Here is a 72089-nt window from a genome sequence, read left to right as displayed (position 1 = left end):
CTCTATGCTAAATCACTGCTAGAATCTATTTTAAAGTAAATTTTAAAATAAAAATTTAAAGATTTTATGCCTTTTATTTATAAAAGAACAATTTGCTTCAAAGGCCTTTAATACCAAAAAAAACAAATGTAAAATTCGTGCACTTACAACCCCATTGCAACATTAAAGAAACACTACTGACTTTATTACACATTTTTTGTATTTTTTTTTTTTGTTTCTGTAACTGATACTGATGTTGTAGTGGATTCAGTGAATCAAAGATTACACACATGGGAGCTGTAACCGCGTTTTATGGTTTGTTTTTTGCAAATGATCAAAAAAAAACACAAGTAACAACAATATTTTTTGTTATTGGGCTCGTATACAACTAATAAGGAGTGAGATCGAAAAATTCTTAACACACGTTTTTCATTACATTTTTTAACCCAAGTATTATTTGAATTTTTTTTTGATCAAGTTACCTTTGAAAAACATGTCAGTTATTATGTGTAATGTCAATTATATTAATTTTTTTGTTAATCTGATTAAAATGAGTGACCAGAAAAAAGTGCGTACTGAAATTATTAAATATTTTCAACAAAACCCAACTTGGTCTTACAAAAAGTTGGCCAAGCATACAAAGGTCTGCCGTCAAACTGTTTCCAATGTTATTAAACAGTACCGGGAGAACTTGTCAGTTGATAGAAAACCTGGTTCAGGTAGAAGGAATGGTCCACATGATGTTTCTAAAGCCAAAAAAATAGAACGCATTTTCAAAAGAGCTCCCAACACATCCGGTAGGAAAGCAGCCCGGTTAGCTCAGTGCTCGGACTATTTGGTACGAAAAGTTAAAGCTAATGCAGGTTTAAAAACATACAAGGCTCAAAAAGTTCCTGACAGGAACGCTACTAAAAATTTAGAGGCCAAAAACAGAGCACGGAAATTGAAGTCAAGTTTTATAAAAAAATATTCTTGCTGCATAATGGATGACGAAACGTATGTTCTGGCAGATTTTTCGCAACTTCCAGGTCAAAAATTTTATGTTGCTGATGCTCGAGGGAATGTTGAAGAAAAGTTTAGGACCCAAAAGCAGACAAAATTTCCCAGAAAGTTCTTGGTATGGCAAGCAATATGCAGTTGCGGCAAAAGAAGCCACTCATTTGTTACAACGGGCTCTATAAATACCGAAATTTACATCAAGGAATGTTTACAAAAAAGGCTGCTTCCATTCATAAGACTTCATAATGTGTCCACTTATTTTTGGCCTGACTTGGCATCCTGTCACTATGGCAAACAAGCCCTTGAGTGGTACAAGAACAATAATGTGGTATTTGTACCAAGAGAGGCAAATCCTCCAAACTGCCCGGAGCTAAGGCCAGTGGAGAGATATTGGGCTCTTGTTAAAAGAGAATTGAAGAGTACAAAAAAGGTGTCCAAAAGTGTGGTAGATTTTAAACGGAGATGGACTACATGTTCGAGCAAAGTGACAGAAAGCACTATAAAAACGTTAATGGAAGGGTTTCCGAAAAAGGTTCAAAATTTCATCACTAGTGATTAAAACTATAAAAATAATTTTTTTTGTAAATTGTAATAATAATTTCAATCAAATAAAAAAAAAATTAAAGCTGTAAGTTTAGTGGTTTCTTTTTTATAAACATATATGTATGTTAAGAATTTTTCGATCTCACTCCTTAGACTTAAGTAATTTGCCAAATAAATATAAAAAAAGGCAAAACAAAAAACCTTATTGCGAAAACGAAACCAAAAAGGGGTGGTTGTGTTCTATACAACATGAACCCCTGTCTATGTCTCTATTATAATATTAAGCAGATATCGAACAATATATAAAAAAAAATCGCTAATAAATTGTTTGCTTGTAATAACAAACTTCTTTAAAGGTTTTGTTGGCAATTGATTGGACATCAGTTAAACAAACCATTGCAATTTATTACACTTTTTGTCTGTTTTTTTTTAAAGGGGGAGGAAGGGAAATATTTCATTACAAAATGTTTAACTAAGTTTAGAAAACTTATACTTGTTATATTGAATGTATAAACCCCAACCCCTTAAACACCACTCCACTTCTAGTGTCTATTAAATTTGTCACATTTGCAATACAAGAAAAGTTATAGAAAAGTTTCTCATATGTTTTGTATATAGTAGAAACGATTCTTGCCGAGTCAATAAAAAACCAAATAAAAAAACAAGGCAAATAAAAAACGAACAAGACAAGTCCGTTGAAAGTTATCGCTATTTTGTGTTTTGAATTCATAATGATTTTCTACGTTACTGTTCATTCAGTGTAAGTGTATTTAAGGTCATTTTGCCATTTCATCCTCCCTTTTCCTACTAAAACCCAACTTGCCTACCTTTATCAAGCTACCATCTAAATAACCTTTAACAATAAATACTCATACTTGTTACATTAAATGTTTTAAGGTTTATTTTCCAGTATATTTGTATGCCTGTTTTAGTATTTTGGTTGCGCATAAAAAGGACATCATTACCGTTATTATAGTATTGACCAGTTTTTATGTTTGTTGGGAGGCAAATAATGTTAATAATGCTAATTTCCCTTTAAATTTATTGGTACCCTCTTAAGAGAGTCTTGTTCTGCAAAGGAAAGAAGATGTTGATACCATAAAAAAACGGCTGACCATTGTCAAATTTAATGTTTTTTTGGAGAACTTTTTCTTGCATCGGTTTTGTTTCTTATGTGACAGTGTCTGTAATAGATTAGACAGTGGGCATTATATCAGGAAATTTCAGAGAAACTTTGCAAATCCAGTAGGAAGTAGAGGAAATGTAGAACATTTCACATAAAGGAATATAGACTGCTGCAAAAGATAATATGTTGCTACTTTTGCTGCGTTGCGATGGCAAAAATACCAGCATTCAGATTTCTTTGAAACTGGGAAAGTCAATGTAATTTAAGTGAACTTTCAGGCCAACCTCAATTGAGAAAATCATTTTGGGCCTGTTAAATTTATTTTTCTTTTCATAGCCACTTTTAATGACATTTTCTCTATAGTATTTATTATTCACATATGTATTTATACCCACATCTAAATAAATCGTTCAATATTTATATTTTCAAATGTAGCGTTCTTGTACTTAAACCATCATTTGTTACCAGTACACCGCGATCGTTCTACTCAAGTGGCTGAATATTTTAATTCAAATCAACATTGAGTGGTTTTAACTAAAAGAAGAAGTCACCTGTTATTTTGATTTTCTAAGTATGTCTCGTTCGTTATCGTTAATGTATTGAATGTATGACTTAAAAATCCAGAATTTTTTAAATTTATTAGCTTTTAGTTTGAAACTATATAAATTTTTCAAAGTATTGGCCATTGTTAGCTATGACTATTTCCCCATCTTTCTTTCAACATATGGATTCCGCGCCAAATGATTTCTTTCTAAATAGACTTTAACAGGTATCGATTTCATATCTGGCCGCTTATTCTGGGCGTTTTCCAGCCAATTCTCGCTTCAAACGAATCAGTTGCATTCGGTTCAGGTTCCCTGTAATGGTCTGGCCAGATTTCAGCAGCTCATAATAAATAGGATCCTTTTGGTCCCACCAAATACAGAGAATTACCTTAGCGCCATGGATATTTGGCTTTGGTGTTGATTCGGCTGGTTGGCTTCACATACGATCTTGGCTTCACATACGATCTCATGATTCGGTGCAAAAATGATTTTATTTTTATAGCGTTCAAGCTACATTTCAGACATGCAAAATCATATTTCAAGATCTCTCGGCTTCAATCCGTATGATACCCAATTTCTCTGCTTTTGGATGAATTCTGCTGCTCGCAAACGTTTTGAAATTGCTGCTTGAGTAGCTGCCAATGATTTTGCAAGCTCTTGTTGATTTTGATCTATGACGTAATGCCTATAATTCTTGGTTTTCGAACATTTTTGGCAGGCCTGAGCGATCTTTGTTTACCGTGTCAAAATCATCACTTCTGAACAGCACAAAACATCTCTTGAAACCCATAGAACACATTCACCATCATCTTTGGTGAGCAATTGGTGTCCTTCAGATTAAAGAAGTGTAAAGCAAAACTTCCGGCATATGACGCTGTTTGTTGGCACACAATTCGGCATTTTCGAAGCAAAAAAAAACGTGTACTGAGAGAAAGAAGGTACTTGGGAACAAAAAAACACTTAGTATAACGATTATTTCGATAACGCAGCTGAGAAGACAACGTTAAGCACTATTGAAATTTGTAAAAACAAATAGCAAGCTGCTGAATGAAAACAAAAGAAAAATATTGTATAGGGTGATTTCTTTAGAGGTTTACTTTTCACAGATCAAGCGTGACTGGCGATCATATTTTCAGACTAATACGGTAACATTATTTCCAAATTATTCAGCTGTATTACGAAAATCAGCGTTCTGTAAGAAATGTTTTTCGTCTACACCCGAAACAATTGAAAAAAATCACGATAGACGATCGAAGATTGAAAATGCGAGAGATTGTGGGAGCCATATACATACATACAACTCACATGGCTCAGTGTTTTCAATTTTGAACGATCACTTGGGTATGAGAAAGCTTTCCGCTAGATGGCTGCCGCGTTTGCTTACAATCAGATGCACAAAATAGTACAAACATGTTCAGATACCATGAATTAGGCTACGAAATGCTCCGTCGCCTGAATTATTCTCCGGAATTAGCCCCGAGTGACTATTTTTAGTTTCGGAGGAAGATATTTGACTCCAACGATGAAATCATCTCTCAAAAATTACCTATTTTGATGACCACGACAAATCTTACTTTTTTGGAAGGGAGCTCAAAGGAAACTATATTGAAAAATAATATAATTTTGTGTACAAAATAAGATAATCAATCCAAGAGATTCATCCATTTCTACGTTCAACAGGGTCATTTATACAAATTTCATAAATATTCAATTCTCAATACACAATCCTACCCACTGTATGTTTTACAAAAATTATGACTCTAAGAACACACACGAAAAAAATACTATAAAAAAAACACTTATTGCTAAAGTTCAGCAAAATTGATTTGAAATAAATTTCCGATAGAAAACGATATGCTTAAAACAACAACAACAATACTAAACTATACACATGTTAGAAATAACAAGAACATCCACAACAACAACAACAACTAAGGGAACACACACGTATGACCATAACAACCCAAAGTATTTTTATCATCATCATTATAATGGTCTCCAACTAAATTGAACTCCACAGTGAATGATACTTACTGCTGATGACGACCATGATACTGACCCATTCAATTAAGCATGAACGAAATTTCGCAAACGAATTGTAATAAAAAAATATAGAAAAAAAATACAAATTCAATGAAAAAAGTCTAGGAACATAAGAACCAACAAAAAAAAGGACACACAAATTTTACCACTTAAGGAGTGCCACAACAAAACACGCATCACTTGTCACACATGCTTACCAGGAGACGTTGCGAGGCTATAACGATGAAATAAAAAAAAATGTCTCTATATGGGAGACGAATATGGGGAAAGGAGGAAGGATTTAAAAGATTGATTTCTTGAGAATTTGTTTGAATAGTTATTTCTTTAAATATATTTTTAGATCTATTTATGCACATCCTTCTGCAACCTTAACTAGAACTATTTAAACGAAAGTGTAGTTCTTTTGAAGTGATTCGCACTTGAACAAAAAAAAACGCTGACCATATAATACTCTACACTATGTGCATGAGCAAAAACTTTTTTCTTTTAAAATATCAACAATTTATATTCGTGAGTGATTTTCGGAAGTGTGCCTTATATGGAAGTTATGACCAATTATGTGATTTATGTTGAATTTTATGTGTATTCCAACATTTTTAGGAGATTTATTACGTTGATGTGATTTTCGGAAGCGGGTCTTATATGGGAGCTATGATTAATTCTGAACCGATCATAATAAAATTTGGTGACATGAATTCCGTGTATATAGAACTTATTTGCAGCAAAATTTATGTAGATACATATATAAATTAAACATTTATGACCGATAACTTCCAATTTGGTCCGATTTCAGCCAGTTTCAATAGGCTTCGTCCTTATGCCGAAAAAATTATATTTACCAAATTTTATTGAAATTGCGACCTGTACTTTGCGCACAAGGTTTACATGGACAGCCAGCCAGACGGACGGACGGACATCGTTTAATCGACTCAGAAAGTCGATCTGTATACTTTAAGGTGGGTGTTTGACTAATATTTTTGTGCGTTACAAACTTCTGCACAAATCCAATATACAATCTCCACTATGGTAGTGTAGGGTATAAATATGTCAGACATTATAATTTCTAAATCAATAATTTTCAATGTTATTTCGGTCAAAAAATAGTACATGAAAAATAATTAAAACTTTAAAAAATAATTTAAAAAATCCAATATGGACTTTCAAAAATATAGCTAAATATCAGAAGGTCTATCGCCACACTGTTTCTAAAGCCATGAAACAGTATAAGGAAGACTTGAACATTGAAAGAAACCTGAATCAGTAGAAAAAAGGTATAACAGATATTGGGAAGGCAAAATAAGTCGAACAACTCTTTCGAAGAGCACCTAACACTTCTATTATGCGCAGAACCAAAGCTAATGGTGGATTTAAATCGTATAAGGTTCAGAAAGTTCCAGATCGCAATGCGGTAAAGAACTTAGAACCAAAAGAACGAGCGAAAAAATGTTGGTAAAATTTTATAAAAAAACAATACACCTGTTGTGTCATGGATGGCGAAACATACACACAGCCTCAAAAGTGAGTAAACACCCGCGAAAATCATTATAGTCCGACTTAAATCTTTTTTTTTCACAACCGAATCTATGATTCAACTCAATCTCCAACAAACCGAAACATTAAAATTTTAATCGATAAATAAATTTTAGGATTTTCATTATCTTAAAAAAAAATCAAATATGTTTTGGTGTATACTCACTTTGGAGGCTCACTGTATGTACTGGCTTATTTTCACAACTTCCGGGTCAAGATTTTTATGTGGCTGATGGACATGGTACTGTTCAAGACAATACCGGTCAATAAAACAAAAAAACCCCAAGATGTTTCTTGTGTGTCAAGCCATTTCCGGCTGTGAATTTGAGCCAAGAACGAATCTGTCCAATTTCAGATCCTCTGTTACGAAATGAAGTATATTCCAGTAAGATCGTCCTGCATCTATCGAAACAAATAGTAGTCTGAAGGGGTAAGGTGTGGACTATAAAGCGGGTGGGGAAATACTTCCCAACAACTTCTTTCTAAATAGTTTTTAACATGTTTAGCATACTGTGGCCGAGGGTTGACATGTTGGAATATTACGTTTTCATGTCTGGCCGCATATTCTGAGCGTTTTTTGGTCAATGTTCGCTTCGAATCAGTTGCGTTCCGTACAGGTTCGCTGTGATGGTCTGTCCAGATTTTAGCAGCTCATAATAGATTGGAACCTTTTGATCCCACCAAACATCATTACCATAGGAACATTACCATAGGATTGATCTCTATTCGGCTGGTTAGTCGGGCTTCACATACGATCTCTTACACTTCGGGTTATTGTAATGGATCCATTTTTCATTGCAAGTAATGACTCGATGCTTTTATAGCGTTTAAGCAGCATTTCAGATATACAAAATCGTCTATCAAGGTCTATCAGCTTCAATTCGTATGGTACCCAATTTCCCAGCTTTTGATGAATCCTTGCTGCTTGAGAAGCTCCCAATGATTTTGCAAGCTCTTGTTTAGTTTGACAACAAACTTCACCTCTAATTCTTAGTCTTCAAACTTTTTGAAACGTTGGAACACATTCACCATAAGCTTCGGTGAGCAATCGGTGTGCTTCAGCGGCACTTTTTTCCAATTAAATAAATAAAGCAAAACTTCTCGCATATGACGCTTTTCTATAGAAAATACTTCAGTATAACAATATTTTTATAGAAAATCTTCAGTATAACAGTTTCTTTAGCAAATCTTATGTATAAGAGTCTTTTCTATAGGATGTATTATATAACAGTATTTTCTATAGAAAATACTGAATATAACAGTATTCTTTACAGAAAATCTTCTGTACAATAGTAATTCCATTAGAAAATTTTGAGTAAAACAGTATTTCCTATAGTAAATTATGTTTATAATATTATTTTCTATCGAAACTCTGTAGAACAACTGAATTTTTCATAGAAAACCTTCAGTATAACAGTATTTTTCATTCTAACATTTTTGAGGAACACATTGATGTAAAACGATATCATACCTTCGAAGTCTGTTCGCAAACAATGAAACAAACAGAAAAAAAACAGCAACCAAATGAATATTTAGTCAATGGTCAGCATTGACAATGTCCTTGTAAGTCTCATCATCATCATCACACGCAGCAGCCAGTAACAACAGCAGCGGCAGCAGCGACAACATCATCGTTACAATCGCAATCATCGTTGTCATGATAGTCATGTATTGGTATTGTTATTGAGGTGTAATACAATTTTTAAGCTATAATACCCTTACAAATACACACTCACATTATCCCTATAAATAAAAACGGAAAAAGGGAAAATTCTATAGAAAACAGTTTAAAAAAAGGACGCTTTTTGCCAACGAATATTGGCGTAGAACCCAGCAGTAGATTCAGCAATTATTAAGCTTTATCCCTTACTCCCTCCATATTATAAAAGTATTTGTAAGTTAATGGGTGTGTGTGTGTCCGTCCATTGGTAGTATTGGATTCAAAATTACTTTCGCATGTGTCCACAATTGAACACATATGGTGGTAAAAAGTTACGAACCATTCACATTTTTTTACAACATTTTACATCATCTTCACTTCACTTTCTTTTTTTTTGTGGGTTTTTTCGCAGTAGTTCTTTTTGCAACTCCTGTCTTGTACGGTTTATTTTTAAGGGAGTTGGAGTATGAATGAATGTTTCATAAAATTCCAATTGAGCCAATTTGTTAAATACAATGAGAAATATATAGAGAAGGAAAGAATTTCCATTATAGGAGCAATATCTAGTAGTTGGTATTACAATTACTTAAACACTTACTGACTGTCTTTACAATTAAAAGTGACAAAATAAAATGGTTTTGTAATTGGTATGTTGGAAGTTTTAAGTATAATAAAATGTTTTATAAATATATGAATTGGATTATATGGCTATATGATTATAAAAATTGTTTTAAAATTACTAGTTTTAGAACGTGTGTATTCAGAACCACTTCTTTTATGACATCTTTAGAACTAGTGATTTCACTTATTTCTTAAAACGGTATAGCGATTAGAAAGTACTTTCACAAAGATTCCTAGGATATAGTTATTTAAATATATTAACACATTGGTTCTAGGCTATTTTTATAGATCATTAATTTAATATATTTTTCTGGTGGTAAAATAGTTACGTTGTAATTACTTCTAGAACCCGTTTGGTGGAACACTATTGTGATTCTGAAGTTTTTCTATAGAGTTTTTAAGGAAACGGATTAAATAAATTATGAAAATGTTTGAAAAATAATTAAAATTAAAAAAATATTGGGTGTTTGACTTAAAATGCAGATTTCTTCTAAAGTTTTTAAAAGGACCAAATGTAACAATCGATAAATGAAATAAAAAATAAATTTACGGTTTCAATGAGTGTCAAGAATCAAGAAAAAATTGCATTTGTCAAGCTAAAACGGAATTTTAGAAATTTTTCCATCATTGTATTAATCATCATGTATTAATTTGCCACGTCAAAACCATAAGTGTATTTTGTTTATTTTTTAAAAAATATATATAACTTTTGACAAAAATATTTTTCTATTGAAAATGCAAATATTTTACATAGAGTTAGCTTTTCAAACAGTATAAATTCCTTATACAAAATTTTGAAGAAAATTGTAGAAATTTTCAGAAGCATTTACTTACACCAGATGCTACGAGTTTGATTAAATCTATTACTAAGAATACCAATACATTTAGCAAAATAAATTAAAAATTAACTGCTTTAATTTAAATTTTATTTTTTTTTTAAGTTTTTGTTAATAAAAAATTACATTACGTATTAACGTAGTTGTATTTTTAATAGTTTTATTTGAAACACCCTTTATATATCCTCAAACACTTTAAAATATTCAAAAACATACCCAATTTGTTTAAATTAAATCAAATGAAAAAAAAAATTATATAATTTTTCTTTAGTTAATTTAACTCAATTTTAAATTGTCAAGAAAAATCAAGTTTTTATCTTTAACGTCAAGAAAAATCAAGTTTTTTCTTCTGAATGTCAAGCTTTTTACCAATTCCGATCAGGCAAGCCTATCAAAATAGGTATTTTTTGTGGTATGATTTCATCGTTGAAGTCAAATCTCTTTCCACCGAGACATTTCTTCAGGTTTGGAAACAATAAATAGTCACTCGTGGCTAAACCCGAAAAATATGGCGGAAGAGGGAGCATTTCGTAGCCTAATTTATGGATTTTTGCAATGAAAACTGCACATGTGTCTACACAGAGAATACAGATTCGTGATAGCAACCGAATTTGTTGCCAATCGAATGATTCGGTTGTACACATAGAATTTTTCGATTCTATCAACAGAAAGACAGTTGACAAAGAAGAATTTCGATTAAAGCAACCAAACTTTTGTTACCCCTTTTGAAATTCTATAGCCACAACTGTAAAATTCGGTCACTAAGGTAGAATCATTCGATTGGCAACAAATTCGGTTGCTATCACGAATCTGTTTTCTCTGTGTACCCTTTTGTACACCCGATTATGTGCAAACACGGCAGCCATCTTGCGGAAAGCTTTCAAAATCCACAATCTCTTGCAATTTCAATCTCCGATCGGCCAACACCATATCGTGATTTTGTTTAATTGTTTCTGGTGTAGAGGCCTCAACTGGGCATCCAGAACGTTCGGCATCTTCCGTACTTGTACGACAACATCGAAATTCAGTAAACCACTTCTTTACCATTAAAATTAATGGCGCAGAGTTCTCATAGTATTTATCATAGCCTTTATTTGAGTGATGATTGTTTCCGCAAAAAATAATGCTAATGATCAGACGAAATTCACTTTTTTCCAATTTCTCCTCAAGTCACGATGTCTGTCAAATACAAACTAAATAACGCAAAAAATAATGGTTAATGAGCAGATGAAATTCACTCATTTCCAATTTCACTTCAAGTCACGATGTATGTCAAATACAAACTAAATAACGCAGCTTGTTCAATTTTTGACATGGGTCAACAAATGCCTGTTGACAGGAGCAGTTTTGCCTTTTCAGTTAAGAGCCGAGACACCAGTGAATTATTTGTGTTTTAGATGATGAAAATCCTAAGATTAAGCCTGAATATTAGGTTCGGTTCTAAAAAAAAAAGGTTTACGTAGGAATCTAATGATTTTCATTATTTTAAAAAAATCAAAGTATTCACTGGTATAAATATAAATTTTCACATGATCCTGATTGCCCCAAAGAGATTATCACATGGAGTAATTGAATTGTTTGTTGAACCATGTTGATGAAAATCTCTCTGTCTCTGTTATAATGTCGCGATATCGTTGAAACCCCAAATGCAGCAATTTTGACATTTAACAAAGCCATCAAGATGAAAATGTTCTTCATCGCTTAGGATAACGGATGCACAATGCACTGTATAACAAGTGTCTGATGACGAATTTTTATTTCAGAACAAATATGTATTAAGGAATATGATGTTAAATTCTTTACAAATTTCATTTGTCATTTTACTTTTGAAGTTCCTAATAAAATTAGAATATTTCTTATGGAATTTTTGTTTGCTTCAGAATTACAGTGAAAATGTAATTTTTAGGTTGCTAGGAAGTTTTCTTTGATTTACTAAAATTAATAATTTGTTGCTTGACTGGTTTTTGAAATAAACGATTCAAGTGCGACAGCCAAACATTAAATTTTTTCTATATATTGTTCAACAATGAAATCGCGTTATTCTATCGTATTATGCTATATATTTACTTACCACAAACTGTCCGCTGTCAAAATGTTTTTTATATACATATGTATGTATTGAACACTACATAAATGGCGGCTAATTTAAATCTTGAGTGAGTTTTGCAAGAGCCAAAATGGCAGAAACAGCTTTCAGTACTAACTCATACATAAAGTATTTAGTAAAGTAGTTAATGCTAAAGTTTAAAGGACAAATACTTATACAATACAAATACAATCTAAAATCCTAAATTTTTTTCTGTCCAAACTTATTTTGTAACATTTGCCAAAAAAGAAAACAACCTCTAAAAGCAAAGTTTTTTTGTTATTTAACTATATGTATATCTGAGTATTTTTACCATATTTTGCAAATCTCTTAAGATTAAATCTTTACAATTTTATACGCTAAAAACACAAACTGTCAACAACGTATGCAAATGTAGGGAAAAATACTTTCAATTTTCTTTTTTTTCTCCAAGTGCCACCAACTAGTATTAAGGACATGGATTAAATTTCAATAAAAATTAATACATTTGTATTGAAAATAAGACAAAGAAAAACTTTTTATTTTATCGAACATATTTGCATTTAAGTTTTAGACTCTTTTTCTAAATAAGAAAAGTTTTTCCTTTTTATTTTTGCAAAAACAACAATAAAAAGAAAACTGTAAAATGTCCACAGACACACTAAAATAAAGTCCAGTTTATGGATGTATTGTGTAATAAGGATACAACACCAAAGGCTATGAAAATGTGGAGGGGGACAAAAGGATAGAGAGACAAACAAAAACATGTTGTTGATATTTTTTTGTTAAATATTCATATATGGAGATGAGCATGAGGACAGGAAAAACTTATGGCGAAAAAAAAAAGAAAATGAATTTGTGTAACAAACACACACACATGTTCTCTTTGAAACAAACACACATTAAGGATACAAATAAAATACATTTTGTTATAATGTAAATGCATTTATATCCTTCAGAATACATCCTTTTTTTTGCAGCTGCTGCTGCCGCTTTTGCTACTACTACTGCTGCTGCAGCTTACAAATAAGACTTGTAGAGAATAAAAAAGTAAACAACAACAACAGAATAGGAACAACTTAGCAAAAGGAGAATTAAAAGAGTGATTTTTTTTATTGAAACAGAACCAACAAGAGAACTGCAATTCCAAGTGAAGAGAATAACTACTAATAATAACTACTTCATACCGTCTGCATTACTTAGAAGTTGTTTGGTAATGGTTGACATTTAATCTGATTATCTGTATGACTTAAAAGGTATTGGCCATTTTCCATCTTTCTGGCAACATATGGAATCCGAGTCAAAAGAACTATTCATCTTTTGAAGTTAAGAACGAATCAAGCAAATATCAAATTCCCTGTTCTGAATGAAGCGTATCCCAGAGAGAGCGTTCTGCATTGATCGAAACAAATAGTAGTCGAACGGAGCTAGATCTGAACTATAAATCGGGTGAGGCAAAACTTCCCCACCACTTCATTCTAAATAGTTTTTAACAAGTATTGCAATATGTGCCCGAGCGTTGTCATATTCTGGGAGTTTTTCGGCCAATACTAGCTTCAAACGAAACACGTGAATTCGGTACAGGTTCCCTGTGATGGTCAGGTCAGATTTAAGCAGCTCGTAATAGATAGGACCCTTTTGATCCCACCAAATACGGAAAATTACCTTAGCGCCATGGATATTTGGCTTTGGTGTTGATTCGGCTGGTTGGCCGGGCTTCACATACGATATTTTACGCTTCGGGTTATCGAAATGGATTAATTTTTCATCGCAAGTTATGATTCGTTGCAAAAATGATTTTATTTTATGGCGTTCAAATTTCGGACATGCAAAATCATGTACCCAATTTGCCTACTTTTAGATGAATCCTGCTGCTCACAAACATTTTGAAATTGCTGCTTGAGTAGCTGCCAATGATTTCGCAAGCTCTTGTTGAGTTTGACAAAAATCTTCATGGAGTAATGCCTCCAATTCTTGGATTTCAAACTTTATTGGCTGGTCTGAGTGATCTTCTGAACCATACAACCCATCCCTCGCACGTTAAAACCGATGGAACACGTTCAGCATAAGTTGGCCGGGCTTCACATATGATATTTTTCTTACGCTTCGGATTATTGTAGTGGATATTTTCATCGCAGGTAATGATTCGATGCAAAAATGATTTTTTCAAGCATCATTTCGGACATGCAAGATCGTTTTTCAAGGTCTCCCGGCTTCAATTCTTATGGTACCCAATTTCCCTGCTTTTGGATAAATCCTACTGCTCGCAAACGTTTTGAAATTGCTCCTTGAGCAGCTCCCAATTATTTTTCAAGCTTTTGTTGTGTTTTACAATAATCTTCATGGAGTAATGCTCCAATTCTTGGTCTTCAAACTTTTTTTGGCTGGCCTTGACGATCTTTGTCTTCCTTGTCAAAATCACCACTTCTGAAGCCGATTAAATACATTATCCATAAGCTTCGGTGAGCAATCGCTGTGCTATAGCGAGACTTTTGTTACATTAAAGAATTAAAGCAAAACTTCCCGCATTTGACTCTATATTATAGAGTCTATAATGTGGAATAAACAGAGATGCCCAAATTTGAAATAAAATAATCATTGTAAACGTAGTTTAAAGGTTCAAAAACATTTTTTTAATCAAATTAAGAATAAAATTATTTTAGTACTACAAGTTGGTTGTAAAACTATTCCTGGTGAATTATTGTTTAATTCGATTCGAAAAGAAAATCATTCGAGTTTCATTTATTTTTGAATTTCCATGTATGATTTATACATGGAAATTCAACAATAATTTCTTTCGAATCGAATTACATAATGATTCCTCTGTTATTTTGCTGTTCCTTATTGATTTCAAAAGTTAATACTTTTTTTTAATAAATTCTTTTCCAGCTCTGCTGGCAACACATTAAACAGAGTAGAAATACATTTAATATCTTTATTTTATTCTCCTTTTTTGTTTTAGGTTACAAAGCTACAAAAACAAAGACTACTCTAAAATCTAAGAGGCATGAGAAACAGTTGAAACTCCCTGAAAATGGCTGAATTTTAGTTTAAACACACAAGTAAATGCAGCAGTCGTAAAGCTGCAGTTAAAGGATAATTCTTAAAAACAGTAGTAGAACTGTAGTATGTTTTGTTGTTGCAGAGGAAATAGTATTATAAGCAGGATGAGCAGGATGTAAAATGAATATGGAAAAAAAAAGATGTATTTCTTTTCTTTGTTTTAAACCCAAAGCATTAAAAAATAAAAGCTGGAAGGATGTATGATTATTTGCTACTGTTTGTGCTGCTGCTACTGATGTTATTCCTGTTTGATACATTATGCATGTGGGCACGCAAAAATAAAGAATTTCACTTAATATGAATCCTATTATAAGAAATAAGTTATTAGCGAATTTAGATATTTTGAGTTTTTATATAAAAAATTTAAATTTTGGTTAGAAATATGAGTGATTACAGATCGAGCTGCTTTTTTTTTTTGGGCACGCAAAAATAAAGAATTTCACTTAATATGAATCCTAGATCTTGTTCAATGGCAGAGTTTACATTAGGTTGGCCCCAAAAAAGAGATAATGTTGCTTTTAAGAATGAGAATGATCAGAAAAAGGAAACTAGGATACAGTTTGATCCAGATCACAAATGACCACCCTAATATACATAAGTAAGTATGAGTACATATGATTGTTTCTAATGTAAAAGTATTAAAAGATGAATGGACAGAGAAATGAATATATAAAATAAAATATTTTCACCATTGAAAATGATTGTATAACAACACATTTTGTAAACTTGGAGGGATTTCAGAATGCACTTAGTTTAGTTAAAGATTTGTAACAATTCAATTTTTATTTACATAGTAGGTCAATTCACAAGGTCTCTTATCAGTCATATTGTCATATTGTCATAATGTCCTAATATATCACGACTCGGCTTGACCGACTCTTATGCGTTCGGCGCTGGTTGGTTACGATAACACAATAAACATAGCATACAGAGTAGTATTACTTTAGAACATTTTTTGCTTGAAAAACAATAAAAACCATTGTGAAATATTACGACATTATGATAATATGACATGATAAGAGACCTTGTGAATTGACCAATTGTTACGAATTTGCTGCCTCCAACATTAATCATGTTTATAGACATGTCCATCAGTAGAAGCTTCTGTCAAAAACTTAAGTTCTTGCAGCAAAAGAATACATATAAATCAATGTACATATTTTGAGTTTTTATATAAGTAATCGAATTTTGGTCAGAAATATGAGTGATCACAGATCGAGCAGCTTTTCTTGATTAAACGCTTATTGGCCAAGTTATTAGCGAATTTAGATATTTTGAGTTTTTATATAAAAAATTTAAATTTTGGTTAGAAATATGAGTGATTACAGATCGAGCTGCTTTTCTTGATTAAACGCTTATTGGCCAAGTTATTAGCGAATTTAGATATTTTGAGTTTTTATATAAAAAATCGACTTTTTGGTCAGAAATATGACTGATCACAGATCGAGCTCTTTTTCTTGATTAAACGCTTATTGGCCAAGATATTAGCGAATTTAGATATTTTGAGTTGTTATATAAAAAATCGACTTTTTGGTCAGAAATATGACTGATCACAGATCGAGCTGCTTTTCCTGATTAAACGCTTATTGGCCAAGTTATTAGCGAATTTAGATATTTTGAGTTATTATATAAAAAATTAGTTTTTGGTCAGAAACATGAGTGATCGCAGATTGAACTGCTTTTCTTGATTAAACGCTTATTGGCCAAGTTATTAGCGAATTTAGATATTTTGAGTTTTTATATAAAAAATCGACTTTTTGGTCAGAAATATGAGTGATCACAGATCGAGCTGCTTTTCTCGATTAAACGCTTATTGGCCAAGTTATTAGCGAATTTAGATATTTTGAGTTTTTATATAAAAAAATCGAATTTTGGTCAGAAATCTGAGTGATCACAGATCGAGCTGCTTTTCTTGATTAAACGCTTATTGGCCAAGTTATTAGCGAATTTAGATATTTTGAGTTTTTATATAAAAAATCGACTTTTTGGTCAGAAATATGAGTGATCACAGATCGATCTGCTTTTCTCGATTAAACGCTTATTGGCCAAGTTATTAGCGAATTTAGATATTTTGAGTTTTTATATAAAAAATCGACTTTTTGGTCAGAAATCTGAGTGATCACAGATCTAGCTGGTTTTCTTGATTAAACGCTTATTGGCCAAGTTATCAACGAATTTAAATATTTTGAGTTTTTATATAAAAAATCGACTTTTTGGTCAGAAATATGAGTGATCACAGATCGAGCTGCTTTTCTCGATTAAACGCTTATTGGCCAAGTTATTAGCGAATTTAGATATTTTGAGTTTTTATATAAAAATCGACTTTTTGGTCAGAAATCTGAGTGATCACAGATCTAGCTAGTTTTCTTGATTAAACGCTTATTGGCCAAGTTATCAACGAATTTAGATATTTTGAGTTTTTATATAAAAAATCGACTTTAGGTCAGAAATATGAGTGATCACAGATCGAGCTGCTTTTCTCGATTAAACGCTTATTGGCCAAGTTATTAGCGAATTTAGATATTTTGAGTTTTTATACAAATAAATCGAATTTTGGTCAGAAATATGAGTGATCACAGATCGATCTGCTTTTCTCGATTAAACGCTTATTGGCCAAGTTATTAGCGAATTTAGATATTTTGAGTTTTTATATAAAAAATCGACTTTTTGGTCAGAAATCTGAGTGATCACAGATCTAGCTGGTTTTCTTGATTAAACGCTTATTGGCCAAGTTATCAACGAATTTAGATATTTTGAGTTTTTATATAAAAAATCGACTTTTTGGTCAGAAATATGAGTGATCACAGATCGAGCTGCTTTTCTCGATTAAACGCTTATTGGCCAAGTTATTAGCGAATTTAGATATTTTGAGTTATTATATAAAAAATTAGTTTTTGGTCAGAAACATGAGTGATCGCAGATTGAACTGCTTTTCTTGATTAAACGCTTATTGGCCAAGTTATTAGCGAATTTAGATATTTTGAGTTTTTATATAAAAAATCGACTTTTTGGTCAGAAATATGAGTGATCACAGATCGAGCTGCTTTTCTCGATTAAACGCTTATTGGCCAAGTTATAAGCGAATTTAGATATTTTGAGTTTTTATATAAAAAAATCGAATTTTGGTCAGAAATCTGAGTGATCACAGATCGAGCTGCTTTTCTTGATTAAACGGTTATTGGCCAAGTTATCAACGAATTTAGATATTTTGAGTTTTTATATAAAAAATCGACTTTTTGGTCAGAAATATGAGTGATCACAGATCGAGCTGCTTTTCTCGATTAAACGCTTATTGGCCAAGTTATTAGCGAATTTAGATATTTTGAGTTTTTATATAAAAAATCGACTTTGGATCTGATCACAGATCGAGCTGCTTTTCTCGATTAAACGCTTATTGGCCAAGTTATTAACGAATTTAGATATTTTGAGTTTTTATATAAAAAATCGACTTTTTGGTCAGAAATATGAGTGATCACAGATCGAGCTGCTTTTCTTGATTAAACGCTTATTGGCCAAGTTATTAGCGAATTTAGATATTTTGAGTTTTTATATAAAAAATCGACTTTTTGGTCAGAAATATGAGTGATCACCGATCGAGCTGCTTTTCTCGATTAAACGCTTATTGGCCAAGTTATTAGCAAATATAGATATTTTGAGTTTTTATATAAAAAATCGATTTTTTGGTCAGAAATATGAGTGATCACAGATCGAGCTGCTTTTCTCGATTAAACGCTTATTGGCCAAGTTATCAACGAATTTAGATATCTTGAGTTTTTATATAAAAAATCGACTTTTTGGTCAGAAATATGAGTGATCACAGATCGAGCTGCTTTTCTTGATTAAACGCTTATTGGCCAAGTTATTAGCGAATTTAGATATTTTGAGTTTTTATATAAAAAATCGACTTTTTGGTCAGAAATATGAGTGACCACCGATCGAGCTGCTTTTCTCGATTAAACGCTTATTGGCCAAGTTATTAGCGAATTTAGATATTTTGAGTTTTTATATAAAAAATCGACTTTTTGGTCAGAAATCTGAGTGATCACAGATCTAGCTGGTTTTCTTGATTAAACGCTTATTGGCCAAGTTATCAACGAATTTAGATATTTTGAGTTTTTATATAAAAAATCTACTTTTTGGTCAGAAATATGAGTGATCACAGATCGAGCTGCCAAGTTATTGGCCAAGTTATTACCAAATTTAGATATTTTGAGTTTTTATATAAAAAAAATCGAATTTTGGTCAGCTATATGAGTGATCACAGATCGAGCTGCTTTTCTCGATTAAACGCTTATTGGTCAAGTTATTAACGAATTTAGATATTTTGAGTTTTTATATAAAAAATATATTAGCAAATATAGATATTTTGAGTTTTTATATAAAAAAACGATTTTTTGGTCAGAAATATGAGTGATCACAGATCGAGCTGCTTTTCTTGATTAAACGCTTATTGGCCAAGTTATCAACGAATTTAGATATTTTGAGTTTTTATATAAAAAATCGACTTTTTGGTCAGAAATATGAGTGATCACAGATCGAGCTGCTTTTCTCGATTAAACCCTTATTGGCCAAGTTATTAGCGAATTTAGATATTTTGAGTTTTTATACAAATAAATCGAATTTTGGTCAGAAATATTAGTGATCACAGATCGATCTGCTTTTCTCGATTAAACGCTTATTGGCCAAGTTATTAGCGAATTTAGATATTTTGAGTTTTTATATAAAAAATCGATTTTTTGGTCAGAAATCTGAGTGATCACAGATCTAGCTGGTTTTCTTGATTAAACGCTTATTGGCCAAGTTATCAACGAATTTAGATATTTTGAGTTTTTATATAAAAAATCTACTTTTTGGTCAGAAATATGAGTGATCACAGATCGAGCTGCCAAGTTATTGGCCAAGTTATTACCAAATTTAGATATTTTGAGTTTTTATATAAAAAAAATCGAATTTTGGTCAGCTATATGAGTGATCACAGATCGAGCTGCTTTTCTCGATTAAACGCTTATTGGTCAAGTTATTAACGAATTTAGATATTTTGAGTTTTTATATAAAAAAACGATTTTTTGGTCAGAAATATGAGTGATCACAGATCGAGCTGCTTTTCTTGATTAAACGCTTATTGGCCAAGTTATCAACGAATTTAGATATTTTGAGTTTTTATATAAAAAATCGACTTTTTGGTCAGAAATATGAGTGATCACAGATCGAGCTGCTTTTCTTGATTAAACGCTTATTGGCCAAGTTATCAACGAATTTAGATATTTTGAGTTTTTATATACAAAAATCTATTTTTGGTCAGAAATCTGAGTGATCACAGATCGAGCTGCTTTTCTCGATTAAACGCTTATTGGCCAAGTTATTAGCGAATTTAGATATTTTGAGTTTTTATACAAAAAAATCGAATTTTGGTCAGAAATATGAGTGATCACAGATCGAGCTGCTTTTCTCGATTATTGGCCAAGTTATTAGCGAATTTAGATATTTTGAGTTTTTATATAAAAAATCGACTTTTTGGTCAGAAATATGAGTGATCACAGATCGAGCTGTTTTTCTCGATTAAACGCTTATTGGCCAAGTTATTAGCGAATTTAGATATTTGGAGTTTTTATATAAAAAATCTATTTTTGGTCAGAAATCTGAGTGATCACAGATCGAGCTGCTTTTCTTGATTAAACGCTTATTGACCAAGTTATCAACGAATTTAGATATTTTGAGTTTTTATATAAAAAAATCGACTTTTTGGTCAGAAATATGAGTGATCACAGATCGAGCTGCTTTTCTCGATTAAACGCTTATTGGCCAAGTTATTAGCGAATTTAGATATTTTGAGTTTTTATACAAAAAAATCGAATTTTGGTCAGAAATATGAGTGATCACAGATCGAGCTGCTTTTCTTGATTAAACGCTTATTGACCAAGTTATCAACGAATTTAGATATTTTGAGTTTTTATATAAAAAAATCGACTTTTTGGTCAGAAATATGAGTGATCACAGATCGAGCTGCTTTTCTCGATTAAACGCTTATTGGCCAAGTTATTAACGAATTTAGATATTTTGAGTTTTTATATAAAAAATCGATTTTTTGGTCAGAAATATGAGTGATCACAGATCGAGCTGCTTTTCTTGATTAAACGCTTATTGGCCAAGTTATCAACGAATTTAGATATTTTGAGTTTTTATATAAAAAATCGACTTTTTGGTCAGAAATATGAGTGATCACAGATCGAGCTGCTTTTCTTGATTAAACGCTTATTGGCCAAGTTATTAGCGAATTTAGATATTTTGAGTTTTTATATAAAAAATCGACTTTGGATCTGATCACAGATCGAGCTGCTTTTCTCGATTAAACGCTTATTGGCCAAGTTATTAGCGAATTTAGATATTTTGAGTTTTTATATAAAAAATCGACTTTTTGGTCAGAAATATGAGTGATCACAGATCGAGCTGCTTTTCTTGATTAAACGCTTATTGGCCAAGTTATTAGCGAATTTAGATATTTTAAGTTTTTATATAAAAAAATCGATTTTTGGTCAGTAATATGAGTGATCAAAGATCGAGCTATTTTTCTTGATTAAACGCTTATTGGCCAAGTTATTAACGAATTTAGATATTTTGAGTTTTTATATAAAAAATCGATTTTTTGGTCAGAAATATGAGTGATCACAGATCGAGCTGCTTTTCTCGATTAAACGCTTATTGGCCAAGTTATTAGCGAATTTACATATTTTGAGTTTTTACATAAAAAATCGACTTTTTGGTCAGAAAACAGAGTGATCACAGATCGAGCTGCTTTTCTCGATTAAACGCTTATTGGCCAAGTTATTAGCGAATTTAGATATTTTGAGTTTTTATATAAAAAATCTACTTTTTGGTCAGAAATATGAGTGATCGCAGATCGAGCTGGTTTTCTTGATTAAACTCTTATTGACCAATTTATTAGCAAATTTATATATTTTGAGTTTTTATATAAAAAATCGAATTTTGGTCGGAAATATGAGTGATCACAGATCGATCTCCTTTTCTCGATTAAACGCTTATTGGCCAAGTTATTAACGAATTTAGATATTTTGAGTTTTTATATAGAAAATCGATTTTTTGATTACTATGATCATTTAAAAAAAAAATAGCCAAATCGATGTAGCCGTTTTTCAGTTTTAGATAGATCAAAAAAAGTGGGCGTGTTCAAACACCTAAGTTGGGCTATGGCCAACATTTTAAAAAAATTTTTCTAAATCGGTCCGGCCGTTCTCTACTGATGCAATTACCAACGAACGACATTTGATTTTTATTTATATAGAAGATAGAAGATTATGAATATTCGAGTATTTTTGTTGAGGGGCACCTTGTATGGGGACTAGGGACAAATGTTGCCTGAATTTCGCAATATATATGGCGAATTTCATAGTACTTAGAACTAATCTGTGTAAAATGACTCAAATATTTGTAAAAATAAATACCTACAAACAAAAATTGTAAAAGAAAATTTCGTTTTATGAATTTTCTATCAAAAAGATATTGCATTATTACTAAGAACATAACACAACTCTTTTATAATCTTAAGATTATTTGAAGTCCATCACAATACTCTTATTTTCCACTTTTAAATATTTTATGAATACATAGTGTATTTAAAAGAAACTTTTAAGTGCAGCTAAAGTAGCGTATACTGATTTGGCAAGTGACCATGTTTTACTTAAATACGAATATAATCTATTCATCCATTCATGTCGTCAGCCAACCAACCATCAATCCATGAATCCACTTATGCCATTTTACATTAAATATCCCGTAGTTTTAAGTGCCACAATACCCCTATGACAGATTAGAAACTTATCTTTTAGCATTTTAGCCTTAAATAGATGCGACAAAAAACCACTATTTTAAAGGTTTTCAAAGTCGCTGATCACGAACTAAAATTTAAATTGACATATTCAAAATATCGAATTCAATATGACTGGTAAAAATATTTAAATATTATTAAATTAAGTTGTTCTTTATCACGATTTTCAGTCTTTAAGACATCACTAATGAATCAGGGAATGGTTCTAAATATAAAAATGTATTCCTCAACTAGTTCCATGAACTGTCAGGTACCTTCAGCCACTAACTTCTTAAATGCAGTGTGTGAGAAAACAGTATACAATTAGTCGTAACTCTACATACGACATCGACAATTTTGCGATAAAACGGTCATCTATAAGTTGCGGGAATCGATGAATGATTGTCAAAGTAAATTTGGATAATTTGGTAGCATTGTTCAAGCGTCAAACGTATTCATGTTGATTTGCCAGAGTATACTGATCATAAATGTTAAAAAGTGAACGCAATATGGCAGTGCGTTTGTCAGTTAACCGCTTCGTAAGTTCGATCGGACTTTGTCAAAGTAAATTTGGATAATTTGGTAGCATTGTTCAAGCGTCAATGTATTCATGATGATTTGCCAAACTATACTGGTCATAAATGTCAAAAAGTGAATGCAATATGACAGTTCGTTTGACAGTTAACCCTTTCGTTAGTTCTATCGGGCTTAAAAAACCCCATTGGAAATAAGATAAAGTTTCAATTGTTTTCTCTGTGACTGTATGGACGAGTAGAAATAAAATATTTTAAAGTTTAGATTTATTTTTGTGGGTCGCAATTTTGTTTTTTGTTTTTCTTTCTCTTGTTTCAACATGCATGTCATTATTTACATACATTAAATCTTAAACATTAGTATACATATATGTATGTATATATACAGTATGTAAATTCACATTCATATATACAGACATGTACAAGTATATACCCACACATTTATGCTAAAAAGGTCTGAGAGGTCACCCATATGTTTTATTTTAAAAATACAACAACTTTGTTTTAATTTTAATGTGGGTCCTTCCTTGTTTTTGTTCTCTATTACAGTTATAACTGTTATTGTTGTTTTTGTTGTAGTTCATTGTGTTATTTGCGATAAAGTCGTCCATCTCTGCTAAAAGCAAAATATTTACAAACACATAAACTAAAGTGTTTTGCTGTTTACATACATATGTATGGATGTATGTAAGTTTGTATGTAAATAAATATCTTTACATGTGCGTAAAAGATAAAAGGATAATTTTTGTTTAATTTAAGTAGACGGCCAGAGTATTTTTCAAACGTAAACCCTTCTTTTTCATTTACTTTTAAGTATTTATTTGTTTGTTACAAATTTTATAAAAATCTTCAGTATAATGACATGCTAAACAATTTTAAATTTTATGTACTTTTACATACATATGTATATTATACTCAGAAGAGCTAAAACTTTTCTTTTGAGTTTGCTGATATGTAGAGGGTCTCTATGTGTGTTCATTTTACAAGACATAATTGTTTAAGTGTTGAAAGTAAGAAATCCTTTTTGGAATTGAAGTGTTTGGAAAATAATCAGGTGCTGTTTTTGTATTTCTTTATTCAACATGATTTTTGGGGTCAATTTAAGGGTTAGCTGCAATTTTTGTAAGAATTTTACATTATGATATAAGTTACTTTAAGCAGTTTTGAATTTTACTAAAGTTGGATAAAATTTATTTATAAATAACCAGGGAAAGTTTAAATATTGCACACAGAAAATTAAAATAATCAAGCAAAAAGCTCAAAAAACGGGAAAATATTGTTAGGTTTTTACCTTTTGAAAACGTTGGTTTATTTCCTTTAAATAAACCGGATACTTTTGATTGCAAATAGAAGCAGTTTAATAGTTTAAAATTGTAACAAATCATTATTTATTTAAATGTACAACAACAACAGTTTAAATAGTCACTACTTATCTGTTTTAAAAAAAACACACGCACACTTAAATTACACTCTATAATGTACAAGAAAGCAGTTGATGCTAACTCTAACATCGCTGATAAACTCACTAACTACTGCAACCGCAGTAACTTTTTATACACTGTCCCATCTTCATTCGAGTCGCCTCGATTTTTCTAAACGGACAAAACTAGAACACTCGATTTCTAGAGCTTTCAATGTTAGTGTTAGCAGCTTAATCATTCAGTGTTGCCATACTTACAAACAATTAGTAGAAGCTTCTATTGATGGACATGTTTATAAACATGATGAATGTTGCAAGCAGTCGTTACAGACCGTTAAATTCAAATCTTTAGTGCAACTTCGTAACAATATGCACACATAAGAAAAATCCGAAATAAAAGTTTAAATTAATTTTTATGTACATAACAACAAATTTTTACGAAGAGCAATAAAGTTCTTTTCTTTTTCCTCTTTTCAAAATTAAACTTTCTATATTTTTTATTTCATGACGAAAATTATTTTTTACTTTCAAGACAGACAAACCGACGGCACAAGCTAGATCGTCTTTAAGTTTCATAGAGACCCATGTATAGTTGTGAGTAAAGAAACTCAATAGCAATATTTTCGTTAAAGAAATTTTAGTCCAAGTGCGAAATATCACACGTTTATACACGGTTCACCAAAATTGCTTTTTTTAACAAATTTAATTATTGTAATTATTCGAACTTTATATATAACTGTGCCTATATAGGTCAATTGTGAATCTAAACCATCCAGGAACCCACTCAAACACACACAACAAATTTCATCGAAATTGGCCCAACCGTTAAGGAGGAGTTCAGTTACTAACACACGTACAGAAGAATTATATACATACATATATAAAGATTTGAATGTAAATTTTTAATTAGGCTTAAGTTCATTTTATTATAATTTAGTTGTACATTAAAATATTTGAATATTACTCGGCATTAATACATTTATTAATTAAATATTTTTTAGTTGCTTTCGTTACCTTTTTGGAGACGTTCAAAGAAAATTAAGTTCTTTGAAATTAAGTTCAATTGGTTGTATAGACCAACACACAATGTAAATTACTTTTGCCAAAACCAATATATTTACTTTTATTAAATATTACCCTTATATTCTACAACTTACGCTTAAAATCGAACATGTCCTGGGATACCTTTCCTATGTTCTTTAATTCTTTTTTTAGCAAGAGCCGAATACATTTACACAAGTCGAAATTCTGGACAGTTGGGTGGATTTGTCTCCCGTGGTACAAAATTAACATTATTGTTTGAATACCACTCAAGGGCCTTTTTTCCATAGTGACATGATGCCAAATCGCGCCAGAAATATGAAGACACACAAAACCCTAAAAACACTCATTAAAAGTTCAAAGAAAATTAAGTTCTTTGCGCAATTGATTGAAAAAAGCAACACAAAATGTAATTTACTTTTGCCGAAACCAATTAACTTAATACTTTTATTAAAAATTATGCTTATTCCATAAAAAACTACAAAAACCGTATTTTATATACCATTTTTTGTAATAGATTAAAAGAAAACTGTATACAGCGACCTCAACATTCCATAATGTCAAATGACTAACATAGCACAGGCAACAACCCTTCAGAAATAAACAATATTTTTCACATAATGTAAAAACGCCCTATTAAACATATGGGTGCGTGTGTCCGTATACTTCTACCCAGCTGTTTTTGACAGTTAGCATTTTGCAAAAAATTCCTTTATCAGTGAAAAAAATAAGTTTTTTTTTCCAAAAAAGAAATTTATGAAATTCCTAAGAAAATTTTCAACAAAATAAAGAAAACAATAAAAACAAAAATCAATAATAAAATTTATAAATAAATAAACGTAATTATGTAATAAACAAATAAAAAAAATAGCGAGAGAGGCAACATTTCTAATAAACAATAAAAAAAAGAAACCAAAGAAAAGATTGGCCAAGAAAATTTTTATGAATACGCAGTAAAAATAATTATAAAAACAAAAGAGCAGGACTACAAATACTAGTCAGAATAGAGAGTTAAAACATAATTTAACAAGTAAATCGAATTGCATTTCCCATTACTGTGTGATTATTTGGCTGCCTATTGTCTGTGCAATTGTTAGCAACATGACCGATGAGTTGGGGGATTTACAAAATGACACCACAGATACAGCCGCTACACCCTCATCCACAACCACTGAGTCTACACAATCTGAAGAGGGTGCTGAGAGTTTAGCTCCCACATTGCCGCCCATCACAAACATTAACATCCACACCAGTGATGGCTTAAGGCTGCTCTGTCAATATGTGGATTTTTCAGAAATTTCTTTTAAAGAGGTTTGTTTTTTTGTTATAAATTGGGAAACTTTTGTATTATTTTTTTATGTTTTGCATTTGCAGAAAGTCGGCCATGGTACTTTTGGTGTGGTCTATAAAGCCATCTGGCGTGATCGTTATGTAGCCGTTAAAGAATTTGAACCCACCTCAGAGCAAAAAGCCATCGAAACAGAAGTTAAACAATTGTCCCGGGTAAATCATTCAAATATTATTGCTTTGTATGGCATTGCCACCAATCAAATGTCAAAGTATCTGATCATGGAGTATGCAGAGGGCGGTTCATTGCATCAGTTTTTGCATGGCAAAGTGAAGCCGTACTATGCGACTGCCCATGCCATGAGTTGGGCACGTCAGTGTGCTGAGGTAAGTCAAAGTATTTTTGATTTCTTTTACATTGTTGTGGAAATTGGAAACAAAATCAATCGTTGGAGAGGTCGTATTGAGTTCTGTGTTTGTTATGATGCACTGGTTCATATACATATGAGAACGAATCACTGTCCGCCGGTTAAAAAACTAGTGCAAATTTATTATATTTTTAATCTTATCAATGTTTAACTTTATTTTCATACTTCCAGGGTGTTGCCTACTTGCATGCCATGAAACCTAAGCCACTAATACATCGCGATTTGAAACCTCTCAATCTCTTGCTAACCGACAAAGGAAGATATCTGAAAATATGCGATTTCGGTACAGTGGCCGACAAATCGACGCTAATGACCAACAACAAAGGTTCGGCTGCTTGGATGGCACCAGAGGTATTCGAGGGTTCTAAGTATACAGAAAAATGTGATATATTCAGTTGGGGCATTGTGCTGTGGGAGGTGTTGTCGCGTGAGAAACCCTTTAAAGATGTTGACAATACATATTCGATAATGTGGAAAATACACAAAGGAGAACGGCCGCCCCCCATACAAAATTTACCAGAACCCATAAAACATCTAATGACTTCATGCTGGGCTGACAAACCGGATTTACGGCCCTCTATGCAACATGTTGTGGATGCCATGAATATCTTAGTGCAAGCATTTCCGGGAGCAGATGAACCCTTAGAATATGAGTTTATTAATCAACAGGTATTTATTTATTAATACACGTAAATGAAAACAAATATTTATTTAAATATTTCTTATACCTACAGATCATCAGTCCCAATGCTAATGAGTCCACCGGCGATAATTACGTTTCAGATTTTAGCAACTTCAATACGCAATTAACGCGTAACACCAATAGCTCATCTTCCAACAATTCAACGCCCACAAATTCTTCCGCTACCAATCCATTTCTTAGTGCCACAACATCAGCCTCTAGACCCAATGCTTCATATGAATCGATACGTTGGGATGTTATACATGAAGAGCCCGATAGTGGTCGTTCCACTGATCAATTCGATAGCAGTAAAAACTTTAATTTATCCACATCGGAAGAGTCAAAGCTGCGTTATGAAACCATACGCAATAGTATGCAGAATAATGCTGCTGTTACTATGACTCCTTTAGATATTACTGTAGATCCGGTAAGTTGTTTTTGTTATTTTGAATTTTTTTGTAAAACTTTAATTAATGTGTTTTTTTGTTTTTGGTTCTAGAATGCTTGGGATCTAAATAATGATAATTTGGCTAGCTATAATGGTAAGTTGAAATGTTTTAGATTTAGTTGGCAGTTTTAAGGATTTTTGGAGTGCAAACCTATGTGGATAATGAGATAAATATGTTGAGCAATATGTGGTTTGTGTAAGTTTCCAATGTTTTTTATAAATATATTAAAGATGAATAGTAATTTTAGTTAATAATAGTCTGCAAAAAATTAAGATCATCAGACATCGTTTAACTTAAGTTTAGAAAGACTCTCAAGTTTTTGCAAATATTTTTTTTTCCAAACAAAAACTAAACTGCTAAAAAAAAAAGCTATAAACGCTCTTTCGATACAAAATTACAATGATTCTAAATAGTAGAGGAAGATAAATTTACATTCAACCTTTTCAAGCATTACACATAATGAAACTATCAAATATTATTTGGGCTCTGATTTATTGGAAATCCATATAATTAAAGGAGAAGGATAGCACATTTTATCATATGATATCTCTATAAATTACATTCTTCATGATCATTCTATGAAAACAGATTTTTAGGCTGTGGCTTTCTAAAATTTATGGAATTAAGATCCTTACAATACTATTAAATATACATAGATGCCCTCCATACATACATACATGCAAATGTTATTTGTTTAACTTTTCTCTAGAAATTCATAGATTACACTCCAAAAAATTACATGCATGGTATTGAAAAATCTTTTGAATTGGAAGAATTGGGACTCCCATTTCGGCTCAGGGTATTTCAATTTTCTCCGAATCATTTTAAAACAGTCCTTGTTATATATCATCATGTAACTGATTTTCTCTTTCTTATTTTCTTACTTTCTTCCTGCACTTTTTTTGAGAAAATCAAAAAATTCCTTTAAAAAAGGACATTTAAGGATTAAAATATTTACTATAATTTTAGAAGGGGTCACCAAAGATACAAAAGTTTTAAATAAAGCTCTTTACGCATAATTAGCAAAATTACACGCAACCTCGGGTGTAAATTTTTTTAAAAAAAAATCGCCAAAAATCCAAGTATGATCCGAATGAGCTGAACTTTAAAATATAAATAGTCCTAAAGGAGATCTACAATAAACATTATGCATGTTACATATAGCTCTTTTAGTTCAATTTACCGACCTTTTTTGATTCCCGGGAATCGGTACATTTTTTTCTACATTCCCGGGTACCCGACTATTCCCGAAATATATAATATAATTACGAATATTATAGCCAAATCTTTATATATATAATTCTTCTGTACGTGTGTTAGTAACTGAACTCCTCCTTAACGGCTGGGCCGATTTCGATGAAATTTGTTGTGTGTGTTTGAGTGGGTCCCTGGATGGTTTAGATTCACAATTGACCTATATAGGAACAATGGGCATGGCACCTCCCATACAAAGTAAAAATTTATTATTGCATATCTGGGATACTATTATAGTGGGAGTCTTCAAACTTTGTGTGAGCTATGGCAGAACAACGTTTGCCGGGACAACTAGTTTCATATAAAAACTTAGTGTTATAATTATTAAATAGCAGGGCTTCGAATTACTTAATAATATTTGAGCTTAATTCACTAAAACCTTAATCCGTTGTCAGCCTTTCATTCCATAAATCCATTCCTAATATTTAATTTTTTAGATTCAGCCCTTGTTTAAACTGAATTAATTTTAAAGTTAATTAATAACAAAATTTATTCAAACTTTGAATGATTACATTTTTGTTAAATCAAATCATTTACAAAAATAATTGAAAAAATTGTCTTAAGCCTTTTTGTTCTAGATTTGAATTGAAGAATAATTTAATCAATTAATAAATTTATGAAGCTATTTTGTTATGGATTTGAAGAAGAAATTTAAAGAAATAAGAATGTTCAATAAGAAATAAATTCTATAAATAATGAATTCACTTTTTAAATTTTAAACCGAAAAACCCCAAACAAAAAATAATAATAAGCGGTCTATTATTGCCGAGATATAAGTAAAAACTTTTCACTGTTTTTTGGTGAAAAAAATACTTGTTTTCTATGTATTTTCGTCAGTTTTTAATTCCCGGGATTCCCGACTAAAATTCCCGGGAATCGGGTAGTGAACAATTGGCAAAATTCCCGGGAATTCCCGGGATAAAAACCCTATTAAAGAGATATTTAGGTATATTTTTTTAATTCTGATCGATCTATTTTTGGTTTTTTAGGTTCGAAATTTTTTTTTTTTAAATTTTTCAAGTTTGCAAATAAAAGTTATAACCTGACCTATACGATAAAAAAGATACAAATAACTCATCTGGATTATTTGTGAGTTTTTCTTTTCAGATTCTCTCAACCACAATTCTAAAATGTTCTCTTATAAATCACTCTCTCAATGATATAACCAGTGTTACCATATATCAAGTGTTCCCTTTTTTGCAAGGTTTTTGAGATGCAAAAAGTTTTATTTTTTTTTAAAAAGTTTTTTGGAAAAATGTGGAACCGTTAATTTCAAAATGATAGTCCCCAAATTCATTTACTAAATGGGGAGATTGATTTGAAAATATTTAAAGTGTCTCCAGCACTAAATTCACATAAATTATCTCAGTCTGTTAAATATTTAGAGTCCAACAATTTACTCAGCGACCGGCAGTATGGCTTTCGTAGAGGACGCTCTACGGGAGACTTGCTAGCCTTCCTATCGGAAAAATGGTGTGGTTCTATACACCGTTTTGGCGAAAGTAAAGTGGTGGCTCTAGATATTTCTAAAGCGTTTGATAGAGTATGGCATGGTGCGCTTTTAGCAAAACTTATTGCTTTTGGTGTCGGTAATAAGTTCTCTCGATTTATATCGGAGATCGCACTATACGAGTTGTTATAGATGGAATTTCATCAAACGAGTTCGAGATCAATTCAAACTTCCACGGGTTCCCGAAACCCGTGCCCTTGCCTACGGGCAATTCGTTGTAGACTGGACAGTGAATCGCACAACACATTACAGAGAAAATTCGTTCTTTAGCCGTACTGTCCGTATGTGGAATAAGCTTCCTCCTGAAGTCTTTCCTGTCACTTTCAATATAGGAAAATTCAAATCAAATGTCCACAAACACTACACCCTGTATCCTCCCTCCCATAACCTATTTTCCTAGTTCCAACACAATGCTTTGCATGAGTAGGGGACATCCACTGAGTGCTGGTCCAAGAAAAAAAAAACCCGTTATTTTCTATCTCTGGTTTAAAGTAGAAAATTAATCAATTATATCGAACATTTCTCTCTCTCTATTTACACAAAACAGTGAAAATTGTTTGAAAGTATTGAACGATATAAAGGGAGTACTGTGGTACTTTTGATTTTGAAATAGTATCAAAAAAGTACGATCGTATCAACTTTTCCATTCCTGTTCTAAATCATATGTAAAGCTTTAAGAAAGCAAAGAATTCCCAAGTGGTTTTTGAAAAGCTTTTTGAAATATTAATGGCAACTACGATCGGAACGAATACCATAATTTTCACAATTACTAACTAAATTTGGAACCATTGACAAAAAAAATTGTTAAATTATTCTTCCGTTGTTTCAGAACATTTCATAATTGTTATTCAATATTTTCCTTTAATTTGTAAATCGAAAATAAAATAATAGTTCAATAACAAGTTTATGTAATTTTCTATCCCATTTTTCTTTTTAATTTTCATTTCAAATGGTTACTAATAACTTGATACAGTCTTTACAATTTCTTTTATTTTGTAGCACAGTTCTACTATTGTCTTAAAAGACAAACAGTCTGTCAAACAATAAAACACAAATAAATGAGATTTTGATAAAATAAATAATTAATTTAAAAGATCTTAAAAACCAGACATACAATAAAATTTTAAAATCTAATTAAATATTTCTTTCAATCTTAAAAAAAAAATAAAATTATGAAATTCGCCATGAGTCTCTGGCATAAAGATACCCAGTAAATTATGAAATTAATAATGAGTGTTTTGTTTGTTTATATTGCTGCAATTTGTGTGTAATAAAAACAATAATTAAAAATGCACAAAACAATCATTAATGAAATTAAAACATGAAATTAAATCAATTGAAACGTGAAAATCTTTTATGGCCAACACCTACAACACACACATACAGAATTTTTGTTTTTTTTTTACACACTCATATATTTTGAGAAATTTGAATCGGAATAGAAATAGTAAGATTGTTAGTGGATAATTAATGGATGTGAAATGAAAACAAAACTATAATGAATCATTTTATTATTTTTTTTTTATTTAAAAAAAGGGGAGAGTGGTGATTTTTGGCGGCATCATTTTTTTTATTTTCAATTTGTCATTAGCCGGGAATGCCGTCGATTTTGGTTTTCATTTTAATTAAAATTCAATTTAGTGTTTTGAATTCTGTTTATTTTATTTTTCGGTTTATTATTTATTGTTGTTGCATTTTGATTTCTCCTCGTTTATTTATTATTACAATTGAGTTTTATGCCAAGATTTTTTTTAAATTTTCTAAAATTTACATTTTCATTTGGTTGTTATTGTTGTTGTTTTGTTACACCCAAAAAAAAAGCAGAATAATAAAATGAAAAACACTTTGAATACATATTTTATTTGTATTACTCATACGCTCAGTATGTTAAACACACATCTGCCAGTAGCGGACAGAGGGCTTGAAAAAATATATTTTTTCAAAAAAATTTCAGTTCAAAGAATTTGTTTGTAATCGATTGTGTTGGAGCATTAACTAAGCTAAATTGAAACTACATAATAATTCCCCAAATTTTGATCGATTCTTAATTATTTAATAGATACATTATGAATCAATGATGGTACGTGTACGGTATCAAAATAATATTAAAATAGTACTTTTTTCAAGCACAGAGTACAAAAATAAATATTTTCAAATTATCGTAGTTCCTAAGTGCAAATCAACTATAAAAATACAGTTGTATGCACAATTTTCTATATAAAACTGTTGTACAAAATACTGTTATACAGAAGAAAATACTGTTATACACAAGATTTTTCTGTTGAAAATACTGTTATACACAAGATCTTCTATAGAAAATACTGTTATACAGAAGAAAATACTGTTATACACACGATTTTCTATAGAAAAAACTGTTATACGCATGATTTTCTATAGAAAAAACTGTTATACACAAGATTTTCAATAGAAAATACTGTTATACATAAGAAAATATTGTTGTACACAAGATTTTCTGTTGAAAATACTTTTATATACAAGATTTTCTATAGTATCGTAGTTCCCAAGTGCAAATCAACTATAAAAATACAGTTGTATGCACAATTTTCTATAGAAAACTGTTGTACAAAAACTGTTATACTCAAGATTTTCTGTAGAAAATACTGTTATACAGAAGAAAATACTGTTATACACATGATTTTCTATAGAAAAAACTGTTATACACAAGATTTTCAATAGAAAATACTGTTATACATAAGAAAATATTGTTGTACACAAGATTTTCTGTTGAAAATACTTTTATATACAAGATTTTCTATAGTATCGTAGTTCCCAAGTGCAAATCAACTATAAAAATACAGTTGTATGCACAATTTTCTATAGAAAACTGTTGTACAAAAACTGTTATACTCAAGATTTTCTGTAGAAAATACTGTTATACAGAAGAAAATACTGTTATACACACGATTTTCTATAGAAAATACTGCTATACATAAGAAAATACTGTTATACACAAGATTTTCTATAGAAAATAGTGTTATACACAAGATTTTATTTAGAAAATACTATATACACAAGAAAATACTTTTATACACAAGTTTTCTACCGAAAATAATGTTATATTGGGTGTATGAATTAAATATGCGGGATTTAGAATAGATGGCGTATCTTTTGAACGCTGTTTTTTTTATAAACTTTTATGTCATTTTGATGGGTATATATCTGCCATTTATCATCACTTAGTTTTTGAACATAATAGTGTAAACAACAAAGTTTTTTAGCTTCGAAAATGTCGAATTTTGTACCAACAAAGAGTCATATGAGGCTTATGATGAATGTTTTCCATCGGTTTCAACGTGCGAGAGATAGTTTGTGCGGTTCAGAAGTGGTGATTTTGACACGAAAGACAAAGATCGTCCAGGCCAGCCAATAATTGGAGGCATTACTCCATGAAGGTTGTTGTCAAACTCAACAAGAGCTTGCAAATCATTGGGAGCTACTCAATTAGCAAGTTCAAAACGTTTGCAAGCAGCAGGATTCATCCAAAAGCAGTGAAATTTGGTAACATACGAATTGAAGACAAGAGACCTTGAAAGACGATTTAGCATGTCTGAAATGATGCTTGATCGCTATAAAAGAAACTCATTTTTGCACCGAATCATTACCTGCAGTGAAAAACGGATCCATTATTATAACCCGAATTGTAACCAGCCGAAATGTTAATATTCCATCATGAGAACGCTCGCGCCACATTATGTAATATCTGCTAAAAACTATTTTGAATGAAGTTTTTGGGAGGTTTTGCTTCACCCGCCTTATGGTCCAGACCTTGCCCCGTCCAACTACTATTTGTTTCGATCGATGCAGAACGCTCTCTCTTCCCTTTGGAATAGGGAAGCGTACACCTTCGTGAAGGTTCTTAGATCAAGACATTGAGAAAAAATTTCTCCAAAATAAATGTTTCCATAACCACTGTTTAAAAAATGCATAAATGCTGACTGCAACAATTGTGTAGCAATTAATAAATAAATTAAATCTAATTTAAACTACACAGGCTATATAAAGAAGCACAGATAGGAACACAACACATGAATCACCAGCATCATGAGATTCATATCTCATCTTGCTAGATCGTTAAAGAAATTCAAAATATTTTCTATTTTCTATATGGGCAAAAACAATATTCTTTTAAAAATCTGTGAAACCCTCATTTATTGTTAATTATTTCTTAAAGCTTTGTTTAGAATTTTATCAGATTTAACAATATTGTCAGATAAATGTACAGAAAATGTCTTACAACTTTTGTCTGAAAATATTGTCAGAGACAGCATGTTGTCCGACTGCTAGTTTTTAGCATTATTGTCAGATATCCGACAATCGTCTGAACACATTTTGTTGTCATACTAGATTTTGTGAGAAATGTCTTGTAACCGTGTGAACTGACAATCTACATTGTGGTGGCAATTTTTCATTATCTGATCATTGCTGGCATTGTTAGATCTGACAACCGTCTGAACAAGCATACATCCGTCTGAAGCATACTTTACGGTAGGTGTTAGACTAATTTATTTGGACGTTACAAACATCAGCACAAACGTATGAGTGATTGAAACCAACGTGAGTTATTTTTCTTTTTTTAATTTTTACCATAAATTTCAACTTTAGGATTTAGAGTTGTATGAAGGAAATGGAGGAGCAATATTGCTCCATGCGTTATTGCTCAATAACCTACTTTATATTCCTACAAAACGCTATTGATGTGCTAAGAAAAAAATCAAGAAAACTGATTTAATCAAATTTGCACAGAATTGTGTTTTTGCCCATATTTTTCTGAAATCAAAAGAAAACTGCGTATACACTTCATTATGAAAATAAACAAACACGCACGCACTATTTTTAAAAATGTGTTTTTTTGTTTTGTATAAAAATAAATGCAACAAATTGTTGGCCTGCAGTTTAAAAAAAAAATAAATTTAAAAAAAAAAAAAACACCACAAGAATTTCAAACGACACATTGTCTAGTTGGTCTACTCATGGTGTTTTTTTTTTTTGAGTTTGTGTTTGTTTTCATTCTCCGATGTGTCATCTTGTAGTAAATTTTGTTAAATTGCTACTTTTTATATCCGTCCACCAATCAGACCGTCCGTCCGTCCGCTCAACCAACCAACCGTCCTTCCTTCCGTCCACATTAAATGATTGTCTGTTGTCTTTTTTCGCCTGTGTGTTTATGGGAGACTTTTAACAAAATGTTTCCGTCATCTTTGTTTTCTGGCTCAGTAGCGGACAATCTGTTCACGAATTCATATTGTTTCGTTTATTTTTTAAGTTTACTTTTTTATTATTTCACAAAAATAAAAAATAAAAACAAATTAGTTAACAAAAACAAGCTGATAAAACGATCTCGTTTATTATATTTTATTTTATAGTTTGACGGTAGTTAAATATTTTTTTTTTATTATTTTCCATTAAAACTCGTACTTCTAAGACGTCGCCTCCGTTGCCGCAAACAACAATTGTTGACATTTAAGTGCATTTCGTTTTCCCTTAAGAGAATAAACGTTTGTTTATAAACTTTACAAATTAAAGAAAAAAAAACAATATTGTGCCAAATAAATTTAAATATAAAAAAACAAACTTATCAAGTTTTTATATTTGTATGCAAGTTTATTATCTACTACTATTCAAACTGGCTTCCCCGGAGTTGAGATTTACCGAGAATTGGAATAAAATGGGTAATTTATAGCAAAACAAATGTTACTTACCTTTTAATAATATTATTAAAGAATCGATCTGTATGAAATAATATAAACATTTTATAAAATATGGAATGGAATTGAAAAAATGCAGGATTTGGAATGGAATGGACTTAGAAATGCAGGATTTACCATAGATGGCGTACCTTTGAACGCGGCTTTTGTCTGTCATAACCTATATATCATTTTGAAGAGTACATATCTGTTAGTTATCGAACATTATAGTGTAAACAACAAAGTTTTTTTTTTGCTTCGAAAATGTCGAAATTTGTGCCAACAAAGTGTCATATGCGGGAAGTTTTGCTTTACTTCTTTAATTTGAAAAAAAGTGCCGCTGAATTGCTCACCAAAGCTTATGGTGAATGTGTTCCATCGGTTTCAACGTGCGAGAGATGGTTTGTGTGGTTCAGAAGATTTTGACACGGAAGACAAAGATCGCCCAGGCCAGCCAAAAAAGGGAGCAAAAGGATCCTATCTATTATGAGCTGCTGAAATCTTTCCAGACCATCACATGAACCTATACCTAACCCAGAATTTTCGGCGAGACATGAAACCGTAATATTCCATCATGAAATTTTGCCTCACCCGCCTTATAGTTCGCACTTTGCTCCGTTCGACTACTATTTGTTTCGATCAATGCTGAACGCACTCTATGGGATACGCTTAACTTCAAAGTTTGCTCGTTTTTGGAAATTTTATAATGCAAGAATATTTTTTTCTTCCTAACATTCATAAAAGCTCTGACATGAATTTTTGTCTAAGTTGGATGCAGTGTAAAGCTACGTTTCCGCATACACCGTAATCGGCACCGAAAACGAAATTCCATACATTTGCACCGAAAAAATGTTCTAAAACGAACTATTTTTCGGTGGAAATGTATGGAATTTCGTTTTCGGTGCCGATTACGGTGTATGCGGAAACGTAGCTTAAACAAAAAATTATTTGTATCATTCTCAAAAAAAATTAAATTTTTAATGAAATTTGTATATTTTTAGCTTTAATTTTTAAAGAGTTGTACAATATAAATATATTCGAAGTATTGGCCATTATTAGCTATGACCTTTTCCCATATTTCTGCCAACATATGGATTCCGCGGCAAAATAACTCCTCATCTTTTGTGGCCAAGAACGAATCAAGTCAATTTCGGATACTCTATTTTGAAGTGAAACGTATCCCAGAGAGAGTGTTCTGCATCGAGCGAAAAAATAGTAGTCGGACGTAAAAATTGGAAAGTTTTTACGTCCGACTACTATCTTTCTAAATAGTTTTTAACAGAAATATTGTTGTTTCATGTCTGGCCGCTTGAAACAAATCTGTTGCAAACTGTTCAGGTTCCCTGTGATGGTCTGTTCAGATTTCAAAAGCTCATAATGATGACATGTGCGATCTTTGTATTACGTGTCAAAACACCACTTCTGAACCGCAATTTTAAAAAGTATTTGTTATTATGGTATTGTCAATAACTGGCGCTTCTGATAAAGATTCCTCCTTCGAGGTATAATTTTAAGTCCGTAGATTGCGATCAAAATTGTCCTATAGATTTGCTACGGGTTGTAACCATTCGGTTACAACCCTTAGAGTTGTATTTAGGGTCATTTGGGTCTAGCTGGAATCTCCAAACTAGGGGAACATCGTTTAAAATTTATCTTATCTGGAATTTGATTATATTGTATGAAATGAATTGGACGCATGCCTTGACCTGAAAACAGCTACACACCATTATATTGCCACCGCCAAACTTGACTGTCTTATTTGCTTACTTGGGGTCCAGGCTCATCATCTTCGGCCTTCTTACAAATGTTATTCTTAACACATTAAATTTTCACAAGAAATCGACGTACAGTGGCCATAGCTACCCACTGTAAAAATCTTATATAATTTTCTCTACTCTTTTTTCACATAGTTTTTTTACTAATACATTCTCACCACTTAGGTTTTTGACAACTGAGTTAGGTCTTTGACAGGAGAGTTTCCGCTCTATGTGTTTTCTCTATGCTCAAAACAATCACACATACGAATGTTGTTTTTGTTTTCTAATAGTTTTTTACTAATAAATTCTCTAAACATTGGTTTTTGACAACTGAGTTATGTCTATGACAAGAGAGTTTCCGCTCTATGTATATTTCTTTGCTATGCGATTTAAAGGTTTAATTCAAGTATTTCAAAAAATGTCACAATAAATGAGAAAAATTATGACTAAAAGTCCCAGATCAATAGATATTTCCATAGTATATTTTCCCTATAATATCTACTTACCAAAGAAACATTTAAAATTTAAAACCAATTTAAAAAATAAACAATGAAAACAAATATTTAAAAAATTTACTCAAATTGTCAAAAAACTGTCATTCAACTGTGACAACAACAAAACGAAATCATTTTAATAAACACACACAAAAAAAGAAAAACATTTTCTTTTTTTAAAAGTTATTGTGAGCCAGCCAACCCCCACTTTTGACACAATTCATGATCAAGATGATCGTACTCGTTTTTAAGGACGGACACTGTACTTGCTCTCAATCAACATTTAAATTTTAACAATTCAAGAAATGAGTCATGCATATTATAGCAAGGACGGACAACGTTTGTCCGTCGTGGAAAAACGCAAAAGATTTTTGTGATAAAGTTGAAGGCGAGGAGGAGTGCGACAGTGGACTATAATAATGATCTTACGCAAAATAAACATGAACATTTTTCTCGACAAACTGGCGACAACTCACTCACACACACACCCATACAAAATAAATGTTTGACGCATAAAATTCGCAGAACATTTAATTTTTGGGAGGGAAAATAGAAATATGTATAAAAAGAAAGAAATTAATTAATTGCTCGATTTTTTTTATTGATGTGTGGTGAGCTTCTTGAAAATTCAAAATTATCACAAAATTCTACAGATTACTCATTTTCGAAAAAATCATAAATTTTAAATTTCAAGTTTTTTATTTAAATGAAAATTTTCATCGAAATGGAAAATTGATTTACAAATGTAGAGATTCAAAAGAATTCAAACAAATGAATTCAAAACACTTTAACCCATAAATAAGTACTAAATAAAACTTCATAGTTTAAAAAGTGAATAACTTGGCATTCTTAGAATTATATTTGCATTTTAGATAATTTAGATAATAAAAATACCTGGAAACAAAAGGAAAAACTAAATTATTCAACAAATATTTGATGACGCTTTAATTATGTTCTGCTTAAATAAGACAAATACAGTCAAATAATTATTACATATTATGGTTTTTAACTAACAATAATTCCCTCTACAATATTTTTCATTGCTCCAAAACAGCATTTAATGTATATGTCCTTAAAAGATTTCTTTCTTTGACATCTCTGACATTGTAATTGTTGTTGATTAAACTGATGATGATGTGATTATTTGCTTTTTGTTGGTTTGTTTCCCTCTTGTCTTTCATTTCATTCCATTTTTTTTTCAATATTTTTTTGGGTGAATTTGTGTCTGTGATTTTTATTTTCATCTGATGATGAAAATTGTGGTTCTATTCAGTACATTTATTTTAAAATATAAATTTAAATCAAATTGTTGCATTTTTGACCATTCGCTCAAAACAACAAACAGTCTATGCAACAGATGTCTTTTATAAAAAATTTTATTTTAAAATGATTTTTCTATTTCAACGAAAAATTCAAAATAGTGTTTTAGTTTTACACTACAGTTCATTACAATTGAAACAGCACTGTGAATGAAGGCAGCACCAATGAACAAATGTTTTGTGGCATGGATGGGTGATGCGTCATATTAAGTAAAAAAAAATTGTAAAAATTGACAGAGAATATGAAAAATGCATTTTCATTTTCGGGGTGAGTTTCGTGGGTGTCCCAAAATTCACACAAGATTTGAATTTGCCACCATTTGAGCGGCAAAGTGTTGCCAACCCAAACAAAAAACAATTTGACAGCTGATAGTTTAGGATTATTAAAACTTTAGCATTACCACGCGTTCTCATTGTTGAACAGTTTTTCAAAAATAATGAAAGTTTGAGGGTGACAATTTCGAGCAAGAAATGGAGCAAATTTTCATCTTGATATCAATTGTCACATAGAACGGAAGAAGAGAGAAATGTCAATGAAAAAAATTGGGTTTTTACAACAGACTTAGGGATTTAGTGATTGTCAAAAAACCAACAGTTATAGTGGTTGCGGCAGATTTTAGACTACACATTATAACAGAGTTCTTTGCGCTTAAATTGAATGGTTTCAATAAAAGGAGCAATACTGCCCGTTATACTGCATGAGACATCTCTTGGTCGTGTATTCTCGTTTCGGTGATCAAAATTGGAACCTTAGATCGTTCGATTTCACACCATTGTTAGATATTATTTGTATATGGTTATCTGAAGTCAAAAATCTTTGCCAACAATCCCACAACAACCCGAAAGAACGAAATTCAATCACATTTATGAAAAATGTCAGAAAATTTCGAAAATATGTATGTATGTGCCAGCAAAGGAAATAATTGAGGCTAAAGAGCTTCGGGATCCATGCACTTTGGTGGGAGTTTTTAAGGATTTTATCTATCAATGTTCGCACTCATTTTAGATCTTACTTGAGTTTGATGGTATTGCTTGGGATATAATTTAAAATAATCTACAAACTCTCTTCTTTTTATAAAAGTCCAAAAACCCGAAACTCCTTTTCATTTAAGAATATTGAGAGATTTTTTTTCTTTATAAAAGCATGGAAATCGAAGGATTTTGAAAGAATTGTATTTTTTCATGAAATTGTTTACTTTGTGTTAACATTTCTTAATATATTATTTTTTTTTAAATTTTTAACTTTTATTTTGAAACATTTGTACAATATAGATTTAATCAAAGTACAGTGCACTCGCGATAATATGAACTAATTAAAACCAGGCCAGTTCACTTTTGTAAGATTGTTTATATTTGCAAATGGCATCTAATTCCCATCAACAGCTAGGGAAGTCCAAAAATTATTAAGCAGTTGAATTAAAATTTAGCCACTACCCTGTTGATTTAGATTTCAACTCTGTCTAGATAGATAAAATACGTTAAAAAAAACAAAACTAAGCTTAAAAGCTTTAGAATATGAGCTAGTTCACTAGGTTCATATTTTAGAGTACCCTGTGGAAGTAAAAACTGTTCATATTTTGGGGTGTTCATATTATCGCATGTTCACTGTATTGACCATATTAAGCCATGACCTTTTCCCATCTTTCTGGCAACATATGATTCCGATTCAAAAGAACTGCTCATCTTTTGAGGCCAACAACGAATCAAGCCAATATTGGATACTCTGTTCCAAAGTGAGGCGTATCCGAGATATAGCGCCTGTCGGACGGGGCAAGGTCAGGACTATAAGGCGGGTGAGGCAATACTTCCCAACCACTTCATATAAATAGTTTTTAACAGGTATTGCAACATGTGGCCATTACGATGGAATATTATGGATATTTGGATTTGATGTCGATTCGGCTGGTTGGTCGGGCTTCACATACGATCTATTACGCTTGGGATAATCGTAATCGATCCATTTTTCATTACAAGTAATGATTCGTTGTAGAAATGATATTCTTTATAGCGTTCAAGCAGCATTTCAGACATACTAAATCTTCTTTCAAGGTATTGCGGCTTCAATTCGTATGGTCCCTGCTTTTGCATGAATCAAACGTTTTGAAATTGCATCTTAATTAGCTCCCAATGATTTTGCAAGCTATTGTTGAGTTTGACAATATTCTTCATGGAGTAATGCTTTCAATTCTTCGTCTTCAAACTTTTTTGACTGGCCTGGGTGATCTTTGCCTTCCGTGTCAAAATCACTTTCACCAAAAGCTTTGGTGAGCAATAGGTATGCTTCAGCGACACTTTTTTCAAATTAAAGAAGTAAAGCAAAACTTTCCGCATATGACGCTTTGTTGCCACAAATTTCAATATTTTCGATGAACAAAAAAGTTTGTTTTTACACTATAATGTTCAATAACTAAGTGAGAATAAATAACAGATATGTTCACTTCAAAATGACATATAAGACCCCTTTCACACTAGGCAATTTAGTTGCGCAAGTCTCTTGCCCAACAACAAAACAGCATGTAAAATTTTCTTCTCCTTATGCCCGTAACTTCAACAAATAGATATATACGGTGTAAAATACCCAGCAGATAAATTTACCTAAAAGGTAACTTGACATTAATTTAAAATCAATATCTACGGGTAAAAATTACCAAATATTTTTACTCCATAAGTAACTAAGCCCTGATAGATATCTATTTGTTGAAATTACGGGCATTAACCCGACATTACCTCTGGCATCTACAAACACAATAGACTTGCGTTATTAAAAGCAAAAAACGTGTTCAAAAGATACGCCATCTTTTGTAAATTCCACATTTTTAAGTCATACACCCAATAATTAGAATTGACGGTTAAATAAAATTCCACTTTCAATATCTTATCAATAATAGCTTAATTTTCTTACAAACAAATCCACTTTTCTGCCTTTCATGGCATCCCGACAACGATCATAATATAATAGTAGCACAACCATAATATGATTGTATCCAACCATAGTATGATCCCAAATCATCCATAATATAACCATATTATGATTGTTGCGCATGGTAGCTACTGATATGATCATATTATGGTTGTAGCGCAATGATATTATGATTGAGCTTAACCATATTATGGTTGTAGCCTTAGTTAGTTTCTTAGTTATCATGATTTATCTGTAGTTAGATTAAATCATATTGCCAACCATATAGCGACAATCATGTAAATAAAATATTAACCAAAATATGTATGAATTTTCTAGGTCTAAATTTTAAGCACTTTATTAGAGCTATTTCAGTTTATATGTAGTAGCTTTACACTAACTAGATACATATTTCGTTTTTCCTCGAATTTTCTTAGCAATTGCCATAATTTATGTAAACAGTTTAAGATAAATGTATTTTCATAAACAAAACATAAACTTTTCTGCAGACAAACTAAACAAGAAAATATCGACGAACAAAAAAAAAACTATTCTATGACATGACATTTTATGACAGATATCTTTCAATTCACTTGTATCACAATCAGCCCACATGGTAATTAAAACATAAAGTAAAACATTTTTTTTTTTCTTAGAAACAAATTTCAAAAATAAAAATACACAATAATCTAAAGATACCAATAAACTAGACAAGCAAGATTTTCTATACGTTTGGTTTGTAAATTGCATTCATTAACAATTTAAGAAAATAATGTATTGCTTTTTGACAAATTGCTTTGACTAACAAATCCTCTTAAACACCTGTTGTTTTCATTGGTTGTATATTCTGGTGCCCCTTTTTTCGATAATCTTTAAGAAAAATCGAAATAAAATAAAAACGAAAAGCTTCATTAGGTGTTGTGATATATAAAATATTTTGTTTTATATATAAACCATCCATCTATTATCTTATTCAAAATATTGTACTAGAAATAAATTATGGTTGTTAAGCTATTTTTCATGACTTTTTATTCAAATTGACCCAAATCTTTTTAGGCACTTAATTTAGTATTTTTATATTGAGATTTTTAAATTTAATTTTCTTTTATATTTTAGTATACATTTTCATCAAAAAAAAAAATTATGTGTTTTATTTTAATATTTTCTTTATTTTCTGCTCGCTTTCGAGGAAAAAAGAGTGAATGACACACGTGTCGTTTTAATACATTTGTTTTTTAATGTCTAAATAGTATTAAATCTTTAACAACAATATTGAAAAAAAAAATTAAAATAAACACGATATTTAAATATTTAAAAGCTTTTTAAATAGTATTTTATTTGATTTTTGAAAAGAAAATCTTTGTACAGTGACTGGCAATACTTTTAAATGTTTAAATTGGAAAATTAAATTAATATTTAGCAATTTGTACTAAAGATAATTGATTAATAATTAATTATGGATAATTAAGTACTATTGTACAGTTTTCAGTACTTTTTGGCATCCGGACTTAAGTTCATTTACTCAAAAAAATACTTCCCAAAATATTTTCAAAAACAAACATTGTTTTGTAAATCTGTTAAAACTTTCAAAGGTTCATCTTTGTAAGTTTATTAAGAAAGAATACAAATAATTTAGTAGATTTAATCTCAAAAAACTACCTCATTCCTTAGTACAATTTCAAAATCTCCCATTTTTGTGCCTGGTTCAGATTCATAAGAAAAACTTAGTTCTTTCTCTAAGTTCAAAACTTGTTGAGTCTAGATAGACCAACAAATCCTCATCCAAAATTGCTTCCCTTTCTACAGATTCTTTAAAATCTTCATCCAAAATAGCTTCCGTTTCAAATGTTTATTTTTAGTACTTTTTAAATCAAGTAAAATTTATTATTATTTTTGAAAATAAAAAGGAATTTTTTCTTATTTTTTTAAAAAAATAATAATAAATTTTATTAATTACACATTTTATTATTTAAAACCCAAGAAAATATTCAAAATAAATTAACTATTTGAAAATTTGTCTGCCATTAAATACATTTAAATGATGTATGAATTGACACTACAAATCTTTTTCATTGCTCTTTCTCGCTCTATTGCCCTCTATTTCTCTCTCTTCTCTTCTTATTTCCTACAAACAACACAGAGCACACAAAACTAATATTTCAATATATCATCAGTATAATTATAAAAGATTACAAAGTGTCACAATAATATAAATAAAAATTTTAAGAAATTATATTTTAAAAAGAAAAAAAATTATAAAAAGAAACACAAATTTCTTATAAAATATGAGTTGAGTACAGATTTTTTCAACAAGGTGCAAAAATATTCTAATAAAAAAGACAACAATTTTATTTATGACACTCAACAAATTCTTAGAAAAAAAAACGAATGAAAAAAAGAAAACCTCAAATAAAATTAAATTATTAGCTACATAAATTGTTTAATCACTGTCATTTATCAGTGATTAAAAAAAATAAAAATATTTTAGATAAAAAAATATATTTTTTTTAAGAGAAAGGTAAATAAATAAAACATTTGGAAATTGCTGACTTTTTTGAGTTAACAGACTTTTTCACACATTATGAAAAACTAACAGAATCGCGTTCAGTACAGGTTCCCTGTGATGGTCTGGCGAGATTTCAGAAGCTCAGAATAGATAGGTCCCTTTTGGTACCACCAAATTCAGAGCATTACCTTAGCGCCATGGACATATGAATTTGGTGTCAATTCGGCTGGTTGGCCGAGTTTTAAATACAATCACTTTCGCTTCGGGTTATGGATCCATTTTTTATCACATAAAGAGAAAATTTATTTTCTTTTATAGCATTAAAGCAGCATTTCAGTTCGCTCAGCTTCAATTCGTATGGTACCCAATTTTCCTCCTTTTAAAAGAATCCAGCTGCTTTTGATTGAGTAGCTCCCAATGATTTTACAAGCTCTTGTTGAGTTTGTCAATAATCTTCATGGAGTAATGCTTCCAATTCTTTTTTTCAAACTTTTTAGCTGGCCAGGGCGGTCAAAATAACCACCAGTGAACCGCATCAATTCTAAAACCGATGGAACATTTACCATAAGCTTCGGGGAGTCTTTTGCTTCAGCGGAGACTTTTTCAAATAAGTAAAGTAAAACTTCCCGCATATGACGCTTTGTTGGTACAAAAGCAAAGAAAACTTTGTTGTTTACACTATAATGTTCAATAACTAAGTGGGAATAAATGACAGATATGTACCGTTCAAAATGACATATAAGTTATTATAAAACAAAAACCGCGTTCAAAAAATACGCCGTAAATTGTAAATGCAGCATTTTTAAGTCATACACCCAATATTTTACCTGCTGACACTGGATATAATAGATCTGAGAGCCCGCAATGTATTCAGCTGGGACTTTGAACTATTCCCAGGGTAAATTCATAAATCAGTTAATTTTTATACCCACCATCAATTGATTTTGTCGTTCCGTTTGTAACATATCGAAATAATGCTCGTAGAACCTAACAGGATATACATATATCCTTTGTCCTCATAAGTTTCTAAGTTGAAATTCGACAAGGCCCAAACGAAAGCATCTAGCTGTGTGAAATTTTCAACAGATACTATCTATTGATAAGGAGTGAGATCGAAAAATTCTTAACATACATATATGTTTATAAAAAAGAAACCACTAAACTTACAGCTTTAATTTTTTTTTTATTTGATTGAAATTATTATTACAATTTACAAAAAAAATTATTTTTATAGTTTTAATCACTAGTGATGAAATTTTGAACCTTTTTCGGAAACCCTTCCATTAACGTTTTTATAGTGCTTTCTGTCACTTTGCTCGAACATGTAGTCCATCTCCGTTTAAAATCTACCACACTTTTGGACACCTTTTTTGTACTCTTCAATTCTCTTTTAACAAGAGCCCAATATCTCTCCACTGGCCTTAGCTCCGGGCAGTTTGGAGGATTTGCCTCTCTTGGTACAAATACCACATTATTGTTCTTGTACCACTCAAGGGCTTGTTTGCCATAGTGGCAGGATGCCAAGTCAGGCCAAAAATAAGTGGACACATTATGAAGTCTTATGAATGGAAGCAGCCTTTTTTGTAAACATTCCTTGATGTAAATTTCGGTATTTATAGAGCCCGTTGTAACAAATGAGTGGCTTCTTTTGCCGCAACTGCATATTGCTTGCCATACCAAGAACTTTCTGGGAAATTTTGTCTGCTTTTGGGTCCTAAACTTTTCTTCAACATTCCCTCGAGCATCAGCAACATAAAATTTTTGACCTGGAAGTTGCGAAAAATCTGCCAGAACATACGTTTCGTCATCCATTATGCAGCAAGAATATTTTTTTATAAAACTTGACTTCAATTTCCGTGCTCTGTTTTTGGCCTCTAAATTTTTAGTAGCGTTCCTGTCAGGAACTTTTTGAGCCTTGTATGTTTTTAAACCTGCATTAGCTTTAACTTTTCGTACCAAATAGTCCGAGCACTGAGCTAACCGGGCTGGGAGCTCTTTTGAAAATGCGTTCTATTTTTTTGGCTTTAGAAACATCATGTGGACCATTCCTTCTACCTGAACCAGGTTTTCTATCAACTGACAAGTTCTCCCGGTACTGTTTAATAACATTGGAAACAGTTTGACGGCAGACCTTTGTATGCTTGGCCAACTTTTTGTAAGACCAAGTTGGGTTTTGTTGAAAATATTTAATAATTTCAGTACGCACTTTTTTCTGGTCACTCATTTTAATCAGATTAACAAAAAAATTAATATAATTGACATTACACATAATAACTGACATGTTTTTCAAAGGTAACTTGATCAAAAAAAAATTCAAATAATACTTGGGTTAAAAAATGTAATGAAAAACGTGTGTTAAGAATTTTTCGATCTCACTCCTTAATGTTTGTTTGCACAAATTAGTTCTAATTACTCTGAAATTATACTGTAAAGTATGACGAAAATCGTGCAATATTTGTCCATAATGATACATGTACATAATGATATTAACATAAATTTTGAAATAAGTAAAGTTTTAAGAAATTAATCATTCTATCAAATTCTGTACAGTTCGGACCATAACTGATTCAAGTTCCCATAGAAGGCCAAAACTACATATTCTGGGTTGTCATAGAATCCAATCATTGTCGTAATCGGTTTTGAAAACGTCAAAAAAGTTTGATCGATAAAGAATTTAATTCTAGATCGAATATAAAACCGACAACTTTAAATTTCACGAGACCGATGTACTTTTTCTGTCGTTTTAAAAACCGATTTCGACAACGATTGTAATGTATGACAACGCCGATTAATGGTGGGTATACAAGATTCGGCACAGCCGAATAGAAAGAATACTCTTACTTGTTTACTTTTATCTATTAAGTTTCAATCTTATTTAAAATTTTCTAGTGTAAACCATACACAAATGAAAACTCTGTTCCTCTCAAATTGATTTTCAAAATATTTCCATTAAATATCTACGAATATGAAATTATTAAAATGAAATGAATTAAATTGTCTGAAACCAGAAAAACATTTAATGAAACACAGTATTTTTCTACTTATTTTTCTTGTTGTTCAGTTTATCAACAGAACGAAATCTTAAAAAATTTATAAAAATATTTATATTTCATTATTTTTTTTACAAAACGTAGATTTAATAAACATTTTTATATAATAAAAACATCACATAAACATTAACTTTTTGTTTATTGTTATGTGAGACGTAAATTTGGGAAAATTAACTAATTTATAATAAATTTACACAAAAAACTATTTACTATTTATTTAGTACTAGAAATAAAAAAGTAAAAACTAATTTTGATCAATGAAAATTGCTTTATTGATTTCAAAAATTCTTCCTGAATTGATCTTCAGGAAGATCTATAAGAAAACATAAGAGTGAATTATAATAAAATTGTTATTAGAGAGCTTGTTATCCCATAGATTCATCAAAACTACACGCAGAGAAAAAATATAGTTGGGCATGGTTACTGAAACCATTTCAATATTGTTACAAGTTTTGTAACAATATTATTGTCACAGTAACCATTTACATGATTGTGGTAACCATAATATGGTTAATGTACGATTCACATGATTGTATCAACCATATATATGGTTACAGTAAACAAATATATGTTTGTGACAACCATTCATATGATGAAGGACTTATCATATTATGTTGCTCTCGGCTTAAAGCTTATCATAATCTGAGAACAACATATTATGATAAAATTATTCATCATAAATATGGTTGCCACAAACATATATTTGTTTACTGTAACCATATATATGTTTGAAACAACCATGTGAATCACAAATTAACCATATTATGGTTACCACAATCATGTAAATAGTTAATGCGACTATAATATTGTTAAAAATTTTGTAACACTATTTAAATGGTTACAGTAACCATGCCCAATTATATTTTTTCTCTGCGTGTAGGTACTGTTCAGTAAGAGAATATAAAACATCATCCAAAGCCATTAAAGTTATCCCAAGACACCTTGTACTCCCAAATCAGGTGGATATTTGTGTAAATCGATTCGAAAGGAAAAATCATACAAATTCAAACGATAATCCCCTAAACACATTCACCCCTATCGGCAATAAGATGTGAAATTTTGTTCCCATGAAATATACATTTCCTTCGAAGGGAAAATTGCCGTTGTGATATTCCCATGAACTTTTCATTCACAATAGTTAATTTTGTTCATAACAGCTGCTTATTGTTTACAAAATTCCATCTAAAAATTTCACAACATGGGGATTTTTTTCACGTGAACAAAATTGATGAACGAGAAATGGGAAAAGGGAACATATTTCATGTGAAATATTGATTCGCGATAGGGGTAATTATCATTGCGCTTCTCATTGGTGAGTAAATTCCAATAAAACAAAGCTCCCGTATTTTTTCACAAATGTTTGACTATATTTATGATGAATGTTATCCTCCTAGGAATATTCATTTAGGATATATCATTTCACCACATCTTAATAATTTCAAAACTAAATACAAAGTGGCGCAAAAGTAATCCTCCTATCAGAAAATGCTATAAATTTTGCGATTGGCCCCTAATGTCAGTTCTGTTTTGACATTTGTGTAGTAAACACATGCGAAATACACGTTAATAAACAATGTTAATCTACACTGCTCCAGAACGCGGAATATTGCTGACTATTTATTTGACCAATAATCGGTCGGTGACTTTGGCACAACGTGAATTTCGTCGCAGATGAGTGATGAGGCCCATTTCCATCTTAGCGGGTACGTAAATAAGCAAAATTTACGTTTCTGGGGCACTGAAAATCCGCGTGTAACCCACGAAGAGCCATTACACCCGCTCAAAGTCACTGTATGGTGTACTGTTTTCGCTGGAGGAGTCATCGGACCTTTTTTTTCGAAGACGTCGCGGGTCAAACGGTTACTGTGAATGGTGAGCGCTACAGAGCAATGATCCCTCTAAGCGACCAAATAGATCTTAAAGGACTAGACCCAAGCTTTCTTTTGAGCAAAAAAAATTTTAAAAAAGTGCCCATTTTGGAAAAAAAGTTCGATTTTGAAAAAAAAAAAAAAACTGAAAAATTCATGTTTTGAGTTACAAAACATTTATTTTGAAAGATATCCCACTCGCATCCCACTAAGCCACCAAATAGGTCTGAAAGGAAAATATCCAAGCTTTCTTTTGAGCAAAAAAAAAAAAATTAAAAGGGTCCATTTTGAAAAAAAAAGTCAACAACTCGCTTTATTTTGATTTTCTTGCGAAAACAATAAAGCAAGTTGTTTTTATTTTTTCTTTACTCACTTACACACTACAGTTTGTGTCGGCAAGAAACCAACCAATTGTAGTAAGGAAATGTAAGAAAAGATAAATCACGGTTTATTGTTGGTGTTTTGTTTAAGCTTTGATATTTTTACAAATAAAGCTTGAGTGTCTGTAATTCTCAAACACTCTATAGTTTTATTTGTATAATATCTTTAGTTTTTCTAAAGCCTTTTGGGAAAAGGTTTCCTGATGATCTGGCCTAAGCAACCAGTGAAATGCGCATAGGAACCAGCTTATCCCCCAACAACAAAAAAATTCAGTGAATTTATCAAATTAAAAATTGGGAATTTAGCATAAAAACAATTTTACTAAAAAAGTTTTTGATTTTGCAAAAAAAGTCAAAAATTGCATGTATTGAGTTACAAAACATTTTTTTGATAGATCGCATCCCACTAAGCGACCAAACAGGTCTTCAAGGAAAATATCTAAGCCTTATTTTAAGAAAAAAAAGGGCCCATTTTGAAAAAAAAGTTAAAAAAGTTTTTGATTTCGGAAAAAAAATATTAAAATTTTTTTATTTTTTTTTTTCGAAAGATTGAAGAAATAGCTATCTAAACTATTTGGAACACATTTTGCTAAGAACAATAGGTAATAAGTTACATGGATGAGAAAAATCACATGTTTGGCCAAAATGTCAAATTCTGGACCGATCTTGTTGAAAAATTGTGTCTGAATTACTATCCAATAGATCTACCTTGGTGTAAATTTCATAACGATCGGAAGACATCTATTTTAAAAGTTGGTTCACTTGACGTGAAATTCCCCATATGTATATGGAATCTACAACCAATCTTCCATCTAATTTATATTGGCTATATATACAACTTTAAAATACATATATGACCCCATTTCTCATTTGTCAAACCCTTAACATTGTACATTTATCATTACAATTATGACTAATCCACCGGAATTTATCGCCATATATAAAATCAACAAGTGTAAAAATATGAAATTTTTAATTTATTTTCAAACACAAATTCATATAAATTAGGCTTGTAATAAATTTTCGCATAATTACCATATTTTTATTATTTATTTTTAAAATAGTTTTCTTTTCAATCATTATTTATTTAAATGACTCATGGCACTCATTAGTAATAGCCATAGAATGAAAAATTATTACATTAAATTTTTAACATATTTTCTTTTGGCAAATTAATTAATTTTTTTTCGAAATTTTTTTCTTTCATTTCAATATTTGTAAACAAAATTTTTGAAAATTTTAAAAATAATTTTTATTGGGGCAGACGAAAAAGACCTTAAGACAGATGGTGGGTTAGTTGAGGAGAGAGAAGTGACTGAAACTTTTGCACATGCATTTAGGTGTGAAATGAAATTGAGCAGGATGTTTTGAGAAAATTTCACAACACGCAGCAACAGCACGCATTATTGGAGGTGATTTTTCAAAGTGTTTTTGAAAAGAAAAATGGGGAAGGTACACAGTGGTTTGAGTTGACTACGATTTTTATAAAACTTGGAAATTTAATAAATTTAAGGTCTGAAAAAGTATTGAAATGACAATATATTATTTAGAAAGAAAAATTATAGTAAAAGTTTTGTCTCTAAAGACAAATGTAGAAAAAAGCTCAAAACTGATTACTTTCTAGATTACTGGGCGACACTACAGTGGTAATTGACTCTACACTAGATTACCTGGGATGTGTAGAGTAACCAATTGAATTGATTTCTTATTACAAATGACAAAGTATAGAATGATCTGAAAATATGTATATTTTATTAAATAGGATCAAAACTGATGGAGAATAAAGCTTGATATATATTTAATTAAACCACAAAGAAAAGATAATAATAAATACTAAATGCTATATTAACAACATCATACTCATAAACTATTCGATCAAGATTTATTTCAACTTTCGGTCAACATCAATTGAAATTTTCAATAGAAATCTCGTAATTTTGCTTCACTGCTCAGCGTGTGTGTGTGTGTTATTTTAAATATAAACTCACATAATTTAAATAGAAACTCACACAAGGAAAATGACTAGAAATTGTTAAAGAAAAATTCTCACGAATGATTCATACAACAGTCATTTTCACTTTTATTTTGTTTTGTTTCGTTAAAATACAGAATTTATACATTTGTTTAAAATAATGTTTCTCTTTTTCTTGGATTTGTTAATGTTTATTTATTTGTTTGTTTTTGTTTTTAGCTTTTTAGGAAATTTTTATTTTCTTTTTTTCTCAAATAAAAACAAAAATTTCCTTTGTGGTGCTTGATTTAAGATTCGGATAGACACAAAGACGATTTTACGATTTTTATCGAAAAAAAACCCAAAATATTTCAAATAGACAACCTGCATACATATTTTGGCAATTGATCTTATTTATTTGTTTAAAATTTGTCACGAGTTATTTGTTAAAAATGTTTACAAAAAGTTTAAAGTTTTTAATTTATAAACAATTTGTTTCTAATTTCTTGGGGTCATCTCACACCTCCCCTCCCCCTTAAAATATTTCTAGCTTTCATTGACCTTAGAAAATTATACAGTCACCATTCACTTGCAATTTAAGCCATTAATCATTTATTTGTTTTCTTGAAAATTAATGTTTTATAAATGAGCATTATGTTTTGTTTATTTTCACTGGATTTTATGTTTTTAAATAAAACCATACACACAAATATATTACTGAAGCAAGAAAAAACCTCAAAATTTTAAATCCATTTTGTTCACACGACTCAAGGCAAGAAATAAACAAATCGCGTCAATAGTCTTGATGACGCCGTTAATAAAAATTATTTATTATTTGCTACATTATTCATTATTTTTAATAATTTTGTTGTTGTTTTATATAGTCTACCATAAACATTTTAAACTAACATCCAGAAAAAAAACTACAAAGTTTTGATTTATTTACTTTTGTTTCGGTTAAAAATTTCTGGGAAATTGTACTTATTTGGAGGAATTTAAAAATTCCCAAAAAAATTTAGCACTAAAATCCAATTGTAGTTACAGTACAGTTCACAAGATATTAACAATCATTTTATTTATGAAAAAAATTTTAAAACAAAAAAATCTTTTTCATAAATAAATTTTGAATTTTTTTTTAAAAAAAAATAAAAAAACAAGGAAGAGTGCTATATTCGGCTGTGTCGAATCTTATATACCCTTCACCAAATTATACTTTAAAATACAAAATTTAAAAAAAAAAATTTCAAAATTGTTTTTGAAAACTTATATTTTTTTTTATTTTTAAAAATCTTTTTTTTTAAATTTATTAGTGAAAAAAACTGTAAGACAAAAAAATTTTTTGTTAAAAAAAAATCGGGTTAAAAAATATTTTTCCCGATTTTGACCCATTGTAGGTCAATATTACTATATCCTTATATACATCGTTGCATTGGACTTTGAAATATCTATCATTAGGTATCCATATTGTCTATATTAATGACTTAGTAATCCAGATATAGATAAAAATACGTAAACAATCGAGGTTGTCCTGGCATTTCCTTATATCTCAGCCATTTGTGGGCCGATTTTAAATAGCAACCGAGCCGGGAGAATTTCCGATATATGGATGTATGAATCATGTATGTAAGTTATTTGGGCCCTACGGAAAGTTGATTTCAACATACAAACGGACATGTCTATATCGACTTCGCTATTTATAACGATCCAGAATATATATATACTTTGTGGGGTTGCAAATGAAAAATGTAGAAATTACAAACGAAATGACAAACTTATACTCATGGTGAAGGGTATAATAAATGCTGTAACTGAACTTGTTTTAATCTAAACTAGAGACCGAAAATAACGGGTTCACTTTCATTTCAATGGTAAATTCTCATTCGCAGCTATTTAAAGTAATTTTTTGTGATATATCACTGAGAGAGTGATTTATTCGAGAACATTTTAGGTTTGGGGTTGAGAGAAACAGAAAAGAAATAAACACATATAATCTGGATGAGTGATTTATAATTTATTTTTTTCGTAACATGAAAAATAAATCGCAAAAATTCATTTTATGCAAATTAACGCTTAAATATATAAAACTTATCAAAATATTAATAACAATTTAAAAGAAAATTCTCATTTCTGTTACTCAGACTTTGTTAAAAATTACTAATAATATATTATTGTATGTAAATAAAAGAGCAAGCAACAGTTATTAAGAACAAGAACAAATGAATTGTTTATACCAAACCATTTAAATAAGACTCATTTTATAACTGTTATTTTCAGTGATTTATTTTTATCACAAAAATATAAATCACAATTTGGGTTTTTTGGTAAATGGACGAGTTATTTTCGATCTCTGATCTAAACACATTCACCCCTATCTCGAGTCAATATTTCACATGAAATATGTTCCCTTTTCCCATTTTTCGTTCATGCACTTTGTTCACGTGAAAAAATTCCCCATGTTGTGAAATATTTAGATGGAATTTTGTAAACAATAAACAGCTGTTACGAACAAAATCAACTATTGTGAATGAAAAGTTCATGGGAATATCACGATAGTAATTTTCCCTTCGAGGGAAATGGATATTTCATGGGAACATAAATTTCACATGTTTTTTACGATAGGGGTGATTAATAAGAGACACGTTTACGAACTAATTAAAATTAAAATGGTATCCATTCTTGTTTCCGTTATTTAGTTATTCAATATTTTTGTCTTGGTGCAAAGGTGTCCCCGTGGTCGTCAAAGGGTTAACACAAACGAACTTCAAAAAAAAAAATAACAAGAAAAGCTGTTTAAAAAGTGGTGCCTCTATCCCTTTAATAAAAATGAGGTTGCAACATGTAGCATATTTTCGGGGTTTTAGGGCAACATTATTTGAAAAGAACACGTTATACGCTTACCAAACTACTTTTGTTTCAGAAAAGAACACAAAATTACACTACGCATTACTTTTATCATTTTCTAATAGAGTTTCTTGGGTGATTCAGTTTTCTAGAAGCTACGATTCATGAGGGAAACAAATTTAATGTGAATAGAATGGTTTTCATTTTACAGTTTATTGAAATCAAAGGTTCGAAAGATTAATTCTTAATTCACTTTTTAAAATAAAATCAAATTAAATTGTATTATTAGCTCCGAATTAACACAAATTAAATCATTCAGATGAATTCATTTATTGTTAAATTAATTAATTTAACAATAAATGAATTCTATTCAAATAAAACCCTTCGTATTAAGTTTTGTTAGAATTTTGTTTTTTAATACTTAATTCAGTGAATTAATTAATTCGAAGTTCTGTTTGGAATTAACAGAAAACTTCTGTTGAGAAGATTTTATTTTAAGTCATCAACCCTTAAAAATTTCTACAATTTCCGCCAATTTTAATAATTTAAAATTAAATTCATAGGAATATTGAAAACATTCTTGTGTAAACTACTTTAGTTTTAACCAATTTTCTTTGGTTACCATACCATAGTGCATCTATTTATATAAAACACATATTAATTATCAAGAATTCCCTTAAATAAATTGGAAAAAAACAATGTGTGTATATTAAAATTCTTAATTTACCTTTTTTGTAATCACATGCTAAAATACACACAAGTTCGCGCATTATTGTACTGAAATTTATGTTCTCTATGCGGTAGGGAAAAGACCAGTTTTAGGAAATATGCCAAAAAAATAATAATATTTATAGTGATCAACATTAAAAAAATAAAAAAAATCAATAATTATTTTGAAAAAAGGTAGATAATAGATATAAAAGACAATCATAATGGTGTAGGTTATGATCAGTGTTTTCATGCCATAAATTTATGGCTCATCATTCAAACGCTCCCGTTTTAGTGTTTTCTCTCTCGCTCTCGGGGTTAATTTGAATATTGTCTCAATGTCAGGCATGGGAAATGAAGTGATAATAAGTTCTAACATAAACAAACCACGATGCGGTCAAATGCAAAAGAATATCCTACCTGTTCTGTAAATCGCATACGAGTACACAAACCAGTTTCAATCAATAAAATCATGTGATTTTCGCTCGTTTTTGAAATCACTCGATTTACAGAACATTTATGGCAATTATGTTAAACATTATAACTCAAAAATGTGGGATTTTTTCAGATGTTTAGCTTTTATTTTGAAACATTTGTAAAAAATAAATTTATTCAAAGTATTAGCCATTGTTAGATATGACCTTTTCCCATCTATCTGGCAACATATGGATTCCGAGCCAAAAGAACTGCTCATCTTTTGAGGCTATGAACAAATCAATCCAATTTCGAATACTCTGTTCTGAAGTGAAGCGTATCCCAGAGAGAGAGTTCTGCATTGATCAACACAAATAGTAGTCGGACGGTTCAATGTCTGGACTATAAAGCGGGTGTGGCAAAACTTCCCAAACACTTCTTTCTAAATAGTTTTTAACAGGTATTTCAACATGTGGCCAAGCTTTGTCATGATGGAATATTATGGTTTCATGTCTGCCGCATATTCTGAGCGTTTTTCCGCCAATACTGGCTTCAAAAAACAATACTACTAAATTTTCCATCCCTGCTAATTATGTGTTTGTTGTTGTAGTTGTTGTTTCTGTTGCACAGTCATACTCGCGCTTTAGCATTTGGGGAATTTTTTTTTAGGATGCTGTCTACAAGTTTTATAGAGATTTAACAATTTAGTACAATTTTATTGACGGTCGGGTTAATAGATTTTGTTCCTAAAAGCGTTTTTGTTCTTTCAAATTTATTTATTTCCAACTATATAAACAAATAGAGGCAAAATTTAAATAAACGCGTAATTTTGATGTATTGAAAATTTGTACTAAAATAAAAATCATGTTATTTCTTTAACAACACAAAAAAAAATTAAAAAGAAAACATGACAAATTAATTGAATAAAGAAAACAAAAATTACATAAAATTATTAAACAATTTGTTAAATCATTAATAACAAAGATTAATTGAAAAATGTATTAAAAAAATTGGAAAATTTTAAAGGAAATTTTAATAAAAAAAACTACACATTTTTAAAGAAAACTGCACTATTTTTGGTGAAAAAAAAGAAACTAAATAAAAATCAAAAAGTTTAATTCTTTGTTACTTAAAACAAACTCAAATCTTTTTGAAAATATTAAACAAACTATAAAGTATTGGTAGGAATTATAATTATAAGAATAAAAAACAACAAAAAATTAGTTTTCAAAATAATAAAAAAAAAACATGTAACATTTTATAAAGTGTTAAATTATTCGAATAATAAGTGTTTTACAAAAATCCTAAATTCAAAAATCCTTTTATAAAAATGTGCGATTCATCAACAATATTGAATTCAAAACAAACGAATTTACCCAATTGTTGGATTATTTACAGTAAGAAATATTTTTAAAGAACTAATTAAAACATAGTTTTTATTCAGACTTTAATATTATACATATGGGCAATTCCAGGTCACACTTAAAAAGGTGAATGCGATGAAACAGCTGATTATTTTTTTTATTCAGTTTGAATTGTCAATTCACTTGTGGTTGTTGTGGCGAAAAATACAACAAACCCAAAAGCAAAATCAACAACAGGCAACTTTGATAGTTCACCTACCTTTTAACAAAATCAAAGTTCTTGTTGTTTTTGTATTGTTGTATTTGTTGTAGTGATGCAGTCACCATGAGTGGCAAGGGTATATATAAGTTTGTCATTCCTTTTGTAATTTCCACATTTTTCATTTATATATTCTGGATCGTTATAGATAGCGGAATCGATATAGCCATGTCCGTCTGTCCGTCTGTGTGTTGAAATCAACATTCCGAAGCCCCCAAATAACTTACATACACGATTCATACATCAATATCTCCGAAATTCTTCCGGCTCGGTCGCTATTTAAAATCGAGAAAATCGGTCCACAAATGGCTGAGATATAAGGAAAAAACTAGGACAACCTCGATTTTTGACCTATATCTGGATTACTAAGTCATTAATATAGACAATATGCATATCTAATGATAGATATTTCAAAGACCTTTGCAACGACGTATATAAGACCATAGTAAGTTGGACATACAATGGGTCAAAATCGGAAAAAAATATTTTTTAACCCGAATTTTTTTTTCATAAAAAATTTTTTTTGTCATAAATTATTTTTCCAAAAAAATTAATTAAAGAAATTTAAAAAAAAAAATGTTTGAAAAATTTTTTTTTAAAAATGCGAAAATGTCGTTATGTTTTCTTTTAATTTCTTACACTAAACGAAATATTTTTCCTTTACAATCCGTCATATTTAAATAAAAACAATCTTTGGATGATTTTATAATAAATAAAATTTAATATCGTATGTGACATATCGTACTTGACAGATTTTTCTCTTATAATAAAACAATATATATTCTGTAAATATATGTATACAAAAACTAAAAAAATTAATAGAAAATATACATTCGGTTTCAATAAACAATTTGACAATAGCAAAAAAACAATCAGAGTCAAATTCATTTCATACTACAAGCTAATTGGGAGCCTAAAACATACCTAAAATGTTAAAAAATTAAATATAATCAGTTTAAACTATTATTTTTGTCTTTAAAATATTGTAATATGATCTAAATACTTTCATGTTACTATGTTCTTCTATTCAAATCATCTTGAAAAAAAGTTTCATGGGTTTTTGTTTTTTCAGTCGTGGTAGCGATTCTCGTGGAATAGCCCATATGTATACGAGTTTCTAATTTCTTATGATAAGTGGTCAAATTAGTTATTTTTAATGTTTTTAAGTGTTAATTTATGTTAAATATTTGTTATACCCCCCGTTTTGTAAACCGAATCCGACTAACGTGTTCGTTTTTAAATCGAATTCAATTTGTTGTTCTGTAAATCCAATAGACATGATTTACTCGGTTTATTTTTGAGTAAGCAAACCCGTTTCAATATAAAAAATCATGCGATTTGCAGAACATCAATTTTGTCAATAATACGTATTTGAAAATCACTTAATTTACAGAACAGGAGAGGGATCATTTCAAATTTGTTATAAGTTCTGGTTCACGAACGTCAGAACTTATTTTATTCATGATTATTGGATTCTAGTGGTTCCTTAATGAAGTTGAGAAATTATTTGTGAAGCAAAGTTTAACATAATTTTAGCCTAATGATTATTTAAAATCAAATTAAATGTTTTCTCTCAAACATTCCATAAATTAATTAATTGCGAATTAATTTATAGGCTTAATTCCGTAATAATTCAAAAGTATTGAATTCATTCCTTTGAAACTTAATGCTCTATAGAATTAGTTTCTTATTGAATCATTCAAGTTTTCTTTAATTCAAATCTATTACAGTAGACAATACTGTATCAATTCATTTTGTAAAAGATTAAAATCAAATTTAATGAAGAATTTAAGAAAACTTATTGGTGTATGACTTAAAAATATGGGATTTTGCAAATTTTTAGCTTTTATTTTGAAACAATTGTACAATATTCACATTATTCTGGCAACATATGGATTCCGAGCCAAAAGAACTGACAAGAACGAATCAAGCGAATATCGGATACTATGTTCCAAAGTGAAGCGTATCCCAGAGAGAGAGAGAAACAAATAGTAGTCGGACGAGCCAAGGTCTGGACTATAAAGCGGATGAGGCAAAACTTCCCAACCACTTCATTATAAATACAAGCGTTGTCAGAATATGCAGCCAGACATGGTTTCATGTCTGGGCGTTTTTCGGCAAATGCTCGCTTCAAACGAATCAGTTGCGTTCGGTACAGGTTGCCTGTACAGATTTCAGCAGCTCATAATAGATCTTACACTTCAGGTCACCACTTCTGAACCGCACAAACCATCTCTCGCACGTTGAAACCGATGGACCACATTCACCATAAGCTTTGGAGACCATTCAGTGAGGTTCAGCTACACTTTTTTTTTCAAATTAGGAAGTAATGCAAAACTTTCCGCATATGATGCTTTGTTGGTACAAAATTCGACATTTTCGCAGCAAAATAACGTTGTTGTTTACACTATAATGTTCAATAACTAAGTGAGAATAAATGACAGATAATAAATAAATGACACTTCAAAATGACATTTAAATTATTAAAAACAAAAACCGTGTTCAAAAGATACGCCATCTATTGTAAATTTTGCTTTTTTAATCATTAACCAATGTTTTCATGCAATTTGGATTAGATTTGAATATAAAAAAATTTAATCATTCATAGGTTGAATGGGTATTAAGAATTAATTGCATTATGAATCCATTTAATAATAATTAAATTCTGTTTAAATAAAAGTCTTTGAATGATGCTAAAGAATTATTTGTTTATGAATGATTTGCTGATATTCTTTTTTTGAAATTCTGAATTAAGTGTTCGAGTCGTTTCTAAACTAAAAAATCATTTGCAAATATGTAGTTAACAAAAAATTGCCAGGAAATTTTAATTTTCGACTTTCTATAAAGAATTCACATATTTTGATGTTCTGTAAACCGAATCCACATGATTTACTCGTTTTACATTTGAGTAAACACACTTGTTTCAATGTTCAAAATCGTACGATTTGCAGAACATCAATTTGTCAATTATTCGGTTTTGAAAATCGCTTAGTTTTTAAATCTCTCGATTTACGGTTGTTTTGGGAGAAATATTAGTCAGCCAGTTCACCAAACGTAAATGTACATTCACGAACTAAAGGATCATTATATTTCCTTTAAACTATATTTCCTTTACCCCCAGTAACATGAAGTCTGGTTATGTTTTAACTAATAGTTATACTGACAGTTTTCATATAAAAATAATTTTAACCGACAGTATAACTATTAGTTAAGGCATAACCAGACTTCGTGTTACGAATTCACATATTTTTTAAAAACGAAATCGTTGCATGGATTCGGTTTACAGAAAAACGCAATAGATTGTCGCTTTTAAAATCACTCGTTGTTCAATTCTGTAATCACCCTTATCGTGGTTGGCGTAAACGTCTTACGCGTACGACTGTTTCGTACTAGATTTAAGATTAAATGCAAACTGTTTCTTTAATCTAGTACGAAACTGTCGTAGGCGTATGACGTTTACGCCAACCACAATAAGGGAGAATGATTTGAAAATAATTTACTTCCAACCACTATGTCGATTCTTTATTTAGTTTTTTTTTGTAGTTATAAAGATGCCGAAATTTGTAATAAAAAAAACTCGTTATGTATTTAAAAAACATTGATTGGACTTACTTCAAGCACCACATATGTATTTGATTTCTACAACCGTTCTAATAAAAAATATACGCTTTCAATAAAATTTAATAATTTTTTTTCTTAATTCCTTTCATTTCAGCCAAAAATGATGCCAAAGAAATTAAACCCATTATAAACACAACAGAAACCCTTAATCCCAATATACCGAATATCGAAACGGTTGATAATGATCCCGATGAGGATGAGGATAATGGACAATCTTGGCATGAAATGTTGGATCCGGAACTACAACCCGAACCACCCATACCAGATAATCAGGAATCACAGGAAATCTATGCCGATCACAGTCGTTTAGCCAAAGAATATTTAAGAGTAGAAACCAAATTGTATTTTTCACAAGAATTAAGAGCAAAAATACTGCAACAAATGGATCCGGAAGAGAAAAGGGAAAAGGAGGAATTGTTAAAGAAATTAAAGGAAAAAGTAAGTTATTGGCAATTAAAGCAATCAAATAAACTAAATTCATTTTTTGTTTTCTTATTTTTAGGAAGAATTACTGGAACTCTATAATAATCTTAGAAGTGCCCGACAAACGACTGAGGAAGCCAATCGTGTGGAATATAATAGCCAATTTAGTAGTGACGTAGTGCCAGATGACAGTTGGGTGGTCATCCAAAGCAATCATCAAAATTCGTAGTATTTATATTATTATTATTTAAGCATTAGTTTACGTTTAGTTGTTTTTAAGAAATTTTTTTTGATGTATTAATATGAGTTTTAAGAGTGAATGAGACCAGGACCCTGTTTTAGTTTTCTATTATTATAATTATTATTTTTGTATTTTGTACAGTGTAATAATGTATGTATGTGATCTCAGGTTTTAAGAAGTAAATATGTAATTAATTTAACATTTAATCTTTATGCTTTTAAGACAGTTTTTTATTAAATTTTTTTTCTTTTAATTTCCTTTTTAATTGTAAGAAATTATTAAGTTAAAGACCATAACTATAAATTTATAACAATAAAGTAGAAGAATATGTAAGAGAATTATAACTCTATTCAATAATTGTTTGAAGTTTTACCCCCTTATTCATTAACAATTTTTAAAGTTGTAAAAGATTTTTATAAAACAAAATTTTCATACAAAATTTATAAACCTTTAATAAATTTAAAAATTAATTATGAATAAGGTCTTTAATATAAAATTTTCATTTGTAATTTAAATTTTAGCAAATTAAACAATACAACAGGGAATTGTTTGAGGTTTTTTTAAAAAAAAATATTTTAAAGTTTTAAACACGACAATGTTACTCGGAATCGGTTTTCATAACAGGATGATTAACGTATGCGGAATGAAATTTGAACAAAAATTTGACACTGGCCAAAAGAAAAAGTATATGAGCTATTAGTGTTTTAGGACTTATTTTGAATTACGTTATGTTTTGTCTTAATACTTTAAACCCCCATTTGAAAATCTGGCTTTTAGTTATCTCAAAATGTTAACAAAAAAAGAACTACCTTGAAAAAACATTTGTAATTTTTTCCATATTTTTATCAATTATCATCGGGAACAATTTGTTATATTTTACACCAAGTGGCAGTGAAAGGCAGAGAAGTGGACTCTTTTGGAAGTAAATAAACCTATTATTGATAAGAAGTGCAAAGTACAACATAATCTTTTTTCTAAACAAATATATATGGATCTTAATCAATCAGATGTAAATTAGAAGTTTTGACTTTTTTGGAATTTGATTTGACCATGAATTCTAATTAATATATTATGAAATGTGTAGACAAAATTAATCATTTGATAAAAAGAAACATCAGGGATTATTTTTTTTAAAAAAAAGTTATTCTTAACTGTTCTATCATCCAACTGTCACGCCCAGATGATTATGGTGTTTCCAACACCCATGAAATTCTGGACTTTTTGACGTTGGAAACAAATATAGCGTTTTCTGTTTTGTTGCAATTTCATTCCGCATACATTACTTTCATTATTTGATGGTATTCAGTAGATTGAGTTATTTAAAAAACGAATATTTGACAAATTTATGTTCTAGGTTAGGTTAGTATCCATGGGCAGCCACTTTGTCAGAGCCGGACATTGACATAATAGGTTCATTGTAATCGTAATCGTTAAACCGTAGGCCCAATTTCTAGCATGTGTTCCAATTATGCAGTGTCCTGCAATAAAAGAAACATTTAGACTTATTTGCTCACGACGGAATTCCATAAGTAAATCCGTCCTACCGGTACATGTCGACCTCGCCCAGATGGATTCAATACTAAACCTGTTCTGTGCAGTCTCACAATAATGAAGAGGTAAAGATTTGTTTAAGAATTTGTGGTAGAGTTGAGACATCCATGCTAACTTCTTTATTATGAATCCTTGCTTATTGTATAATTTTTCAGGAGAGCGTAAAACTGCTGAATTGAAAGCTTTGTATAATTCTTTAAGACAAATAATAAAGTTCTTCAAGGACAAATATTAAAATAATTATCGATCAATCCAACCGTTTTTACGCTCTCCTGAAAAATTTTAAAATTCCCCTTAAGTTTGTCAAAAGTCCACAGAATTACAATTAATTCTTACCACATTTTGGAAAATTTGAATGGCCGTGTAATAAAATTAAAATAGTTCTTCATTCATTTCAATGGTTTCGTTTATTATTGTTTTGTTAAATAAAAAAATAAATGCATCTGTCTGACTATAACAATTATATTAAATTATTAATTAATTAACAAACTATACACATTTACAATATACAGTTTATAATTGAATTGTATTAAAAATTTAACTATTTAGCATTATTACACAAATGTTGAACTTAAGGAACTAAAATATTCAATTAATATTCTTTATCACAATAATGAAGAGGTAAAGATTTGTTTAAGAATTTGTGGTAGAGTTGAGACATCCATGCAAACGTAACTATGACCGGCCGGCATTTGAGCGTTTATTCTGAAAATGCATAAAAAGAAATAATAAAAAAAAATTTAAGTAAAACATTTAATACAGCTATGTATCGAATCCAAAGTGTACTTTAAGTTAAAAAAGAAAACAATTATTTTTGAAAAAAAAAAAATGTTGGTGAAGAATATCTTTGGGTGAAATAAATTTTGTGAAAAAAATTCGGGTTAAAAAATAATTTTCCAGATTTTGACCCATTATCGGCCGGAATATATATACGAATACAATCTCCGTAAATTACTTGTAAATTCTTTCATACCAACATTTCTAAAAAATTGTTTTCTTATACCCTGAAATATACTTTCAATATCTACTTACAGATCAGCTTCCTCGGCCAAACTACCAATGAATATAACATGACCCTTGACCTTGGGTTCGCCATTCATTAAAGCCTTGGCAAAATCCTTAGGATTTATACCATAACGCGATAGATTTGCATCGCTCAGCACCACCACAATAGAATTATCATAATCTTCGTCGGCCAAAGTATTGACCGCCTCTTTGGTGGCCTTCACAGTACTATCACCTGACCAGCAGAATTGTGAATGAGCATGCATCATGCGTATTGTCTCGAAACGTTCTTTGTCCGTGCGCGGAGGACTGCCGGCATTGATGAAGGGTATTTCATAGCCCTCACCACTGTGACCGACAACATCGTAGACGATTTTCTTCTCGTAACCCTCAAAGGCCTCCATAACCATGACTACAGCCTCCAGTTCACGATCTAAACGGCCATCGTAGCCATTGAAACGATACATGGAACCTGAAACATCTACCACCAATTTAAGGCGATTTGGTTTCTCTTGTATGTGATCAGCCCAGGGATTGGCATCTGCTCGGCGACGATAGATGTTTTTCTCTCCCGTTATGCCCTCTATAAGGCGGGTATCATCAAGTTCACCATGGGTTTGATACTTTTGCCACTGCCTCTCCTTACTTTTGGTTTGCATAGCATCCAACACAGCCTTTAATTGCTGCACTTGCTTATGTATGGGTTCACTAAATTGGGCGTACATAGAATGATCGTGGGCTGACATTCTAATTTCCTTTAATTTCTCCTCAAACGCTTTGCGATTCATTTCCCGTGCAGCCTTTTTCACCTCCTCGGGTATATCGTCTTTTTCTTCGTCGGAAAGTTGGTGCACCTTATGGCCTTTATCTAAACGAAAGGGACCTCCCTTTCCACCCAAACCGGCAGTGTCACGACCACCACTACCGCCAGCCCAAGTATTGCCTCCCACATGGGGCTCATTTTTGGGATCTACTTTGCCGTATTTTGGTCCCGAAACTCCCAAACCACTTTTGCGATTGACTGTCAGTTGGATTTCCTTCTTTTTGCGCAAAGCATACAACTCATTGCGTGCATAGGCCTCTATGGGCAGACCATGTTTAGCCAAGACCCCGGTAACTTGTTCCAAAGCTTCAGGCTGGTACTTATCGAAATCCAAAACATTGCCCACCAACTCGGACATGTTTTCATTGGGATATTTTTCCAAATGTTTAACAATATTCACCACTTCTCTGGTAGAATAGGGATAATTTAGTAAACCTTCATCGGCCATTTGCCGCAACTCTCCAAAGGCATTAACCAAAGTGGCCACAGTTTTCTTAGGCACCGATGGCCCATACTGCTGCAGTAAAAATGTTTCAGAGTCTGGAGAGGGATTATCGACGGCATGACAACTGAAAACATCACCCAAGGAAGCAAAGAAATCATTACCCAAGAAGGGGAAACCAGGACGGTTGGCCAAAACTATAACACGGAAATTTGGATGGGTTTCTATAATCTCTTGTGTGGGATTTTCCTCTAAGGCAGACTCCTTATCACCAGGTGCAACTATTTTACGGCCATCTGACAACATCATTTCACCGCTTTCCACCAGAGTTCTCAAAATACAAGTGACATTAACAGGAGCCTTATCAGCCTCATCTATAACCAATATGTGGCCAGTTTTAACAGCCTTTACCAAAGGACTGTCTTCGTAAACCACCTGGCCATCGCGCAAAGTGGATTGTACAGTGAGACTGTGTACTGTAGTATCTCTGTGCAGTTGTAAATACTCACGGGGTTTGTTCATCAATTGCAGCAATTTATCAATGAGTTTGTTTTTACCCACACCTTGATTGCCCACCAGCAACAAATGATCTCCTATAAGGAAATCTTGCAGCAGACGTTCCAATAAAGCCACATGTTGAGGCATTTCATAGAACAAGGTACTGGGCACCTTAGACTCTTCACTGGCCACCTCCAATTTCATTTCTGTATTGCCAATTTTTAAAATGTTATTCTCCACTGAAATTTGTTTGCGTCCTGTATGTTTACCAGTTTCCGGCTCAATACCAGCCTGACGTATGGCATTCTCCAAGGCAGCTCTGGGTAGAGCGGGCATAAATTTAGTGAGGAAAGTGTTTTGTATGATTTCATAGACATCAGTGGGATAGGAAGACATGCGGCGGGCTATTTTCAACAACTGTCTGGTCGACAAAGTGCCCGACAAATTTTGAAGAGTGGCATCCGAAGAGTCTCTCAAGATATGAGACAATTGAATCACCTTGTGTATGCTGTCATCGATGTTACCATAAAGCTTCTTTATGATCTCATACTCCTCAGATTGCTGTAGAGGTCTGACCTCCATGTACAGGAAAAGACTTAACATTTCCGGAGTCAACCAATTCTGTGCCGTAGTATTGGGATTGGGTGGCTCGGCTAAGGCAATAATTCTGAAACTGTCATGTATCTTAAAAATACCCTTCTCAGCCAATTGCAGTTTTGTGAAACCCTGCTGTAACAAAGCCTCATAACGTTCTCCACTCAGCAGAGTGGTGCCATCACACAACTGCAATTCACGGTCATGTATGACACGCTGCAATACAGTTACAGTGCTTTTATGCAAACGATGTATGCCATTTAGCAAAGCTACAGAACCATTTTTAGCCGCTCTCACCAGAGGAGAATCTCTCCACACGGTATCACCTTCGGCAGTGGTAATACGCTGCTGCACCAAATCTCTAGAAGTCATATCCTCAAATAGAACCATGGGTTCCAAGGACTGCTGCAACAGTTGCATGAGATGTTGGGTTAAAGTGTATTTTCCCACACCTTTTTGACCCATCAAACAGACATCACCCACACTGACCGCCTGTATCATTTGTGCCAGTACATTACGCTGATGATCTAAATCCACAAATTCTTTTTGCTTTTGATTAACCGTAACATGATGACCGCCTGGTATTTGCACCGTTACATCATCAATTTTAAATTCCACTAAATTATTTGCAGCATCTTTTTGCAATTTTTCACTGGTAATCTTTTTAACTGGTTTCGAGGGTACGGGCTTAATGTTGAAGGATTTTAAAAGATTAGCTATGCGTGTTTGTTGCTCCTTTTTCAGGGAAGTTTGGTAGGGGTACAGACGTATTAAGGCATCATGTAGGGATAAATTAGAGTTGATATTCTAAGGAAAAGTGGGTAGAAAAATTAAATTTAGCAGAATTTGCTTTAAAGTATCACAAATTTTAGTTTACCATCATTTTAGCTACCAAATGTACATTATCTAAGGGAAAATCTGGTAAATTGGCTGAAGCATCAGCTGACTGCACGGCTAAACCAAAGGATAAAAGGCTCTTTAAGTTTTCCACAGCTACATTAGGAACACGGGAGCTCAAATCGACAAGCATTTCCTGAAAATATTAAATTTCTATTTCAAAAATTCAAAGTATAAAAAGATATGACGCTTAATATTATTATAGGGCAGAGAAAACAAACATTTTCGACAAGGCATCGGACATTATCCGTTCTAAATTTGTTAAAAAGTTCTTTATGACCACACAAAATTTTAAGTTGATCAAGCATTCGCTTTGGTTTATCTTTTATCGTGGTTCAAAGTTCACATTAGTTCTAAAGTTATTAACAATTTTACTTTACGTATTTTGCACGCATCTTTTAAACCAAACTAAAGCTAATTTCGAATTTCCGGAGAACTTTAAATTTTGTATGGCCATTGAAAAATAATACAAATATCGAATTCAGAAGAGTAAAGGTTATCAAAATTGGTCGTTTCATACATTTTAAATTGTATAGCCCAGAGTAAAAAAGCTTAAAAATATAATACTCACCTCAAATGAATAATGTGAAACATTGCGTGACTGGAAACGTGATCTTAAAGGAGGATCCAAAGGAGTACCCTTATATTTATGAGTAGGACAACCCAAAGCCACCACACGGAAATCTTCAGAGACACGTAACAGACCCCAAGAATCTAATTCTTCTTTAGAATAAGTCTAAACATTAAAAAAATTAAACAATATTACAAAAATATATAAAAAAAATTTTAAAATTACAATACCAACCTCCAAAAGCTTATCATAACGCTCGGGTGCCATTAAAAATTTACCATTTTCCAAATGCATCTCACGATTTTCCAATAGATTATTCAAAATAGGTAAAACATTGCGTTCAGCATGTTCCACACCATCCAAAACCAAAATCCGACCATTCACAGCAGCACTAACAGCACACTAAAACACAAATTCAACATTTAATTGAAAAGTTCAAAGTTCACTTTATTGCCACTTTACTTGATCATAATAAACAGCAGCCTTGTTTTTAATCTCACGCCTCTGTTTCAAATCACTTTCCGTAGTATCGCGACTCAAGGCAATATATTCCAATTCTCTTTGAGTCAATTCTAAAAACTGCATGGCCAATTGTCTTCTCAAGGGACCAGGTTGGCCCAAAAGAAACATGTCTTGTTTCAAACTATCCTTTTGCAGCATCCATCTCAAGTGATGTAAAGCAGATTGGCTCAATTCCATAGAACCATCTTCAGCGTATTGCACTAAAAAATACAACTTTAGTTAGTTTTTTTAATTCTTCAAAAACAAAATTCTTAAACTCACCATATTTTTGTGGCACTAATTCGGGATTTTTTGGTAATTTTATACTTTTTGTTACATCACCAATTGTTATGGTCTCACTGTCTTCCGTCACTTTTGTCGAATAGTATTTCGTATAAACAGGTACAAATTGTGGTGTTTTTAAAACATTTCGATTATTTATCAAATGATTTGTAGTTCTATTTAATAATCTCAAAGGTATAATCATGATTTTTCTTATTTTATTTACAAAATCCAAATAAATTAAAAACCAGCATAGGTATTAAAAAAAATAATATATAAATTTGCTTAACTACACTAACAACAAGAACAAAAACACAACAACCTCTTCAATTTTGAATGAATGACAACAAAACACGCGATAGTAGTAAACTAAGAGCGTGGTAGTGTTTTGCTAATAGAGTGAGAGAAATTGATAAATAACAACAACTACAGCTGTTTTAATTTAACAGCTGCTTAATGTTAAGAGTTGTACTCTTTAGTACATAAAAAGTAGCAGATATGTTTGTAAGGGTAGTTTATTTACATATTACTATTTTAAACGTTAAATTTAAATGTGAAATGTAAAATCGTAATTAAATGATGTTATTTTGGATTAAAATATTAAATAGTTAATTAAGTTAACTAACAAAGCGTAAAAAATTTGAAATAAAAATATAGGTCATTCATTCCATCGTACAAAAACTACTTTGGGTCTTCAGATTTTGTTAATTTTCCAAATGGTACTTATTTCAATACTTCAGAGTTCGATTCATTTTCTATAGATTCATTATGTTTATTATATTCAGGAACAGTTTATAAGTAAATTCATCGGCCTCTAGTATTTAAAACTACTGTAATTCTCAAACATTTGTACCACCGCAGCGGAGACTTTTAAATCAGCAGTTTTATATTCTGGGTCAGACCAAAGGGTTTGGGATTTTCCGGACATTTCGACTTTCCGGGAAATGGGTATAAAAAAATCGCATTCCGGGGAAAAGAAATTTTGTTTAAATTTAAGTTTTTGATAAAAAAAAATTACTGATTTAAAATAAGATAATTACATTATTATTTTAAAATAAGATAATTCCATTTTAAATTTATTACAATTTCTAATATTGCTCAAAAAGTTAAAGTCATTATTCATTTTAAATATGACAAAAAATTAAAAAAAAAAACTAGAAAATATGACCTGAAATATGCAGTAAAAAGTATTTTTTATACCCAAAACTAAACAAGATGAGGGGGAATATTGATAAATAAAGTAAATTATGGAGAAAATCGTACAACATTGGTCCCTAGTCACCATACAAGGTCACCCTCAGAAAATGACTTGAACATTCATAATTGTCTTATAATTAGTAACGTAATGAAATTGTACATAAATATTTCTACCAACTTTTGTGAGTACCGGTCCATAATTGACCCCATATAAGCCATATCTTAAAAAATATTTTATTGTCACAAACTGATGGTGGGTACACAAGATTCAGCACAGACGAATATAACACTCTTACTTGTTAGATTTTGTTAGTATTTATGTGCAGTGGTAGCCGATGTTTTAAGAAAATGAAAACGCTGTGCTATTTCTTTTAAGACCTACTCTGTAAATTATAAATACCGCTATTTAACGAGTAGATAGTCAACATTCATGTCGATGCAAAAAGTGAAATTTAAAGATCAGTTATTAAAAAAAATATAGATTATTTCCCA

At 31.0% G+C, this 72089-nt stretch overlaps 2 protein-coding genes across 2 annotated transcripts; one reads left to right on the top strand and one right to left on the bottom strand.

Annotated features, from left to right (window-relative positions):
* Positions 1-26535: 26535 nt before the first annotated feature.
* Positions 26536-63574, top strand: Tak1 (TGF-beta activated kinase 1). The gene is made up of 7 exons (XM_065507852.1): positions 26536-27137; positions 27201-27500; positions 27713-28210; positions 28276-28650; positions 28723-28765; positions 62667-63010; positions 63075-63574. The coding sequence occupies exons 1-7, from the start codon at positions 26928-26930 to the stop codon at positions 63222-63224; spliced, it is 1920 nt and encodes a 639-aa protein (XP_065363924.1). The 5' UTR covers positions 26536-26927; the 3' UTR covers positions 63225-63574.
* A 1655-nt stretch (positions 63575-65229) lies between these two features.
* c12.2 (von Willebrand factor A domain-containing protein c12.2) lies at positions 65230-70727 on the bottom strand. Its single transcript, XM_065507327.1, has 7 exons — positions 70401-70727; positions 70080-70339; positions 69852-70019; positions 69618-69782; positions 69027-69182; positions 65820-68956; positions 65230-65492 (listed from the first exon to the last, which is right to left on the bottom strand). The coding sequence occupies exons 1-7, from the start codon at positions 70603-70605 to the stop codon at positions 65393-65395; spliced, it is 4191 nt and encodes a 1396-aa protein (XP_065363399.1). The 5' UTR covers positions 70606-70727; the 3' UTR covers positions 65230-65392.
* Positions 70728-72089: the final 1362 nt, after the last annotated feature.

The sequence above is a fragment of the Calliphora vicina genome, chromosome 4 (genome assembly GCF_958450345.1).
Source record: "Calliphora vicina chromosome 4, idCalVici1.1, whole genome shotgun sequence".
NCBI lineage: Eukaryota > Metazoa > Arthropoda > Insecta > Diptera > Calliphoridae > Calliphora > Calliphora vicina.
This window is presented reverse-complemented; position numbering and strand designations above follow the sequence as displayed.

Bases quoted from the DNA above. Each gene is read 5' to 3' on its own strand.
- Tak1 (XM_065507852.1), top strand. From the start codon at position 26,928: ATGACCGATGAGTTGGGGGATTTACAAAATGACACCACAGATACAGCC. The intron at 28,211-28,275 runs GTATTTATTTAT...TTATACCTACAG, and splicing joins ATGAGTTTATTAATCAACAG to ATCATCAGTCCCAATGCTAA. The intron at 63,011-63,074 runs GTAAGTTATTGG...TCTTATTTTTAG, and splicing joins TAAAGAAATTAAAGGAAAAA to GAAGAATTACTGGAACTCTA.
- c12.2 (XM_065507327.1), bottom strand. From the start codon at position 70,605: ATGATTATACCTTTGAGATTATTAAATAGAACTACAAATCATTTGATA. The intron at 70,020-70,079 runs GTAAAGTGGCAA...TTTGTGTTTTAG, and splicing joins CTGCTGTTTATTATGATCAA to TGTGCTGTTAGTGCTGCTGT. The intron at 65,493-65,819 runs GTAAGTAGATAT...ATGCATTTTCAG, and splicing joins TTGGCCGAGGAAGCTGATCT to AATAAACGCTCAAATGCCGG.